This window comes from Pristis pectinata, chromosome 28 (assembly GCF_009764475.1).
Source record: "Pristis pectinata isolate sPriPec2 chromosome 28, sPriPec2.1.pri, whole genome shotgun sequence".
In the NCBI taxonomy this organism is placed as follows: domain Eukaryota; kingdom Metazoa; phylum Chordata; class Chondrichthyes; order Rhinopristiformes; family Pristidae; genus Pristis; species Pristis pectinata.
The window spans coordinates 214,092-285,690 of NC_067432.1; the positions used below are offsets into that span (position 1 = coordinate 214,092).

At 46.4% G+C, this 71,599-nt stretch overlaps 2 protein-coding genes across 4 annotated transcripts; one reads left to right on the top strand and one right to left on the bottom strand.

The window, feature by feature from the left end:
• Nucleotides 1-1,668: 1,668 nt before the first annotated feature.
• Nucleotides 1,669-48,695, top strand: c28h15orf40 (chromosome 28 C15orf40 homolog). 3 transcript variants are annotated; one of them, XM_052040188.1, is made up of 4 exons: nt 1,669-1,796; nt 8,804-8,927; nt 9,467-9,594; nt 47,905-48,695. In XM_052040188.1, exons 1-4 carry the CDS (start codon nt 1,686-1,688, stop codon nt 47,953-47,955), a joined length of 414 nt encoding a protein of 137 aa, XP_051896148.1. In that variant the 5' UTR covers nt 1,669-1,685; the 3' UTR covers nt 47,956-48,695. The 3 variants fall into 3 exon arrangements, with proteins under 3 accessions (XP_051896148.1, XP_051896146.1, XP_051896145.1); XM_052040186.1 differs by lacking the exon at nt 47,905-48,695 and adding an exon at nt 15,906-16,888; XM_052040185.1 differs by lacking the exon at nt 47,905-48,695 and adding an exon at nt 14,839-15,869.
• Nucleotides 48,696-50,928: 2,233 nt separating this feature from the next.
• On the bottom strand, nt 50,929-58,314 carry LOC127583823 (RNA guanine-N7 methyltransferase activating subunit-like). Its single transcript, XM_052040189.1, has 3 exons — nt 58,212-58,314; nt 56,026-56,181; nt 50,929-53,298 (listed from the first exon to the last, which is right to left on the bottom strand). The coding sequence occupies exons 1-3, from the start codon at nt 58,253-58,255 to the stop codon at nt 53,136-53,138; spliced, it is 363 nt and encodes a 120-aa protein (XP_051896149.1). The 5' UTR covers nt 58,256-58,314; the 3' UTR covers nt 50,929-53,135.
• Between the last annotated feature and the right edge of the window lie 13,285 nt (nt 58,315-71,599).

A 71,599-nucleotide genomic window follows, 5' to 3' on the forward strand; every position in this document is an offset into this window, starting at 1 on the left:
TCCAGAAAATGGCAGATGGAATTTAATGCAGACAAGTGTGAGGTGTTGCATTTTGGAAGGACAAATCAAGGGAGGACATACACAGTAAATGGTAGGGCACTGAGGAGTGCGGAGGAACAAAGGGATCTGGGAGTTCAGATACATACATAATTCCCTGAAAGTAGTCACAGGTAGACAGGTTTGTAAAAAAGGCTTTTGGCATCCTGGCACTTATAAATCAAGGTATTGAGTATAGGAGTTGGAATGTTTTGGTGAGGTTGTATAAGTCATTGGTGAGACCAAATTTAGAATATTGTGTGCAGTTCTGGTCACCGAACTACAGGAAGGATGTCAGTAAGATTGAAAGAGTGCAGAGGAGATTAGCAAGAATGTTGCCGGGTCTTCAGGAGTTGAGTTACAGGGAAAGATTGAGCATGTTAGGACTTTATTCCTTGGAGCTGAGAAGAATGAGGGGAGATATGATAGAGGTTTACAAAATGATGAGGGGCATAGACAGAGTTAACGCAAGTAGGCTCTTTCCACCTAGATTAAGAGAGATAAGTACGAGAGGACATGGCTTTAGGGTGAAAGGGGAAAGGTTTAGGGGGAACATTAGAGGGAACTTCTTCACTCAAAGAGTGGTGGGAGTGTGGAATGGGCTGCCATCTGATGTGGTAAATGCGGGCTCACTCTTAACTTTTAAGAGTAAATTGGATAGATACATGGACGAGAGAGGTCTGGAGGGGTATGGGCTGGGGGCAGGTAAATGGGACTAGCAGAATAATGTTTTGGCACAGACTAGAAGGGCCAAATGGCCTGTTTTCTGTGCTGTAGTTTTCTATGGTTCTATGGCATCTGCATGCAAGGGAGATCCTGTGCAGATGCAGGAGACTGCTGGTGCTCTGAACACCCCACCCGATCCAGATATTGGGGGAGAGAGGGGAACTAGCAGAATTGATAGGGGTGTATCAGTTGCTGTGATGTATTTGAACTTTCTGAAAGCCTTTGATAAGGTGCCATGCACAAGATTATTCAACAACATTAAAGCACATGGTACTGAGGATAATATGCTGATGTGAATTGAGGGTTGGTTAATGTACAGGAAACAGTAAGAATTTTCAGGTTGGGAGGTTGTAACCAGTGCATAAAGATCAGTGCTGGTTGTTGACAATCAATTTCATTGATTTAGATAAGGGGATCAAGTGTTATATATGTAAACATTGATGGTACAAAGCTGGTACAGCAGTGCCGGCTGTAAGGAGGATGCAGGAAGACTTCAGGGGGATTAAGAATTAGCTAAGTGAATGGGCAGATGCAACAATGTGAGGTCATGCATTTTTGGTGGAAAAAATAGAAAGGTAAAGTGCTGTTTTAAATGGTGACAGTTTGAATGGTGTTAGTGTTCAGAGCAACTTGGGTGTTCTTCAATAAGCTTCACTGTATATTTAAAAGGCAGGTGTAGCATTGCAGTTAGGAAGGCAAACAGTATGTTGGCCTTTATTGCAAGACTGAGTACAAGAATAAAGACATCACAATAATGGAATCACAAAAGACTGTAGATGCTGGAATCTGGAGCAAAAATACTGGAGAAACATGGATTGACCATTTCCCCGCACGGATGCTGCTCGACCCACTAAGTTCCTCCATCAGGTGGGTGCTCCGGGTTCCACCTCGTCCGCCAGAGGGATCTGCGGGTAGCAGTGCGCATGCGCGACGGCCTGCTGCAGGGCAAGGTCTTGGCGGCGCGTTCGGTGGTGGTGCCGCCCGTGCCCCGCGGCTTCGAGAGGGTGATGCCGCGGGCAAGAGACAGGCGAATGGTGGGTTGGCGTAGGGGAGAGATGTGTTGGGTGGTCTGGTCCAATGATGATCCCTGCTGTCCACAGGGAGACTCCGGGCGAGAGTCTGGTGCCTTCCCTGCCTGGGCCTTGTGGGACTCCAGGTCGGCGGTGAGGGAGTTGGCTTCTCTGCTCGGTTGTGCGGCAGACTGCTGTGCTCATGTATGTCCCTGAGCCTCCAGGGTAGAGGCACAGAGTTATACAGCACGGAGTGAGGTAGCTGACACTAATAACGAGCGCCTTATGCCCATGGCCTGAGAAAAATTAAACAACACGTGAGGGTGTCGCGCTGCAATTACAACCCTGCATCAGAAGTAGTGATACGTATTTATAAGGGCATTTACTGTGAACGGAGACGTTTATCATGGGCAATAGAGGGTGGAATCCATCTTGCGCAAGAAATAGCAGTGGGAGGCCATTGGGCCCTACTGCTCCATTTACTAAGCTCATGGCTTATGTTTTACCTCAGGCAGTCACAGTAGTGAAGGCAGGAAGAGGCGAGACCATGGCAGGATTTGAAACCCAATATCAAATTTTTAAATCACTGGTTTGCTTAGCTGGGGACCAATGTTGGTCATTGAGCATGGAATGTGGGGTGAATGTGATAGTGTTAACTAGAATGAGGACAGCCATAGACAAAGTGCATGTGTTGGGTGGTCTGGTCCCTGCTGCCTACAGACAGATCTAGTCTACAGATAACAAAGGCCTTGCTGGGTTTTCAGCAGAACACGAGCTGAGACATGGATTGATATGGTGGTTAGCACTGCTGCCTCACAGCTCCAGAGACTTGGGTTCAGACCTGACATTTGGTGCTGCTAAAGACATGATGGGTGATGGGTTAAATGGCTGCTGTAAATTGTCCTCAGTGTAAGTGTCAGCAGAATTGGGGAAGGGGTGCTAGGTAGGGGGTTGTTGATGATTGTGATGGGACTTCTGTCGTTGGCTGCTTGATGGTTAGTGCTGATGCAGTAGGCTGAAGGGTCTTTTCCAGTGCTGTTTGATTCTATGTAAAATTGAGATACTTCAGTGATGGTATGTTGTAGTTAGAAACATAGAAAATATATTGCAAAAAATCTATAAAAGAACTATGATGTAGGATTATCTGAAATAAAATGCTGCAAACTATAATACTCTAGCAATCTCACACAGCTTTTAACTATGAATGATAACTGTAACTTCATTTCCATACTATTAGATCTGACTTTGATTCTGGCCACAAATTGCCTGGGTGATCAAACAAACTAAATGGTTCCAGCCTGTACAGGTTGATTGGATCTGTACCATTTCCTTACAAGTTGCCCACGATTGCCCCTGAAGCCCCCATTATAAAACAATAGATAAATCACTGAAATGAATCCATTTCTTTGTGTTTGTTCCTTCCATGGGTAGTTTATACCGTACAAGGTTTTGCATCTTAGCCAGTTAGTCAAGTGTCATCAATTTTCATTTTGACGGGGAAGAACTGAGTTTATCAGCTCTTAAAACGTTCCTGATCTACTGAAATTCTGCAAACTGTAGTGTCTTTGTGAAAGAAACATGACATAAATTGTGTTGTTGCATTAATCTTGTTAGTCGAAGAAAGTAACAGCCCTCATGGCTCCTTCGCCTCATTTTTTCTTAAAGTTGTGTTGAAAATATACTGTTGTGTGTCACAGCGTGCTGGGTAGGATTTTAGTCAATGTCATCATGAAGGCCCACAATAGATGCGTAGTCCAAAACTCATCCCAGGCAAGTGGTTCTGGTTCACTTTTCACAGTTGCTATGAAGAGGACAAAAAGGATGTGGAAGCTTTAGAGAGGGTGCAGAGGAGATTTACCAGGATGCTGCCTGGATTAGAGAACATGTCTTGTGAAGAAAGGTTGGGTGAGCTAGGGCTTTTCTCTTTGGAGTGACACAGGGGGTGACTTGATAGAGGTGTATAAGATTATGAGAGGCATAGATAGAGTAGACAGCCAGCACCTTTTCCCAGAGCGGCAATAGCCAATACCAGAGGACATCAATTTAAGGTCAGAGGAGGAATATCAGGGGAGATATCACAGGTAGGTTCTTTATACTGAGAGTGGTGGGTGCCTGGAACGCACTGCTGGTAGTGGTTTAGAGGCTGATACGTAGAACATAGAACAGTACAGCACAGAACAGGCCCTTTGGCCCACAATGTTGTGCCAACATATTTTATGAATAAGAAGAAAATATGAATGTGCCTATCCAAGCCCCTCTTAAAAGCCCCCAATGAATTTGCCTCCATCACCCTATCAGGCAACACATTCCAGGCATCCACCACTCTCAGTAAAAAAAAACGTACCCCTCACGTTGTTTTTGAACCTACCCTCTCTCACCTTCAATGCATGCCCTCTGGCATTGGATCGCTCAGTAATGGGAAAAAAATATTGCTTACCCACCCTATCTATGCCCCTCAAAATTTTATACACTGCCAACAGATCACCCTTTAGCCTCCGCTGCTCCAAAGAAAAGAGCCCAAGTTTGTCCAGCCTCTCCTGATAGCACATGCCCTCCAATCCAGGCAGCATCCTAGTAAACCTCCTCTGCATCTCTCTAAAGCCTTGACATCCTTCCTATGGTGAGGTGACCAGAATTGCATGCAATTAAATACAATAAGGATATTTAAAAGGCTCTTAGATAAGCACGTGGAAGTAAGAAAATGGAGGGTTATGGGCTGTACAGGAGAGAAAGGTTAGATCGATGGTGGAGTAGGTGTTCATATAATTCAGCAGAACATCGTGGGCCGAAGGACCCGTATGGTGCTGTACTGTCCTGATTTTAGCCAATTAGAATATAGAACATCAGGAATAGAAGGCAGAAGTAGGCCATTCAGCCCTTTGTGCCTGCTCCACCATTCAATAAGATTATGGCGGGACCTTTACCACAGCACCACTCTCCTGCACTAACCCTGTCCCTTGATTTCCTAAAGGAATGTCATTTTTAGTGGGACAGAAGCTTTGGATTTCCAATAATTTGTTGGATGTTGTCAACCTCTGAAAATGTAGACACAGTGATGGGGCAGACCTTGTATCGTACATGTGACCATAATTCTATTAGTTTTAAGATAGTGATGGAAAAGGATAGGACTGGTCCACAGGTTAGGGTACTAAACTGGAGCAGGGCTAATTTTGGGGGAATTAGGCAGGATGTAGCAGAAGTTGATTGGGTGGGCCTGTTTGAAGGGAAAGGAACAAATAGCAAGTGGGAGGCTTTTAAGAGTGTGATATCAAGAGTCCAGGAGCAGCATGTTGCTGTTGAGATGAAGGGTAAACCTGGAGTGTTTAGGGAACATTGGCTGACAAGGGATATTGAGGCTTTGGTCAAGAAAAAGAAAGAAGCATACATTGGGTTTAGGAGGTCGGGGACGAGTGAATCCCTTGATGACTATAAAAGGATTAAGAATACTCTTAAGAGGGAAATCAGGAGGGCAAAGAGATGGTATGAGACGGATCTGGCAAGTAAGGTTAAGGAAAATCCTAAGAGGTTCTATAGCTATATAAAGAGTAAAGGGGAGGCTAGGGAGAGAGTAGGTCTCTTTAGAGATCAGCAGAGCTGCCTGTGTCTTGAACCGCAGGAGATGGGTGGGATTTTTAACAACTTTTTCTCCTCGGTGTTTACTGGTTGCTCAAGAGATAAGGGAGACAAGTGGAGATGTTTTAAAGAGTGTTTGTATTACCAGGGAGGAGATATTTGCAGACTTACAGCGCATTAAGGTGGATAAATACCCAGGCCCTGACCGTACATCCTCGGAATTTGTGGGAGGCTAGAAGAAAAATTGCGGAGGCCTTTGTGGAAATATTTGCTTTGTCGTTAGCCACTGCTGATGTTCCCGAAGACTAGAAGGTAGTTAATGTTGTTTAAGAAGAGCAGCAGGGACAAACCAGGGAACACAGGCCGGTCAGCGTGACATCAGTAGTGGGGAAGTTGTTGGAAAGAATTCTGAGGGACAGGATCTTCCAGCGTTTGGATAGACCGAGTCTGATTAGGAGGAGTCAGCGTGGCTTTGTGCGTGGAAAGTCATGCTTGACAAACTTTTTAGAGTTTTTTTTTTGAAGAGGTAACCAAAAAGATAGATGAGGGGAGGGCAGTGGATGTTGTCTATTTGGACTTTAGCAAGGCCTTCGACAAGGTCTCACATGGTAGGCTGGTCCGGAGGGTTAGACCTCATGAAATCCAGGGAGAGCTAGTTTAGGTGGATTCAAAATTGGCGTTCAGGTTGGAAGCAAGGGTGGTGGTTGAAGGTTGTTTCTCGTAATGGAGGCTGGTGACTAGTGCTGTGCCCCAGTGTTTGCTGTTGGAACCCTTGTTATTCATTATTTATATAAATAATTTCGATGTGAATGCGCAAGGCTCAATCAGTAAGTTTGCAGATGACATGAAATTAGGAGGTGTTGTTGATAATGAAGAAGGTTCAGGGGTCTCTTAATCAGTTAAGGAAGTGGGCTGAAGAGTGGCAAATGGATTTCAATAAAGATAAGTGTGGGGTAATGCATTTTAGAAAGTCAAACCAGCATAGGACTTGTACTATGAGTGGGAGGGGACTAGGGGGTGTAATGTAATGGAACAGGGAAGCAATTAACACAGTTACAGGGAGAGTGTGCAAACTCTGCACAGGTAACACCCAAGGTCAATATTGAACACAGGTCCCTGCTGTTGTGCGCCAGCTTCCTTTGTGGAATGAGTTTCCTCATAACACCAAAAAAAAATTCCACGTAAATAAAGTAGATCAGTAGATAACGGAATTGTGTCCCTAATTATTAGCATCTTCATGTTGTGCCTTGGACTTTTTAAAAATAATATTCAAATTATTTGAAGGTATTGTTTAGAAAAATGCAATCATAGCAGCATTGCACCTGGAGTTATTGCTGTAGCATTCAAGCTGGACTTAGCAGTGGGTGGGATCAGGAAATCTGTGGTGTGAGGAGGGAGGGAGAGTTGCCATGCAGGTTGATAGGGTTGTTAAGAAGCCGTATGGTATGTTGGACTTCATTAGTCGGGATTGAGTTCAAGAGCCACGAGGTAATATTGCAGCTCTATAAAATTCTGGTTAGACCACACTTGGAGTATTGTGTTCAGTTCTGGTTGCCTCATTATGGGAAGGATGTGGAAGCTTTAGAGAGGGTGCACGGGAGATTTACCAGGATGCTGCCTGGATTGGAGAGCATGCCTTCTGAGGATAGGTTGAGCGAGCTAGGGCTTTTCTCTTTGCAGGGAAGGAGAATTAGAGCTGTACAAGATGATAAGAGGCATAGATCAAGTGGACAATCAGAGACTGTTTCCCTGGGCGAAAATGGCTAACACGAGGGGGCATAATTTTAAGGTGAGTGGAGGATAGTATAGGGCGGATGTCAGAGGTAAGTTTTTTTACACAGAGAGAGGTGGGTGCGTGGAATGTACTGCCGGCAGAGGTTGTGGGGGCAGATACATTGGGGACATTTAAGGGACTCTTAGATAGGCACATGAATGATAGAAAAATTATGTGGGAGGGAAGGGTTAGATAGATCTTAGAGCGGGATAAAATGTCGGCACAACATCGTGGGTTGAATGGCCTGTACTGTGCTATAATGTTCTAATACAGCACGGAAACAGGCCCTTCGACCCAACTGGTCCATGCTGACCACAGCATCCTCCCTGCTAGTCCCAGTTGCCCGCGTTCGGCCCATAACCCTCCAAGCCCCTCCCCTCCATACACAAAGCCCTCTTAATTGTACCCACCTCGACCACTTCCTCTGGCAGCTCATTCCAGGTACTCACTAAAGAAGGTACCTCTCAGGTCTCTTTTAAGTCTCTCCCCTCTTGTATCTGTGCCCTCTAGTTATGGATTCCCCAACCCTGGGGAAAAATCTCTGACCATCCACCTTATCCTAGCCCTCATGATTTTATAAATTTCTATGAGGTTACCCCTTATTCTCCCACTCTGCAAGGAATAGAGATCCAGCGTGACCAATCTCTCCCTATAACTCAGGCCCTCTAGTCCAGGCAGCATCCTCAAATCTCTCCTGCACCCTCTCCGGATTGACAATGTCTTTCCTATAACAGGGTGACCAAGTGCGGCCTCATCAACGACATATATAACTGCAGCATAATGTCCCTCCCTACTCCTAACTCGATGCCCTGACCGGTGAAGGCCAGCATGCTAAACACCTTCTTCACCACACCTTGCATGGCTGCTTTCAGCAAGCTGTGCACTTGTACTCCCAGGTCCCTCTGTTCCATAATACCCGGCAGTGCCCTGTCATTCACTGTACAAGTCCCATCCTGGTTTGACTGTCCAAAATGCATCATCTCACACTTATCTAAGTTGAAATCTATTTGCCATTCCTCAACCCATCTCCCTAACTAATCAAGATCTCTTTGCAATTCGTTGTAACCTGCTTCACTGTCAACAGGCCCCCTAATTTAGTATCATCAGCAAACTTGCTTATTGTGTCATGTGCATTCATATTCAAATCATTTACATAAGTAACGAGTAACAAGAGGTCCCAACACTGACCCCTGGGCACCTCAGTAGTCACAGGCCTCCCGTAAGAGAATCGACCTTTAACCAGCACCCTTACTATCATTGAGCCAAATCCATCTCACCAGCTCCCCCTGAATTCCATGCGACCTAACCTTCCAGATCAGTCTGCCATGCAGGACCGTGAAAAGGCCTTACTAAAGTCCATATGGACAACATCCACTGCCCTACCTTCATCTATCCCCTTAGTTACTTCTTCAAAAAACTCCAAAAGATTCGTTAGATATGATCTCCCATGCACAAAACCATGCTGACTATTCTTGATCAGGCCTTGACTATCCAAGTGATCATAGATCTTGTCCCTCAGAATTCCGTCCAGTAACTTCCCTACAACTGAAGTCAGGCTCACCGGCCTAAAGTTCCCTGGCCTGTCCTTGCTACCCTTCTTGAATAATGGAACTAGCTCACAGGATTGTGTTGGAATTATTCCATCTGTTGAAAGGTGGAATAATAATAATTGTATATTCTTTAGAATGAAGAGAAAGCCAAAGACTCCAGATCATCAGCACCTCAAGGTCCAGTGAAAGTTGATAAGAGTGGTTCTGTTCTGGTAGCCATTCATGCTAAACCTGGAGCCAAAGTAAATGCTATAACAGGTAAGCAATGTTAAATAAATGACTTCTGATATTCACATTACACCTTCCCCCACAGCTGCTTAAAGGGTCAGAGATTAGGTGAGGAGGGGAACCTGGGTGTCATACACGTGGAAGTGAGAAAAAGGAAGATGCCAAGGACATATCCCTGGGAACATGAGGCCTGAATCTATTTCTGTCTTAAAATCTACCCTGATCAAGCTTTTGCTCACCTTGTGCATCTCTGGCAGGATTTACCAGGGGATGCTCTCCTGTGGCTTCATTTCAATTTCTCTGTCAGCTAGTTTTACAACATTCTGATCATTTACAGGCACAGAAGTAACCTGTTCATTTTAAATTGTACTGAGTAGGTGCTAACCTCTACACTTCATATTTGAGCTCTGACGTAATCTTGAAGTTCTATGATGTTTGGATGTTGTTCACATTAATGTGGTTTGTAGACCTTCTCATCTTAAAATGGTGCACTGTTTCCCAATTTGTACCCTGCTGACACACAGGCAATGGTTACCAGTGATGATTAGAATGTGCCTTGTATCCTGCAGATGTGTCAGAAGAAGCAGTTGGTGTAGCTATTGCAGCCCCACCGTCCGATGGAGAAGCCAACACAGAGCTGACTGGCTACCTTGCCAAGGTGTTGCAGTTAAGGAAAAGTGAGGTTGTTCTATACAAGGTCAGTTATTGTTTCAGAGACATTCTGCTGGCAGGCTGTGTGAGAGTTCTCTGTAAGTGCACTGGTTTGATTGTGTTTATCCCCTTCCACATGAGGAGAAGCACAAGCTCGATTTACCTCCACTGTCACAATGTGTTCTCTGTGCTAAATGACGGACAGGAGATCCTATCATACATAGTGTATCCCATAGTTCTCCTTTGCATTGTAAATCAATCTGATATGTTGCGGGAGATCAATTATTCTTTCTTTTAAAGTATATCTGTTGTTTCTCCAATCATTCACACTTGACTTCCTCGTCTGGTGATCTCCCTATATCATTAACTCATTTGGAATGGGTGGCTGGGTCCCAGACCTGGTTCCCTGATCTTCATTGACAGTAAAAGGACAAATTGCTGGACATGTACAACAGACTTTTTACCATCTTGAGAGAGCAGATTGCCAGATGTCAGCTACTGGAGATTCTTTATTCCTCTTCACCTCACAATTTTTGAGCTCCACAGGCTGGCGTTAGCCACAGAATTAAAGAATCACATAGCACAGGAGGAGGCAATTCATCCCACAGTGACAGGTCTTTGATAGACTCATACAGCACAAAAACAGACCCTTTGTCCCACCCATGGCCATGTGGACCTTTTAGCCCATCTACACCAATCCCATTTGTCTGCACTAGGTCCGTATCCTGTGTGTTGTCTATTCAAATGCCTGACTAAATGTCTCTTAAACACAGTGATTGTATCTGATTCCACTGCCTCTTCTGGCAACGAATTCCAGTTATCAACCACTGAAGCAACACAAAATATGATGGGGGTGGGTGGGTAGGGGAACCGATGGGAGCAGTGTGTGGGTGATAGGGAGAGGGTGGAGGACGGGAAAGACATAGGGTGATACAGCCCTTTAATTAAGAAAGGAAATAGGGATAAGCCAGGGAACTATAGGTCGGTGAGCATTATATCAGTGATGGAAAAGTTATTGGAAGGGATTCTGAGAGACAAGGTTTATTTGCATTTGGAAAGGCAAGGTCTGATTAGGGATAGTCAGCATGGTTTTGTGTGTGGGATATGATGCCTCACAAATTTGACTGGGTGTTTTTGAAGAGGTGACGAGGAGGATTTACGAGTGCAGCATGGTAAATGTTGTAGACATGGACTTTAGCAAAGCCTTTGACAAGGAACTGCATGGTAGACTTAGTGAATTGGATACAAATCGGCTTGGTGGAAGGAGTCAGAGGATGGTAGTGGAGGTTTTTTTCAGATTGGAGGCCTGTGACCAGTGGTGTTGCCGCAGGGATCGGTGCTGGGTCCCCTGTTGTTTATCACATATATTAATAAGTTGGATGAGAATGGAGGTGGCATGATTAGTGAGTTAGCGGTTGACCCCAAAATTGGTAGTATTCCAGACAGTGAACAAGATTGTCCAAGGTTACAAAAGGATGTAGATTAACTGGGAAAATGGGCAAGCGAATGGCAGATGGCATTTAACTCAGACAAATGCAAAGTGATGTATTTTGGCAAGTCAAACCAGACCAAGACATACACAGTGAATGGCAGGGCCTAGAGTGTTGTAGAACAGAGACACCTTAGGGTACAAGTACATAGTTCCCAGAAAGTGGCAATGCAGGTAGATAGGGTGGTGAAGAAAGTATACGGTGTATGAAATGTCAAATACTAGAGGGCAGAGCATTAAGGTGAGAGTGGGAACATTTGAAGGAGATCTACACAACAGTTTTCTACACGGAGAATGGTAGATACCTGGAGTGCATTGCCAGAGGAGGTGGTGGAAGCAGTTACAATAGCAACATTTGAGACACATTTAGACAGCCCATGAAGAGGCAGGAGATGAAGGGATATGGACCATGAAGGAAGCTGTGCAGTTTAGTTTGGCATCATGGTCAGCAAACATATTGTGGGTTGAAGGGCCTGTCCTTGTGTTGTACTATGTCTGTGTTCAATAGCAGCAACATTTCTTTGAGCTGTGCCGATGTCATCACTAAGATTTAAGCAAATGGATATTTAGATATATTACTAATTTGGGTGTTGAGGGGTTTACCTTCATTTGGTCCAGCTAAGGTAACCAATCACTGCCAGCTGCTTATTCATGTGTTTCTTGCAAACTCAGAACTTTGAATTGCTTCTGGCCTGTGTCACTGTTAACAAGGACAATGCATGGCCTTACTATATTATAGAGTCATAGAGCTATACAGCAGGAAAACAGGCCCTCTGAGCCAACTCGTCCATGTCGACCAAGTTGCCGAACTGAGCTAGTCCAATGGCCAGCGTTTGGCCCATATCCCTTTAAATCTTTTCTACCCATCCAAATGTCTTTTAAATGTTATGATTGTACCTGCCTCTACCACTTCCTCTGACGGCTTGTTCCATATATGCACCCCCCTCCGTGTGGAAAAAGTTGCCCCACGGGTTCCTTTTAAACCTTTCCCTTCTCATTTTAAACCTACACCCACAAGTTCTGGACTCTCCTACCCTGGGGAAAAGACAGTGGCTATTCACTTTATCTATGCCCCTTATGATTTTATAAATCTCTATATGGTCACCCCCTCAGCCTCCTACACTCTAGGGAGTAAAAAAAAGTCCTAGCCTGTCCAGCTTCCCCTTATAACTCAAACGCTGCAGTCCCGGCAACATCCTTGTAAATCTTTTCTGCACCCTCTCCAGTTCAGTGAATTTCCTCCTATAGCAGTACAACCAGAACTGTACACAGTACTCAAAATGTGGCCTTACCAGCATCTTCTATAGCTGTAACATGATGTTCCAACTCCTGTACTCAATATCCTGCATGATGAAAGCAAGCATGATAAATGCATCCTTCACCACCCTATCTACCTGCAGTGCCACTTCCAATATGCTTACATCCCTAGATCTCTCTGTCCTACAAGGTCCTAACATTTACTTTGTAAGTCCTGCCCTGGTTTGTCTTACAAAAATGCAACATCAATCATTTATCTGAATTAAACTCCCTCTGCCATTCCTTGGCCCACTGGTCTAGTTGATCAAGATCCCGTTGTAATCTTAGATAACCTTCACTGTCCACTATACCACCAATTTTAGTGTTATCCACAAACTTCTTAACCATGGCACTTACATTCTCATCCAGACCCGGCACCAACCCCTGCAGCACACCACTGCTCACAGGCCCCCAGTATAAAAGCAACCCTCTACCACCGCCCTCTGTCTCCTACCCTGAAGCCATTTTGCATCCAGTTGCCTAGCTCACCCTGGATCTCATGATCTAATTTTCTAGACCAGCCTACCATGCAGCACCTTGTCAAAGGCCTTGCTGAATGTCTACCACGCTGCTTTCATCTGCCTTCCTGTTCATCCCCTCAAAAATTTTAATCAAATTCATGAGACATGATTTCACACACAAAGCCATACTAACTGTCCCTAATCAGTCTTTGACTTTCCAAATGCATGTGGATCCTGTCTCTCAGAATCCCCTCTAATAACTTGCCCACCACTGAGGTTAGGCTCACTGCTCTGTAGTTCCCAGGCTTTTCCTTGCAGCCTTTCTTAAGTAAAGGTACAACATTAGCCACCTTCTAGTCTTCTAGCACCTCACCCGTGGCTAACAGTAATACAAGTATCCATGCTAGGGGTCCCGCAGTGTCCTGGGATACACTTGATCAGGTCCCAGTAATTTATCTACCTTTATTCATTTTAAGACCTCCAGCACCTTTTTTGTAATGTGGACTCTCTTCAAGACATCACTATTAATTTTCCCGAATTCCCTACCAACCATGTTTTCCTCCACAGTAAATACATATGAGAAATATTCATTTACAATGATAATATATGCTATTGTGCTCTCTCTCTCTCTCACTGTCACTCTCACACACACACACACACACACACACACACACACACACACACACACACACACACACACACACACACACACACACACACAGTATTGGTGATCTCTTAACACCTCATTCGGGCTCCAAAAAGATGAGGTGGGCAGCAGCCATGGGCTTCTCAGTAGGAAAGCAGGAAAATGCTGAGGCTGTGTGGATTCAGAATTGGCTCACCCATAGAAGACAAGAGGGTGGTTGTAGGTGGAGCGTATTCTGCCTCAAGGATCTGTTCTGGGAACCCTGCTTTTGTCATTTTTATAAATGATTTGGATGAGGATGTGGAAGGGTGTGTTAGTAAGTTTGCTGATGACACGAAAGTTGATGCTGTTGTGGGTAGTGTAGAAGGTTGCTGTAGGTTACAACAGGACATTGATAGGATGCAGAGTTGGGCTGAGAAGTGGCAGATGGAGTTCAACCCAGAAAAGTGTGAAGTAATACACTTTGGAAGATCGAATTTGAAGGCAGAATACAAGGTTAATGGCAGGACTCTTATTAGCAGTGTGGAGGAACAGAGGAATCTTTGGGTCCACGTCCATAGATCCCTCAAGGTTGCCGTGCAAGTTGATAGGGTTGTTAAGAAGGTGTATGGTGTGTTGACCTTCATTAGTTAGGGGATTGAGTTCAAGAGCCACGAGGTAATATTGCAACTCTATAAAATTCTGGTTAGACCACACTTGGAGTATTGTGTTCAGTTCTGGTTGCCTCATTATGGGAAGGATGTGGAAGCTTTAGAGAGGGTGCAGAGGAGATTTACCAGGATGCTGCCTGGATTGGAGAGCATGCCTTCTGAGGATAGGTTGAGCGAGCTAGGGCTTTTCTCTTTGCAGCGACACAGGATGAGAAGTGACTTGGTACAGGTGTACAAGATGATAAGAGGCATAGATCAAGTGGACAGTCAGAGACTTTTTTCCCAGGGCGAAAATAGCTAACATGAGGGGGCATAATTTTAAGGTGATTGGAAGAAGGTATGGGGGGGTATGTCAGAGGTAAGTTTTTTTACACAGAGTGGTGGGTGCATGGGATGCACTGCCAGCAGAGGTGGTGGAGGCAGATATATCAGGGACATTTAAGAGACTGTTAGCCACATGAATGATAGAAAAATATAGGGCTATGTGGGAGGGAAGGGTTAGATAGATCTTAGAGCGGGATAAAATGTCGGCACAACATTGTGGGCCAAAGGTCCTGTACTGTGCTGTAATATTCCATGTTCAGAGTCATCCCAGCAAACATGCATTTCATGGTTTTTGTCCCAAACTCTGGTTTAGGTTTCAGTTTAGGGTTAGGGTGTCTATCTGTCTTTCTGGCTAAGACTGATGGGACAAGTTCCGAAAGGAAGATCTTAACAAAAGCAGTGCCTCTTGTACACTTTGTTTCAGGAAGGGCCATGCTGCTGGGACATTCAGGCAGCTCAGCTCATTATTCCATCTGGCTGTTATATAAGTTACCAGCACATCTCCTGTAGCATTACTTGCAATCAGATGAAATAAATGAGGTGTGTGAGCATAGATACCTCTCCCTGCTGCTACACGCCCCTGTAACGGTGAGTACTGCCTTTGCCTCAGGATCATGGGATTTGTGAAATGCTGATTATGTACAATGTGCAGTAGAGAGGCCGGCCATTCAGCTCCTCTACTCTGTGCCAGTGCTCCACTCGCCTCCTCCCATCTTCCACTATCCCCCTCATCAGCAGATCCTGTTCCTCTCCCCCTCAGGTTTTCATCCAGCCCTTAGACCTCTTAATTAACACACACAGGCACGTGTTTAAAAAAGTAGCAAACTAATACATTCATTGCCAGCGTTAACAAAAATAAACATTGAAAAGTACTGAATATCATTTCAAATGCTGTCTGTTGGTCACCTTTGTCCTGGCACACAGTCATTGCTGTTGATCCCAACCTCCCCCTGAGCATGAATCACCTGAGCTGCTCTGTCCAGTGATCACATGTGCCAGCACTTGGCATATACGTGCTGACAGTGAGAGCCTCAGAGAGAGAGAAATGAAAGGGAAGCTATGATGTTGGAGCAGGGCCAGTAAAGGCTGACTTTGAGTGCTTCACTGGCCACTAATTACCCAACCTCTCCTCTGGAAGAACTGGGCTTTAGCTTGAAAAATAATTCCCCATCACTGATAAAAATAGCAATGAGGATTGTGATCCTAAAACATGAGCAGGATGATGAACAAGCGAAGCTTGATTTAGTTTAGGAGAGGCATACACCAATGCAAATTATAACTGTGTGAGTAAGTGAGCTACCTACTTTATCCACTTGATTGGATCATTGGGTGTGAATGTATGATTGGATCTTACAACTCAATTAATTAATTTTTCTCTTGTTGTGCCTTTTTAGTTTCATTATACTATTTGTGTGAGCAACTGGTATTTAATGTTTGATTGGTTTCTTGGTTTTCCTCCCCCTGCTGTTGCTAATCTCATGACCTCTGAAGGGTTCCACATCACGTAAGAAGGTGGTGAAGGTTCTAACCTTGCTGAGCCCAGAGGAGGTGCACAAAAGACTCAGAACTGCAGCTGCCACAAACTAGTGCAACAAGTGCGGTGAGTGGGTCACACTGAGGACCTGGGCATCACAGCCTTGAATGAAAACTTCAGTGTACAGGAGATCACCCAATAATGTGCCTCAACAGTTCATTCATCCAAATGACTTTGGATAACAGTCATACTGACCATCAAGTCAAGCATACACTGTTCAACTCCAGCCAGATTTTTCTGTTTATGCTTTTAGAATCTCAGGGATTGGAAATTACTGCTGAGTAGACTAATTGTTAGTCCTACATTGCTGACGATATGAAAATTAATCCACCCCAACAACAATTCCATCTGGATGGCATAATTTTGAAAACGGTTTATGGTAAGGTCAGCAGTGGGTGAGATGTTAACCTGAATCCGAACTGCCTGACCCTGTGGTGCCTGTGGAGGTTAAAGGTTCCTCTGTGGTTTAAGAACATCAAGGAAATCTCTTGTAAATATTTAATCCTCAAATAACAAAGCACGAATTAATGAGTTGATGAACTCATTGCTATTTGTGGAACATGGCTGACATAGAATGAATGTGGTTACTGCTTCCAGGGCAAGTCATTACACCACATTATTTGTTATGGCATTTAAATCTGGACAGGCATGGTAGTGTAGCAGTTAGCATAACGCTTAACAACGCCAGCGACCCAGATTCAATTCCAGCCACAGTCTGTAAGGAGTTTGTACGTTCTCCGTGTCTGCATAGGTTTCGTCCGGGTGCTCCGGTTTCCTCCCACATTCCAAAGACTTATGGGTTAGGAAGTTGTGGGCATGCTATGTTGGTGCCAGAAGCGTGGCGACACTCACGGGCTGCCCCCCAGAACACTGCGCAAAAGATGTATTTCACTGTGTGTTTCCATGTACATGTGACTAATAAAGATACCTTGTGCAAGTATTTCTCTGTAGCACTGATGTGTTGGGGAGTTGGGAATACATTTAATGATTATACAGGATAAACTTACAGGAATCATCACCTGAGACCAGTCAGCCCAAAGCAGCAAACCAAGTGCATTGAATTGACACAGGTAGGAGAAGGGATGCTGCTCTGCAACATATGCAAAACTGATAGAGGTCTTTAAAATTATGAGAGGCATAGATAGAGTAGACAGTCAGAATCTTTTCCCAAGGGTAGAAATGTCAAACACCAGAGGACAGGTTTTTAAGGTCAGAGGGGGGAAGTTTAAAGGTGAAGTGAGGGGCAAGTTTTTTATGCAGAGAGTGATGGGTGCCTGGAATAGGTAACCAGGGGTAGTAGTGAAATCGGACAGTTTCATGGCGTTTAAGAGGCTTTTAGATCAACATTTGAATGTGAAGTGAATGGAGAGATATGGATGATACACAGAAGGAGGATATTTAGTATAAATTAGCATCAAGATCAGCACAACATCGTGGACTGAATGGCCTGTCCAGTGCTGTACAGTTCTGAGTTTGAGGAACTAGTAGCTGTTTAAAGAGCAGTGTCTCAAAACACTGTAAAGAGGAAGTGTTGGAGCTATTAATGCATATTAAGTTGAACAACTCCCTAGGGTCTGATGAAATCTATCCCAGGGTATAATAGGAAGCAAGGGAGGAGATTGCTGGGGCTCCGACAGATTTTTGCATCATTTTTCACATTTTTTACCATGGATGAGGTACAGGAAGACTGGAGGGTAGTTAATGTTGTTCCCATATTCAAGAACGGCAGTAGGGATAAGCCAGGAAACTACTGGAAAAAATTCTTAGTGATAGGACTTATGATCACTTGGAAAGGCAGGAACTAATTAGGGGGAGTCAGCATGCATTTTGCATGGGAAATCCTGCCTCTCAAATCTGATTGAATTTTATGAGAAGGTAACTAAGGAGACTGATGAAGGCAGGACTGCAGACATTGTCTACAGGAATCAGGCTCAAAATAGATGTTCAGATGGGGAGGTACGGTCAGCAAGAAGAGAAAAGGCTTGCAAGTCCTGAAGGCAGATCAGGCACATGAGGGGAATACAAAGCTAAATTGCATCTCTTTTAATGTAATATATGAGCTCAAAGCTTTAATTAGTACATAGGACTACGACATTGTTGTGGTCACTGAGACATGGTTGAAAGATGGGCAGAACTGGCAACTCGGTATCCCAAGGTATAGAATTTTCAGGTGAGACGGGAATGTGAAAGAGGAGATGGCATTGCACTGTTAGTCAAGGAATGCCACACTTCATTATTGAGGGAGGATATGCTAAAAGGCTTGTCAAGTATGGCCATGTGAGCAAAGATATGGTCTTACTTGCTGAGGGTGTATTGCAGACCTCCTAACAGTCAACAGTAGATAGAGAGACAGATATACATAGCCAAATAGCAGAGAGGTGTGATAAAAGTAGTCTTACAGGACTAGACTCTGAATTTAACTGGAATTGTATTAGCATAAAAGGCTCAAAGAGGGCAGAATTTTTGAGATGTGTCCATGAGAGATGGACTCAAATGGAGGGATGGTCAGTGGGGAAATAATGTTTTGGAGATGATGACCATAATTCCATATATTTCATTGATTACTGAAAAAAGATAAGGATAGACCAGGAATAAAGGTCTTAAATTGGGGGAAGGCCAATTTCATTAAAATAATTCAGAACCTGGCAAAGATAGACTGGGAGCATCGACTTGCAAGTAAGTCTACTTCTGTGGGAAGTCTACTGTGGGAAGCATTCAAAGGAGAATTAACAAGGTTTAAAGGTGGATAAATCCCAGGGCTGAATGAGATTTATCCCAGGCTACTAGGGAAGGCAAGGAAAAAGATTGCTGCAGCTCTGACTGAGATTTTTAAATCTTCACTGGCCACACGTGAGGTACCAGATGAATAGAGAATGGCAAATGTGCTTCCCCCTTTTCAAGAAGAGCAGTAGGGAAAAGCCTGGTAATTACAGACCTGTGAGCCTAACATTAGTACGTAGAATATGGAACAGTACAGCATAGGAACAAGCCCTTCAACCCACCATATCTGTGCTGACCTTGCCAATCTAACCAATCCCATCTACCTGCACGAGGTCCCTATACCTCTATTGTCTGTCAGTTCATGTGCCTGTCCAAATGCCCTTTAAACATTACTATTGTAGAAGGAAAGTTATTGGAAATAATAAGGGTAAAAGCTAGGGTAACAAGTAAGGGAGCCCTAGATTTTGAGAGATATCAAGGGTTGGATAGAGAGAAAAAAGGAAGCATATGGCAGGTATGGAGAACTAAAATGGGAGGTGGGGAGGTGTCAAGAGTATAAAAAGTGTAGGGAGCTGCTTAAAGAGAAAATTAAAACAAAGAGATTGAGTGAGCTTGGGCTTTTCTCTTTGGAGAGAAGGAGGATGAGAGGTGACTTGATAGAGGTGTACAAGATGATAAGAGGCATAGATCGAGTGGACAGTCAGAGACTTGTTCCCAGGGCAAAAATGGCTATCACGAGGGAGCATCATTTTAAGGTGATTGGAGGAAGGTATAAGGGGGATGTCAGAGGTAAGTTTTTTTACACAGCGAGTGGTGGGTGCGTGGAATGCACTGCCAGCAGAGGTTGTGGGGGCAGATACCTTAGGGACATTTAAGAGACTCTTAGATAGCCACATGAATGATAGAAAAATGGAGGGCTCTGTGGGAGAGAAAGGTTAGATAGATATTAGAGCAGGATAAAATGTTGGCACAATATTGTGGGCTGAATGGCCTCTACTGTGTTATGTTCCATGTTAAAGAGGTCACAAAATATCACTGGTGAACAGGATTAAGGTAAATTCGAAGGTGTTTTATAAATATATTAAAGGCAAAAGAATAACCAGGGAGAGTATAGGGCCCATTAGGGACAATGGGCAATTGGTTCATGGAGCCAGAAGGTATATCTGAGGTCCTAAATGAATACTTTCATTAGTATTCACAAAGAAAATGGACTATGTAGGTGGAGAACTCAGCAAAGGGAAAGGTGAAATTCCAGTGCAAGTTTCCATAAATAAGGAGGTACTCAATGCCTTACAGGATTTAAAAGTGGATAAATCCCCAGAGCTGGATGAGATTTATCTTAGGCTGCTAGGAGAGGCAAGGGAAGAGATTACTGGGGATCTGACTGAGATTTTTAAATCTTCACTGGCCACAAGTGAGGTACCAGATGAGTGCAGGATCAAAAATGTGGTCATCCTTTTCAAGAAGAGCAACAGGGCAAAGTCTGCTAATCACAGACTTCCTGATTACTAACATAGGTAGTAGGGAAGTTGATCACTTGGAAAGACAGGGACTTATCAGAGGTAGCCAGTATGGCTTTTCAAAGGCAGATCTTCCTGACCAATCTGATCAAATTTTTTGAAGAGTTAACACAGTGTATCAACAAGGGCAGGGCAGTAAATGTGACTCACATGTACTTTAGCAAAGCCTTTGACAAGGTCTAATGGGAGATTGGTTCAAAAGGTTAGGGCCCATAGATTCCAGGGTAAGTTGTAAATTGAATCCAAAATTGACTTGGCAGTAGGTGACAGGGTGATGGTGGAGGGTTATTTTAGTGATTGGATGCCTGTGACTAGTGATGTTCCACAGGGATCGGTGCTGGAACCCTTGCTGCTTGTAATGTCTGTGAATGAGTTGGATGTGGACGTAGGAGGCATGATCAGTAAGTTTGCAGATGACATGGTGGAGTTATTGACAGTATGGAGGGTGGTCTTAGGTTACAGAGGGATACTGATGTGTTGGTGAAATGAGCTGAGAATTGGCAGATGGAGTTTAAGGTGATGCATTTTGGGAGTACTAATGAAGTGATGACTATACCATAAATGGTAGGGTCCTGGGGAGTATTGAGGAACAGAAGGACCTAGGTGTACAAGTCCGAAGATCATTGAAGGTGGCATCACAGGTAGATAACATGGTTAAGAAGGCATATGGGATACCAGCTTTTTATTAGCTGGAGCATTGAATACAAGAATGGTTAGGTTATGCTCCAACTTTATAAAATATTGTTCAGACCTCAGCTGTAGGAAAGATGTGATAGTGCGGGAGAGGGTGCAGAGTGGATTCATCTTGATGTTGCCTGGGATTGGGCATTTCAGTTATGAGGATAGTGGAAGGCCTAGGTTAGTTTTCTCTGCAGCAGAGGCAGTTAAGTGGGGACATGACTGAGGATATAAAATTATGAGGGGTATAGATAGGATAGACTGCAGGAAATGTTGCCCCATAAGAGGTAGTTAAAACTAGAGGGATAAGAAATTTAGAGGGGATCTGAGGGGAACCTTCTTCACCCAGTGAGTACCTGAAATGCACTGCTGGAGAGAGTGGTGGAAGTAGAGTCACTAATACCACTTTAGTGTCTAGATAAACTCTTGAATCACCATAGCACAGAAGGCTATGGGCCAAGTGTTGGAAGATGGGATGCCCACTGGTCGGTGTGGATGTGGTGCACTGAATGGCCAGTTTCCATGGTATGACTCTATGACAAGACTCTTAAGCCAGTGGAAATTCACAATCTTATTATCCAGCAAATATTAACTGTGCATTCAGAACAAGGAAGCTTTATAAAGTACTTTGTAAAGTTGAAATAAAAACAGAAAATGTCAGGGACACTCAGCAGACCAGGTAACATTTGTGGAGGCAGAAACAGTTAAAATTCAGGTCAATGACCTTTCATCAGAAGTTCCAGATTGCTCTACAAAGCTGCATTAGCCTCTTCTATGAGTCTCAGTCATTACTTGGGCATTCAGAATATCTAGGCAATGTGCCTCCTCTGTAGTGTAAGCAGTCACTGAAGTTTCAGAGAGATTGGGCTGTTATTGATTTTGACCTTAACTCAATAAAAATAAATGGTGGCTGTTTTCTTCCCTTGCAGAATAGTCTGAAACAGTGAAAAGGTTTGTGGTCTGGTGAATGTCCTGGTGGTGTGATGTTGGTTTTGATTTGTAGCTGGGCACTGTTTTTACAAACACTGTGCAGTATTGAGGCTATTTATAGTCTGATGGATGGTCTGACAATCTGCATCATGAGCCCCCTACTCAAGCCTGGGCTGATGGGATGCTTGGTCTTGTGGTTTAGTGGCTTTATTTGCTGCAGTGGCTGTAGAGGAGGCCAGATCTGACAGCATGTTATACAAAGCAATGCAGAGACAAATACAGTAGTCCCTGAGTTACATAAGGATTCTGTTCCTGAGAATTGTCCATAATCTGATTTCTCCATAAATTGGAAACACATGTTTACTATAGCGACCCATATGGTATTGCTCAACCATATGTTATAGTGCTCTAATTCTATAAGTATATTAAGAGCAAAAGGGTAACTGGGTAGAGAATAGGTTCCCTTAAGGATCAGTGTAGTCGTCTATTTGTGGAGCCCTGGGAGGTGGATGAAGTCTGAAATGAATATTTCTTGTCTATATTTACTGTGGAGGAGCGAGGGAATTCAGGGAAGAGAACAGTGATGTCCTGAAACATCGATATTATGAAAGAGGAGTTTCTGGCGGTCTTGAGGTGCATAAAGTTGGATAAATCCCCAGGGCCTGATTGAGTGTATCTGAAGTTGTTGTGGGAAGCCAGGGAAGAAATTACTGGTGCCCTGGCAGAGATTTTCATACCTCCCTTAGCCATGGGTGAGGTACCAGAAGACTGGAGGGTGGTTAATGTTGTGCTGTAGCGGCTAGCTACACACTATGAAATGAAGACACAGAGTCGCTAGTTTCAAAATCAGAGGTCGAATGCAGACCCGGGGCGCAGTGCGTCTATAATAGCTGAAAACTTCCCGCACTACAGTTCCCGTGCTGACGTCACACGCGGGTCACCTGACCTTCCCGCGCACGGGCTTTCCCAGCCCAACGCCGGGGAAGAAGGAGGGCCCCGCGCCATCTTGGATCGGGGCCTCCGACGACGTCACGATGTCGGGAGCCGGTTCGAATGCCAGTGAGGTGAGTCGCTACATAACCCCCCCCCAGAACCGGCAATACCGTCGCGAAAACCAGAATGAAATAAACTATGACTTGGGTGGCCTGCCCCGGCGCCGCACTCGCTGTACCACCGTGGGTTGGTCCGAGTCTAAATGAGTCGGCTTCAGCCGGTCAACCATAAACACCTCCTCGCACCCCCTAATGTCCAGCACGAACGTAGATCCATTGTTCCTGACGACCCGGAATGGCCCTTCGTACGGCCGTTGCAGCGGTGATCGGTGCGCGTCCCTCCTGACAAAGACAAACACAGTCTTGGAGGGAAGTCGGCATACGGGCCGGGACCTTTCCGTGTCGCGAGGTGGGAATCGGGGCCAGGCTTCCAAGCCGCTCACGCGGCACGTCGAGCGCCACGGTAGATCCTTCCTCTGGCCCCCGAGGGGCTGGTAGGAACTCGCCTGGGACAACTAAGGGCGCTCCGTAGACCATCTCCCCGGACGAGGCATGCAGGTCCTCTTTTGGCGTGGTGCGTATCCCCAGCAGGACCCAGGGGAGTTCGTCTACCCAGTTGAGCCCCTTAAGGCAGGCCATGAGCGCCAACTTCAGGTGGCGATGGAACCTCTCCACCAGCCCATTGGATTGCAGGTGATAGGCGGTGGTGAGGTGGATCCGGGAACCCCAGAAGTCGGCGACGGCAGACCACAGGCCGGAGGTGAATTGAGCTCCCCTGTCTGAAGTGATATCTGCCGGGACACCAAAACGGGCCACCCAAGTTGACAAAAGGGCCCGTGCGTAGGACTGGGCGGAGGTGTCTGCGAGGGGAATGGCTTCAGGCCAGCGGGTAAAACGGTCAACAGTCGTGAGGAGGTACCGCGCTCCTCAGGAGACTGGGAGGGGGCTGACCAGGTTGACATGGATATGGTCAAACCTCCGGCGGGTAGGCTGAAAATCCTGCAAGGGGCCTTGACGTGCTGCTGTACTTTCGAGGTCTGGCAGTGAGTGCAGGACCAGGCCCATTCGGAAACCTGTTTACGCAGGCCATGCCTGACGAACTTGTCGGACACCATCTGGACAGTAGTCCGGATGGATGGGTGTGCAAGGCCATGGATGGCATCAAACACCCGTCTGCGCTAGGCAAGTGGGATGATGGGGCGGGGTCTACCCATGGAGATACCACAGAGCAGGGTGCGCTCACCAGGGCCTACCAGAAGGTCTTGCAGCTGCAGGCCCGAGACTGCGGTGCGATAGCTGGGCATCTCCATGTCCATTCGCTCTGCCTCCGCTAAGGCGCCGAAATCCACCCCCTGGGACAAAACCTGGATGGTGGGCCATGACAGCGCATCTGCGACCACGTTCTCTTTCCCCGATAGATGGCGGACGTCAGTGGTGAACTCTGAGATGTACGACAAGTGCCGCTGTTGCCGTGCAGACCAGGGATCTGAAACCTTGTGGAAGGCGAAGGTCAACGGCTTGTGGTCGGTGAAAGCAGTAAACGGCCTGCCCTCCAAGAAGTAACGGAAGTGTCTGGTGGCCAGGTACAACGCCAACAGCTTGTGGTCGAAGGCGCTATATTTGAGCTCTGGTGGTCGAAGGTGCCTGCTGAAGAACGCCAGTGGTTGCCAATGCCCTTTGATAAGCTGTTCTAGCACGCCTCCAACCACTGTGCTGGAGGCGTCAACCATGAGGGCAGTCGGGACGTCCGTGCGCGGATGCACCAACATGACCGCGTCCGCCAAGGCCTGCTTGGTTTCAACGAACGCGGTGTGAGCCTCTTCCGACCAAACAATGTCCTTGCTTCCGCCTGACAGGAGAGCAAACAACAGGCGCATGATGCGGGCCGCAGATGGTATGAACCGGTGATAAAAGTTTACCCTACCGAGGAATTCCTGCAGGCCCTTGATGGAGGTGGGTTGGGCGAGATGGCGGATGGCGTCGACCTTTGCAGGCAGGGGCGTGGCGCCGCGTTTGTCGATCCGATGACCCAGGAAATCGATTGTCTCCAGCCCGAATTGGCATTTGGCTGGGTTGACGGTCAGGCCGAACTCCCTCAGGCGAGAAAAAAGTTGGTGGAGGTGCGTGAAATGTTCCTGGCGGCTGTTGCTGGTGATCAAGATGTTGTCGAGGTATATGAAGGTGAAGTCAAGGTCGCGCCTGACCGCGTCCATGAGTCGTTGGAAGGACTGAGCAGCGTTCTTGAGACCAAAGGGCATCCGGACGAATTCAAAGAGGCTGAAAGGTGTGATCAGCGCTGTCTTCGGAATGTCATCCGGATGCACCGGGATCTGGTGATACCTGCGGACAAGGTCGACCTTGGAAAAAATGGACCGCCCATGTAGGTTGGCAGCAAAGTCCTGAATGTGCAGCATGGGGTACCAGTCTGGGGTAGTAATGTTGTTGAGGCGTCGGTAATCGCCGCAGGGCCGCCAGCCTCCAGCTGCCTTGGGGACCATGTGTAGCGGAGAGGCCCATGGGCTGTCTGACCTGCGGATGATCCCCAGCTCCTCCATTTTTTTGAATTCCTCCTTCGCGAGGCGGAGCTTGTCTGGGGGTAGCCACCAGGCGCGGGCGTGGAGGGGAGGGCCCTGGGTGGGGATGTGATGCTGGATGCCATGCTTGGGCAAGGTGGTGGAGAACTGGGGCGTTAGTACGGACGGGAACTCTGTCAGGACCCTGGCAAACTCGTTGGTCGACATGGTGACTGAGTCGAGGTGTGGGGCCGGCAGCTTGGCCACACCCAACAAGAACGTTTGGAAGGTCCTGGCATGTACCAAACGCTTACCCCGCAGGTCAACCAGCAGACTGTTGGCACGAAGGAAGTCTGCCCCAAGGAGTGGTTGCGTGACGGCGGCCAGGATGAACCTCCAAGTAAAGTTGCAGGTGCCGAACTGGAGGTGTACCAACCGGGTGCCAAAGGTCCAAATGGCGCTGCCGTTGGCAGCTCTGAGGGCGGGTCCTGGTGTGCAGTTGTGAGTCTTGCGGCCAGTGGGAGGCACGACGCTGACTTCAGCTCCAGTGTCCACTAGGAACCAACGTCCGGAACGCCTGTCCCACACATGCAAGAGGCTATCCGGGTGGCTAGCCAGCATAGCCATCAGCGGCGGCTGGCTCTGGGGTTTCCCGGAAACCTGCATGGTGGCCGGCCTGCTGGGCCACTGGGTACGTGGCATGGCAACGCGCTTGACGGATGCCCCACTCTCCTTTCTTGCCCGCCAAAGGATATCTGCCCGGGCGGCCACCTTCTGGGGTTTGCTGAAATCGGCATCCGCCAGGAGCAGGTGGGTCATTAGGTAACTGCTCCAGGAAGATCTGCTCAAACAGCAGGCAGGGTTTATGCCTATCTGCCAGGGCCAACATCTCATTCATGAGCGCGGAGGGGGGTCTGTCACCCAACCCATTGCAGTGAAGTAGGCGGGAGGCCCGTTCGTGTCGGGAAAGGCCGAAAGTCTCGAGAAGGAGGGTCTTGAACTTATCGTACTTCTCCTCCTCTGGGGGCGCCTGGATGAAATCCTCGACCTGGGCGGCGGTGTCTTGGTCGAGGGCGCCCACCATGTAATAGTACTTGGTGTTGTCCCTGGTGATCCAGCAAACCTGGAACTGGGCCTCGGCCTGGTTGAACCAGACACGGGGCCGGAGGGTCCGGAAGGTGGGCAGTTGAAGGGTTACTGCCTGTACCTCTTGCTGTGCAGACATCGTGGGTCCAAAAACGTTTGGGCCCGTTGGGGTCACCATTGTAGCGGCTAGCTACACACTATGAAATGAAGACACAGAGTTGCTGGTTTCAAAATCAGAGGTCGAATGCAGACCTGGGGCGCAGTGCGTCTTTAATAGCTGAAAACTTCCCATGCTACAGTTCCCGCGCTGACGTCACGCATGGGTCACCTGACCTTCACGTGCGCGGGCTTTCCCAGCCCAATGCTGGGGAAGAAGGAGGGCCCCGCGCCATCTTGGATCGGGGCCTCCGACGACGTCGCGATGTTGGGAGCCGGTTCAAATGCCGGTGCGGTGAGTCGCTACAGTGCCTTTAATTGAGAAGGGCTGCAAGGACAAGCTAGGGTACAACAGGCCAGTCAGCCTAACATCAGTGGTGGGAAAGATACTGGAGTGGATTCTGAGAGACAGGATCTACATTTATTTGGAAAGGTAATAACTGATTACGGATACACAAGAGACTGCAGATGCTGGAACCTAAAGCAACACACAAAGCGCTGGAGGAGCTCAGCGAGTCAGGCAACATCTGTGGAGGGAAATGAACAGTTGACATTTCAGATCAAGACCCTTCATCTGGACTGAAGAAAGAGGGGAGGGAAGAGGTGGAGCAAGAGCTGGTAGGTGATAGGTGGATCTAGGTGAGGGGGGTAATAGGAGGATGAGGGAGGGAGGAAGAGTGTGATTAATGGAAGTGTCAAAGGGCTGAAGATGATGGAATCTGATAGGAGAGGAAGGTGGAGCCCGGAATAAAGAGAGGGAGGTGGGGAGGGCAACCAGTGGGAGGAGTGTGTGGGTGGGCAGGTGGAGATGGTAGAGATGATGGGGGGACAGGTGGATCAGGAGAAGAGAGAGGAAAGGAAAAAAGGGTAGAGGGGGAGCAGTTACCGGAAGTTTGAGAATTCGATGTTCGTGCTGCCAGGTTGGAGACCACCCAGGTGGAATGCGAGGTTTCTCTAATTTGTGTTTAGCCTCAACCTGGCAGTGGACGAGACCGTGGACAGACATGTCAGTGTGGGAATGAGAAGTGAAATTAAAATGGCCAGCAACCAGGAGATCCTGGCTGGCACAGTGGACAAAGCAAAGGTGCTCGATGAAGCAGTTACCCAATCTGCATCCAGTCCACCAATGTATAGGAGGTTGCTCTGAGAGCACAGGATGCAATAAATGACAGCGATGGATTCACATGTGAAGTGCTGCTTCACCTTATGAAGGGAGGGGGATTGGTGGGGGTGGATGAGGAAGTCAGAGAGAGAATGATCCCTACAGAAAGCAGGAGGAGAGGGGCAGATATGGTTGGTGGTGGGTTTCCATTGTAGATGGTGGAAGTTGTGAAGAATGATATGTTGGATGCGTAAGCTGGTGGGGTGGTAAATGAGGACTAGGGGAGCTCTATCCCTGTTACGCCTGGGGGGGGGGGAATGAAGTGAGGGCAGAAGTACAGGAAATAGAGCAGATGCGGGTGAGGACTCCATCAATAGTAGTGAAGGGAAACCCCGTTCTCTGAAGAATGAGGACATCTTGGATGTCTTGGAGTGGAAGACCTCATGCGGCGGAGATGGAGGAACTGAGAAAGGGGATTAGCATCCGTGCAAGTGACAGGGTGGGAGGAGATGTAGTCAAGGTAGCTGTGGGAGTCAGTGGGTTCGTAGTAGATCTCACCTGAGATGGAGAGATCACAAAAGGGGAGAGTGGTGTTGGAGATGGGCGAAGTGAATTTGAGGATGGGGTAGAAGTAAATGACGAAGTTGATAAAATTGACGAGCTCCACGTGGGTGCAGGAAGCAGCACTAACTGATTAGGGATAATAAGCATGGCCTTGTGCATGGGAGATCAAGTCTCTTGAATTTGATTGAGTTTTTTGAAGAGATGACCAAGATGATTGATGAGGGCAGGGGGGTATGCATTGTCTACATGGACTTTAGCAAGGCTTTTGACAAGGTCTCACATAATAGACTGGTCTAGAAGGTGAGATCCAATGGGATCCAATTGGATACAAAATTTGGTGGGAGGACGGTAGTGGAGGGTTGTTTTTCAGATTGGAGGGCTGTGACCAACGGTGTGCCACAAGGATTGATGCTAGGTCTCCTGTTGTTTATCATATATATTGATGATTTGGATGAGAATGTAGGTGGCATGATTAGTAAGTTTGTGGATGACACTAAAATTGGTGGTGTATTGACAGTGAAGAAGGTTGTTTGAAGTTACAACAGGACCTCGATCAACTGGGAAAGTGGGCCACAGAACAGCAAATGGAATTTAACTCAGTCAGATGTGAAGTGATGCATTTTGGGAAGTTAAACCAGGGCAGGAACTTACACAGTAAATGACAGAGCCCTGAGGAGTGTTGTAAAACAGAGAGACCTAAGGGTACAAGAACGTAGAACAGTAAGCACAGGAACAGGCCCTTCAGCCCACAATGTCTGTGCCAGCCATAATGCCAAATTAAACTAGACCTATTTTCAAATTGGATGTTGTCTACTTGGTCTCTCACGGTAGGCTGATCCAGAAGATTAAGATATGTGGGATCCATGGTGACTTCGTAGATTGGATTCAGAATTGACTTTGCCATAGAAGACAAAGGGTAGTGATGGGGGGATGTTATTCTTAGTAGAGGTCTGTGACCAGTGTTGCCCCACAGAGATCAATGGCTGGACCTCAGTTGTTTGTGATATATATAAGGGCTGATTAGTAAGTTTGCAGACGACACAAAAAGTGGTGGATTTGTGGATAGTGAAGAAGGTTGTCAAAGGATACAGCAGGATATAGATCAGTTACTGTTATGGGCACAGAAATGGCAGATGGAGATTAATTCAGGCTAGTCTGAGATGTTGCAATTTGGAAGGTCAAATGTAAAGGGAACTTGCAAGGTAAATGGCAGGACCCTTAAGAGCATTGATGTAAGAGGGCTGAAAGTGGCAACACAAGTAGATAGGGTGGGAAGAAGGCCTATGGTATGCTTGCCTTCATCAGTCAGGACATTGAGTATGAGTGAGGAAGTCATGTTGCAGCTGAATAAAACTTCGGTTGCACTTGGAGTATTGGGTGTATTTCTGGTGACCCCATGACGGGAAGGATGTCGAGGCTTTGGAGGGGGTGCAGCGGAGGTTCACCAGGGTGCTGCCTGGGTTAGAGTATTAGCTATAAGAAGACGGACAGACTTATGTTGTTTTTTCTGGAGTGTCAGAGACTGAGGGGAGGCCTGCTAGAAGTTTATAAAATTATGAGAGGGATAGATAGGGTCGATCGTCAGAGTCTCTTTCCCAGGGCTAAAATGTCAAATACTGGAGGATATAGCTTTAAGGTGAGAGGGGGAAAGTTTAAGCGAGATGTGTGTGGCAAGAGAGTGATATGTGCCTGGAACATGCTGCAGGGATGGTGGTGGAAGCACTTCAACAGTACCCAAAATGATATACCTGTTAGAGAGGGAAATGACCAGTGGGACTCCTGCACTGCCTGACTGCCCTTCACCCATCATCCGTCTTTCTGTAGCTGCTGAGTGACGAGCTCACTAAACGTTTTGTCCACTAGATTCTCTGCAACCGATGTTCTACAGTGAGTCCATCCACAGCTCCAGCTGCTCTAGTGGTCTGCCAGGAGCTGCAGCTGACACACTTCCTGCAGGTGTAGTCATCCCACATCGCACTGCCCTAGCTTCCATAATCCTATGACAACTCCCTTCGACTAAGACAGTAAGATAAAAGAAAAGCACTTTACCTTGTCACTAGTCAACAAAGCCCAACGTTCACCAAAGCCTGCACTGTGACCTCAACAGCAACATTTGGACCTCAAGAAAACAGCTGTCAAAAAGGCTGTCAGAGGTTGCTTCCCTTTTACATGCTGCCGATAGGTTGAGGAAACTTCAGTCTCTTTATTTCAACCCCGCCTTTTTAAACAGTCTGGGCTGCTATTTCTGCTCCTCTTTGCTGCTAGGCCTGCCAGTAGGCAAACCTATATAGGCCCAGGCTGCTTAATTTCTCCCATTCCAGGAATCAATCTGGTGAAGCTTTGCCTCCCTCCTTCTATTGCAGGTATATCCTTCCTTAGGTTAGGAGACCAAATCTATGCACTGTATTGCAGGTGCCGTCTGACCATGGCTCTATAACACATCTTAACTCTAATACAAAACCTTCTTGCAATAAAAGCCAACGTACCATTTGACTTCCTAATTGTTTGCTGTACCTGTTTCTGTGGTTCATATATCAGGTTACCCAAACCCTCTGAGCACCAACACTTTTCAATCTCTCACCGCTGCTTGTGTGAAGTTTGCATGTTTTCCCTGTGACTGCGTGGGTTTCCTCTGGGTTTCAATTTTTTAGACATGATAGGGGGGGAGGTATTAAAGGGGGAGGGGTGGCATTACTCATCAGGGAAAATGTCACAGCAGTGCTCAGAGAGGACGTACTAGAGGGTGGAACTGAGGAATAAGAAAGGGATGACCACATTAATGGGACTATATTATAGACCTCCCAATAGTCAGCGGGATTTAGAGGAACAAATTTGTAGAGAGAAAGCAGACAGTTGCAAGAAATATAAGGTTGTGATAGGTGATATTAACTTTCCACATATTGACTGGGACTCCCATACTGTAAAGGGATTGGATGGGATAGAGTTTGTCAAATGTGTTCAGGAAAGTTTCCTTAATCAATATGTGGAAGTCCCAACTAGAGAGAGCATGTCACTGGATCTCCTCTTAGGGAACAAGACAGGGCAGGTGACAGAAGTGTGTGTAACACTTTGGATCTAGTGATCATAATTCCATTAGTTTCAAGATAATCATGGAGAGGGATAGGACTGGTCCTCTGGTTGAAATTCTAAATTGGAGTAGAGACAAATTTGATGGCATCAGAAAGGATCTGGCAGGTATGGATTGGGATGGGCTGTTTTCCGGCAAAGAGATGCTTGGTAAGTGGGCAGCTTTCAAAAGTGAAATATTGAGAGTACAGGATCTGTATGTTCCTGTTAAGATAAAAGGCAAGGCTAACAGGTTTAGGCAACCTTGGTTATCAGGGGATATTGAGGTCCTGGTTAAAAAAAAGGTGGCTCATTTCAGGTATAGGCAGTTAGGAACAAATGAGGTGCTTGAGGAGTATAAGAAATGCAAGAGAACACTTAAGAGAGAAATCAGGAGGGCAAAAATGAGGTTGCTCTGGTGAAAGAGAATCCCAAGTGTTTTTATAGCTACAGTATATTAAGAGCAAAAGGGTAGCAAAGGCCAAAATTGATCCTCTTGAAGATCAGCGTGGTCATCTATGTGTGGAGCCGGAAGAGATGGAGGAGATCTTAAATGAATTTTTTGCATCTGTATTTACTCTGGAGACAGACTCAGAGACTGTAGAACTGAGGCAAAAGAGTAGTGAGGTCATGGACCATATCTGGATCAAGGAAGAGGAGGTGCTGGCTGCCTTGAGGCAAATGAAGGTGGATAAATCCCCAGGGCCAGACAAGGTGTCCCCTCGGTCCTTGTGGGTGGGGTGGGGGGGGGGGGGGGGTAGTGCAGAAATTGCAGGGGCCCTGGCAGAGATATTTACAACGCCCTTAGCCATGGGTGAGGTGCCGGAGGACTGGAGGATCGCTAATGTTGTTCCGTTGTTGAAGGAGGGCTCTCAGAATAAGCTGGGAAATTATAGGCCGGTGAGCCTGACATTAGTCATGGGTAAATTATTGGAAGGTATTCTAAGGTACATACTATAAGTATTTGGATAGACAGGGCCTGATTAGGGAGAGTCAACATGGCCTTGTGCATGGTACGTCACGTCTAAGCAATCTTTTAGAGTTTTTCGAGGAGGTTACCAAGAAGGTTAATGAAGGAAAGGCAGTGGACATTATCTACATAGACTCTAGCAAGGCCTTTGACAAAGTCTCTCATGGGAGGCAGATCCAGAAGGTTAAGTCTCTTGGCATTCAGGATGAAGTAGTCTATTGGATTCAACATTGGCTTGGCAGGAGAAGACAGAGAGTGGTAGTAAATGATTGTCTCTCTGACTGGAGGCCTGTGACTAGTGGTGTGCCGCAGGGATTGGTGCTGGGTCCGTTGTTGTTTGTCATCTATATTAATGATTTAGATGATAATGTGGTAAACTGGATCAGCAAATTTGTGGATGACACCAAGATTGGGGGTGTAGCGGACAGTGAGGAAGGCTATCAAAGCTTGCAGCGTGATCATGACCAGCTAAGGAAATGGGCTGAAAAATGGCAGATGGAATTTAATGCAGACAAGTGTGAGGTGATGCACTTTGGGAGGACAAACCAGGGTAAGACTTGCACAGTGAATGGTGGGGCACTGAGGTGTGCGGTAGAACAAAGGGACCTGGGAATACAGATCCATGGTTCCTTGAAAGTGGGATCACATGTAGATAGGGTCATAAAGAGAGCTTTTGGCACTTTGGCCTTCATAAATCAAGGCATTGGGTACAGGGACTGAGAAGTTATGTTGAAGTTGTACAAGATGTTGGTGAGACCAAATTTAGAGTATTGTTTGCAGTTCTGGTCACCTACCTACAGCAAAGATATCAAGAAGCTTGAAGGAGTGCAGAGAAAATCTGCAAAGATGTTGCTGGGACTTGAGGACCTGAGTTATAGGGAAAGGCTGAATAGGGTAGGATGTATTTCCTGGAGTGCAGGAGAATGAGGGGAGATCTTATGGAGGTGTACAAAATTATGAGGGGTTTAGATCAGGTGAGTGCATACAGGCTTTTACCCCTCCATTTGGGTGAGACTAGAGCTGGAGGTCATAGGTTTAGGGTGAAAGGTGAAATAGTTAAGGGGAATCTGAGGGGAAACTTCTTCACTCAGAGGGTGGTGTGAGTGTGGAACGAGCTTCCAGTGGAAGTGGTAGATGCGGGTTCAGTTGTAATAATTAAGAAAAGTTTGGATTGTTACATGGATGGGAGGGGTTTGGAGGGCTATGGTCCAGGTGCAGGTAGGTGGGACTAGGCAGAAGATCAGGTCAGCATGGACTAGATGGGCTGAAGGGCCTGTTTCTGTGCTGTAGGGCTCTATGACTCTAACTCTGGTTTACTCCCACATCCGAAAAATATGCATGTTGTTAGGTTAATTGGCTGCTATAAATTACCCTTAGTCTGTAGCGGAATGGTGGAATCTGGGAAGGAATTGATGGTAATGTGGAAGAATGAAGTGGGTTCAAATTGACAGGGGAAAGATTACTTCTCAGTCTCCTAGGTGCCAAGCTCTCCCTGGATTCTATGTGATCTAACTTTCTCAAGCTGGAGACCTGTGACTGGGACTTTATTCCTTGTAGGAGACTTGAGAGGTGATCTTATAGAGGTGTATAAAATCATGAGCATAGATAGGGTGAATGTCTTTTTCTCGGGGTCGAGAACTAGAAGGCATAGGTTTAAGGAGAAGGGGAAAGATTTAATAGGGACTTGAGAGGCAACTTTTTTACACAAAGGTTGGTATATAGAATGAGCTGCCAGAGGAAATGGTTGAGGCAGGTACAATAACGGTTTTAAAAGACAGGTACATGGATTGGAAAGGTTTAGAAGGTTGTAGGCCAAATGTTGGCAAATGGGACTAGCTTGGATGGGGCATCTTGGCTGAAGGGCCTGTTTCCATGCTGTATGACTCAATGAGTGTTGTATTACCCTTGTTACGTTCCATTAATTTCCTGATTATCCTGGCCCCTACATTGTCACTACTATTTGGCATGTTTTTACACAGTTCCAATCTTGTTTTCTATCTCTCACTGTTTCTTAGCTCCAATGAAATTGATTCTACTTAATTTTCTGAGCTAACACCGTTTCTCTGTCTTGCCTTTAGCCTGTCCGTTATTATCAGAGGTATCTTTCCTCCTCTCCAGTTTTGTCTAACACTTTTAAAAGTTGAGTATCCTAGAAAATTTAATTCCTACAAGAAACTGCAGCTAAGTTTCAAGTCACTATTGGATCACACTATTCTATTCCTGCCATTTATGCTACGACTGCTACTTCCATTTGGATAAGGAGTCTTCCATTTTTGGCTTCTTACGTTTTTCCCTGCTCTGATTGAAGCTCTGCTCTCCTCCCCCCCTGACAACGCCACCTTTGAGTCTCTCCCAGCTGGCACTGCTCTCCACGTGCCCCCCCCCCACCCACTTCTAGGTCTCTTCCCTGACACCACTGCTCCCTGCCCTCCCCATCTCTGAGTCATTCCTTACCAGGAGTCATTGCTGACTGTCAGTGCAGTAGCAGGTGGCACCTCTGCCTCTAAGAGGTCAACATGCTCCTCCAGTAATTTATCAATACATGGATTATTGCAAAACATATCCTTTTAACAGCAAGTGAATACTCCAACAATTTTGAATGTTAGATGTGGCAGGAAAGATTAATTTAATTTGGCTTCATGCTCAGCACAGACATTGTGAGCCAAAGGGCCTGTTCCTGGGGTATACTGTTCTATTTTCTATGTTCTACTTGTGTTTGCTGGTTGCCCAGACAAGATCAGAAGAACATTCAGGGGCAGCCTCAGTCCCCAAACCCCAGCTGCAGCTCGAGCAGTGGCTGGTTTTACTGCTCCCCAAACGGAGGAAAGATCCATAAAGCACTGGGTTAATCATTTGTGACTCTTTTGATATAAAAACATTGTTGCACAATCTTATTTGAAGGCTGACCTCTATATTATGATCTAACTTCACTGAAGGACAGAAGCCCTGGGTAAACAGCAACTTAATTGGTTAATGCTCTGACTAGTTCCCAAGAGGCTGTACAATGCCACTGCTCAGGAGGCACGAACCAAGCTTATGTTGGTGCTTCAGAGGTTGTTGCCTCTTGCAGTGTCTGATGTTCTGACAATTTGGATAGTGCCTGCTTAGAACATTTGATGTAGAGGAATAGACATAGAGTTACAAAGAACAGAAACAGGCCTTTTGGCCAAACATATCCATGCCAAGGAAATTGCTTACCTGAGCTAGTCCTATTTGAGAGGTGAAACATTTAGTCAAGAGGAAGAAGGAAGCATACTTAAGATTTAGGAAGCAAAAATCAGGCAGGGCTTGTGAGGATTATAAGGTAGCCAGGAAGGAGCTTAAGAAGGGACTTAGGACTGGTAGTAGATGGAGAGTATTCAGCCTGGAGGTCAGTGACCAGTGGTGCTGGGACCCCTGCTCTTTGTGATTTTTATAAATGACTTGGATGAGCAAATGGAGGGATGGGTTAGTAATTTTGCAGATGACACGAAGGTTGGAGGTGTTATGGATAATGTAGAAGGTTGTCGTAGGTTACAATGGGATATAGGCAGGATGCAGAGTTGGGCAGAGAAGTGGCAGATGGAGTTCAATCCAGAAAAGTATGAAGTGATACACTTTGGAAGAACGAACTTGAAGGCGGAGTACGAGGTTAAGGGCAGGATTCTTTTCAGTGTGGAGGAACAGAGGGATCTTGGGGTCAAAGTCCATAGATCCCACTAAGTTGTCACACAAGTTGATAGGGTGGTTAAGAAGGCATATGGTGTGTTGGCCTTCATCAGTTGGGAGATTGAGTTCAAGAGCTGCGCGGTACTCTGTTGCAGCTCTATAAAACTCTGGTTAGACCACATTTGGAGTATTGTGTTCAGTTCTGGTCGCCTCGTTATAGGAAAGATGTGGAAGCTTTAGAGAGCGTGCAGAGGAGATTTATCAGGATGCTGCCTGGATTAGAGAACATGTCTTATAAGGAAAGGTTGAGCGAGCTAGGGATTTTCTCTTTGGAGTGACGCAGGATGAGAGGCGACGATAGAGGTGTATAAGATTATGTGTAGCATAGGTAGAGTGGGCAACCAGCACCTTTTCCCCAGGGCGGCAATGGCCAATACCAGAGGTTATCAGTTTAAGGTCAGAGGGGGAAAGTTCAGGGGAGATGTCAGAGGTTGGTTCTTTACACACAAGAGTGGTGGTTGCATGGAATGCACTGTTGGGCGTATTGGGAGAGGCTGATACAAGAGGGAAAATTTAAAAGTCTCTTAGATAGGCACATGGATGTAAGAAAAATGGAGGGTTATGGGCTGTGTAGGAGGGAAGGGTTAGATTTATCGGAGTAGGTGTTTATATAAGTCGGCACAACATTGTGAGCTGAAGGATCCACTTTCTACTTTACTGTTCTATGTTCTATTTGCCTGTATTTTGCCCATATCCCTCTAAAGCTTTGCTACCCATGTATCTGTCCAAATGTCTTTCAAACGTTGTAATTTTTCCAACATCTTTCACTTCCTATGGCAGCTTGTTCCACATACCCACTACCTGCCCCTCGGGTCCCCTTTAAATCTTTCCCCTCTTACCTTAAACCTGCGCCCTCTAGTTCTAGACTCCCCAACCCTGAGAAAAAGACTGTGACCTTATCTATGCCCCTCATGATTTTATAAACCTCTATAAAGTCCCTCTTTCTCTCCAGTAAAAGAGCTCCAGCCTCTCCAGTCTCATAACTAAAGCCCTCTAGTCCTGGCAACAAGCTTGTAAATCTTTTCTGCAGCCTCTGCAGCTTAATCACATCCTTCCTACATTGTGGCAACCAGAACTGCACACAATACTCTGTTTGTAGTCTCAACATAATTTTGTACAACTGGTACAATATGTTCCAACTCTTGTACTCAATGTCACAGCAAATAAAGGCAGGCTGCCTTCTTCGCCACCTGTCTAAACGTGTTGCCACTTTCAGGGAACTATGTACTTATACTCCTAAATCTCTCTGTTCTACAACACTCCCCAGGGCCTTACCATTCATTGCGTATATCTTGGTCTGGTTAAACTTCCCAAAGTGCATCACTTCACACTTGTTTGAGTTAAATTCCAGCTGCTGTTCCTTGACCCAATTTCCCTGTTCATCACGATCTTGTTATAACTTTAGTCAAACCTTCTGTCCACTATACCACCAATGTTGGTGTCATCTGCAGATTTACGAATCATGCCACTTACATTCTCATTCAAATTGTTAATATACATGACAAACAACCAGGACCCAGCACTGATGTCTGCAGCGCACCGCTCACCACAGCCAATCTGAAAAACAACTCAATGAAGATAAGAGTCACCACCCTCTGCATTGAAGCAGGTCCCCTTTAATTCTTTCCCCTCTCAGCCTAAATCTATGCCTCTACCTTTTGATTCCCTTTCCCCGGAAAGAAGACTGTGTGCATTCACCCTATCTATGTCCCTCATGATTTCATATACTTCTATAAGGTTACTCCTCAGTTTCCTACGCTCCAAGGAATAAAGTCAAGCCTGCCCAACCTCTCCCTATAACTCAGGCCTCCTCAAGACCTGGCAATATTTTCAGATACCTTGTTTGCATTCATTCCAGCGTAATGACATCTTTCCTATAACGATAACCAAAATTTTACACAATACTCCAGATGTGATAGTGCCGGAGAGAATGCAAAGGAGATTTGCCAGGATGTTGCTTGGTATGGGGCAGTTCAGTTATGTGGAGAGGCTGGGTCTGGGTTCTCTGCAGCAGAGGAGATTAAGAGTGGTCATAATTGAGGATCGGGTAGACTCCAGGAAACTTTTCACCATATCAGAGGTGAATAAAACTAGAGGACAGATTTAGGGTCACGGGTAAGTAACTTAGAGGGGATGTGCGAGGGATCTTTTTCACCCAAAGGGTGGTGAGTACCTAGAATGCACTGCTGGAAAGAGTGATGGAAGCAGGGTCACTAACATTTAAAAAGTGTCTAGGCAAGCACTTGAATCACCTAGGCAAAGAAGGATATTGGCCAATGCTGGAAAATGGGATTAATACGGATGAGTGCCCATTGGTTGGTGTGAATGTGGTAAATGTGGTTGGCTGAACAGCCTGTTGTATGCTCTAGCACTCTATGTCTATATTTTGGAACTTTATCCAGTTTTATCTACAGTAATTCAAAAAATATAATCATCAAGTAACTATATTCGCTATGCTGCAGTAATACGCAATGGACTATGGGAGAAAACTCCCAGAGTTTTCTCTGTTTATCACTTTTATTAGGGTTTTTAAGTGTAAGGGTTAGCTTTTGTTAGGGTTTTTAGTGTAAGGGTTAGATTTTTATAAGTTTTTTCTAACTAGTCGAGTGGGGACTGGACTGCGCAGGCGCGGCGTGGGCAGCTTAAAAAGCAAACAGCCTATAGAGCGGGCAGCGTCGGAGCGGGCAGCAGAGTGAGTGGCAGCGGAGTGAGTGGCAGCAGACTCAAGGGGCTTCGGCGTGAAGGGGCAAGGAGGGTAAGTAGCTGGTAAGTAGGTAAAGGCAAGGTTTGCCTGTTGTTCATTATAGATTTGTAGGTGGGACTAACTAGGGAAAAAAGAAAGGTAGTCAGATGGAGGACATGGTGGTGTGCTGCAGCTGTTTGATGTGGGAACTCATGGACCTTGCTGCGGTCCAAGATGGCCACATCTGCAGTAAGTGCTTGAGGATGGATGAACTTCGGCTCAGAGTTGATGAGCTGGAGTCGCAGCTACAAACACTGCGCAGCATAAGGGAGGGAGAGAGTTATGTAGACACGGTGCATCAGGTGACAGTCACCCCCCTTAGAGCAGGTACATCTGAGGTTCAGGAGGCAGATAGAATGGTGACTGTCAGGGGAGGGAAGAGGAAGAAGTCAGGCAGGCAGACAGAGCAGAGAACCCCGGAGGCTGTTCCCCTCAGTAACAAGTTTTCTGCCTTGGAAGCTGTTGAGGGGGATGATCTGCAGGGGCCTAGCTGCAGTTACCAGGTCTCTGGCACTGGGACTGGTACTGCTGCTCAGAAGGGAAGGGTGGGAAAGAGACATGCGGTAGTGATAGGGGACTCGATAGTCAGGGAAACAGACAGGAGGTTCTGTGGCAGTGAACATGAATCCTGGATGGTATGTTGCCTCCCAGGTGCCAGGGTCCGGGATGTCACTGATCGGGTCCACAGGATTCTTGAGCGGGAGGGAGAGCAGCCAGAAGTTGTGGTCCATGTTGGCACCAACGACATAGGTAGGAAGGGGGATGAGGTCCTGAAGAGTGAGTTCAGGGAGCTAGGCAGAAAATTGAGGAACAGGACCTCAAGGGTAGCAATCTCGGGATTGCTGCTAGTGCCACGCGATAGTGAAGGCAGGAATAGGAGGAGGTGGCAGATAAATGCGTGGCTGAGAAGCTGGTGCAGGAGGGAGGGTTTTAGATTTCTGGATCATTGGGATCTCTTCTCGGGAAGGTGGGACCTGTACAGAGAGGACGGGTTACACCCGAACCAGAAGGGGACCAATATCCTTGCGGCGAGATTTGCTAGGGTGGTTCGGGAGGGTTTAAGCTAGTTTGTGAGGGAGAAGGGAACCGGAGGAGTAGGTCAGAGGAAGAAGGGGATGGGGAAAAGTTAGATCAAACAGGTAGAGAGGCTTTGGGGAAGGAGAAGCAGAATACAGGCTGTAAAAGTAGTAAGGTAGATGGACTGAAGTGTGTTTACTTAAATGCAAGAAGTGTCAGGAATAAGGGGGATGAACTGAGGGCTTGGATAAGTATGGGGGACTATGATATCATGGCTATTACTGAGACGTGGCTGACGTCAGGAGAGGAGTGGATATTGAATATTCCTGGTTTTCGGTGTCTTAAGAGGGATAGGGAAGGGGGGAGAAGACGAGGAGGGATGGCGATACTGGTCAGGGACACTGTTACGGCTGTGGAAAAGATGGATGTTGTAGAAGGATCATCTCTAGAGTCCGTATGGGTGGAGTTAAGGAACAAGAAAGGAGCAGTTACTCTACTAGGAGTATTCTATAGGCCCCCCGGTAGCAGTAGAGATGTAGAGGAGCAGATTGGCAGGCAGTGTTTGGAGAGAAGCAAAAATAACAGGGTTGTTATAATGGGAGACTTCAACTTCCCAAATATAGACTGGAACCTGCTTAGTGCCAAAGGTTTAGATGGGACAGAATTTGTTAAATGTGTCCAGGAGGGATTCCTGACGCAGTATGTTGACAGGCCGACTAGAGGGAATGCCATGTTAGATCTAGTTTTAGGAAATGAACCGGGACAGGTGAAGGATCTATTGGTGGGTGAGCATTTGGGGGATAGTGACCATTGCTCCATAACCTTTAAAATTGTCATGGACAGGGATAGGTGCAGAGAGGACAAGGGGATTTTTAACTGGGGAAGGGCGAACTATGAGGCTATAAGGAGAGAACTTGGGAGTGTAAATTGGGATGTACTTTTTGAAGGAAAATGTACCATGGAGATGTGGTCAATGTTCAGGGATCTTATGCAGGATGTTAGGGATAAATATGTCCCGGTGAGGCAGAGAAGGAATGGCAGGGTGAAGGAACCGTGGGTGACGAGAGAGGTGGAACGACTTGTTAGGGAGAAGAAGGTAGCGTACGTGAGGTATAAGCAGCAAGGTTCAGACAGGGCCCGTGAGGAATACAAGGCAGCGAGGAAGGAACTTAAGAAAGGGCTGAGGAGAGCTAGAAGGGGACATGAAAAGGCGTTGGGTAGTAGGGTTAAGAAAAATCCCAAGGCCTTTTTCAAGTACGTGAAGGGTAGGTGTATGGCTAGGGTAAAGGTAGGTCCGATTAGAAAGGATTCTAAGGGATAGGATTTATGAACACCTAGAGAATCATGGACTGATTAGGGACAGCCAACATGGCTTTGTGAAGGGAAGATCTTGCCTCACAAGCCTGATAGAGTTCTTTGAGGAGGTGACCAGGAAGATTGATGAGGGCAGTGCAGTGGATGTGGTCTACATGGATTTTAGTAAGGCGTTTGATAAGGTTCCTCGTGGTAGGCTTCTTCAGAAGGTCAGAGGCCAAGGGATCCAAGGAAGCTTGGCTGTGTGGATTAGGAATTGGCTTGCATGTAGAAAGCAGAGGGTTGTGGTGGAGGGAGTGCCCTCGGATTGGAAGGCAGTGACTAGTGGTGTCCCGCAGGGATCGGTTCTGGGACCTCTACTTTTTGTGATATTTATAGATGATTTAGATGAGGGGGTGGAGGGCTGGGTTAGTAAGTTTGCGGACGACACTAAAATCGGAGGTGTTGTGGATAGTGTGGAGGCTGTCGGAGCTTACAGAGGGATATTGATAGGATGCAGAGCTGGACTGACAAGTGGCAGATGGAGTTCAATCCGGAGAAGTGTGAGGTGGTACACTTTGGAAGGACAAACTCCAGGGCAGAGTACTGGGTGAATGGCAAGGTACTTGGCAGTGTGGAGGAGCAGAGGGATCTGGGGGTTCATATTCACACTTCATTGAAAGTTGCCTCACAGGTGGAAAGAGCAGTTAGGAAGGCCAATGGGATGTTGGCTTTCATAAGTCGCGTGATTGAGTTTAAGAGCCGCGAGGTGATGATGCAGCTTTACAAAACTCTAGTTAGGCCACACTTAGAGTACTGTGTTCAGTTCTGGTCGCCTCATTATAGGAAGGATGTGGAGGCATTGGAGAGGGTGCAGAGGAGATTTATCAGGATGCTGCCTGGATTAGAGCGTATTGAATATGAGGAGAGGCTTAAGGTGCTAGGGCTTTATTCACTGGAAAGGAGGAGGATGGGAGGAGACATGATAGAGGTATATAAAATATTGAGAGGAATAGATAGAGTAGACAGTCAGCGCCTCCTTCCCAGGGCACCAATGCTCAAGACGAGAGGGCATGGCTTTAAGGTTACGGGTGGGAGGTTCAGGGGAGATGTCAGGGGGAGGTTTTTCACCCAGAGAGTGGTTGGTGCATGGAATGCACTGCCTGGGGTGGTGGTGGAGGCAGATACATTGGACAGGTTCAAGAGCTTGTTAGATAGGCATATGGAGGAGTGTGGGATGGGGGGATATGCGGGAGGAAGGGGTTAGGTAGTGTGAGGGTGGTTTGATGGACGGCACAACATGGTGGGCCGAAGGGCCTGTTTTGTGCTGTATGGTTCTATGGTTCTATGGTTCTATGGACCCTGATTGCATACTAACAACTTTTACTATTATTGAACTCCAGAAAATTTAATTCTCTTCTAGAAGGGAAGTTTTATTGGAATAAATCCACAGCATGAGGGATGACTCAAGAAGCAGTGATACTGTCAGATTGTCACAGTGGGAGCAGTCACACTGTGTATGTGACGCTTTTGCTCAATAACTGCTGAGATGCTGCTGAGTCGTAATGTATAATTAGTGGTATGATGAGGCAATGAGAGACTTACGACAGAGCGGCAGAAAGGTCAGCCAGAGTCTTACAGATAAACAACACAAGGTAGCTTTAAATATGTGAAAGGTTTAATTTTTGACTACTAACCTTGATTCAGGTTTTGTGCAGTCCAGTTTTCTGAATTTATGAGAGATCTCTCCCTGCAGCAAAAGGTGTGGGGCAGAAAATACATGCATCGATAGTTTGTCAAGAAATATTAACTTAAGTAATAGTTTCCTTAAACAAAATAAAAATAGCCAATTGCCAATCTCACAGTCACTCACTCAACTAAAAGATAAAATAAAATGAATTATAAAGGTTTCATGTGAAGGAAATTCAATTTCTGAATAGCTTGAAGCCACACTTGCCTGTCTATCCTTGGCATAACGTGAAGACTGGTGAAATCTAAAGGCCCAGCCATGAAAGTAGTGTGATTCTGTGTGTGTGTACAAATAGTCCATCCAAGAAAAGGTGCCAGCAAATGGGCGTGGGCCTTCCACTGGCTCAGAGCTGGCTTTCCTTATTCTCCAAAATTAAAATGAAGGCATATTCAAATACAAGGATCTTGTGTGAGAAGCAGCCAGAAGAATCAGGTGCTGATGGGAACAGCCTCCCTCTATTTTATCTAAACTTTGTTCACCTCTGTCAAATCTCCTTTCAACCTTCTTTGCTCCAAGAAGAACAACCCCCATCTCCTCCAGTCTAACCCTGTGGCTGAAATTCCTCATCCCTGGAACCATTCTAGTATTTATTTCTCTGCACCCTGTTTGGGACTATTAAAAACTTTGTAAGGTTGGGTATTGGGTGTAATATTGTTTGTGGTCTAATCAGTGTTTGATAAAGTTTCAGCGTAATCTTTCTACTTTCCTGCTCTATTTATGAGGCCAGGTCCCAGATGCTGAAACCATTTTCTCAACATGTCCTACCACCTTCAAAGACTATGCACATGTACAGTCAGGTCCTCCTGTTGTGACATACCCTTCATGACTGTGCTGTTGTCTCTCCTTGTTCTTTCTGTCAAAGTCTATCACTTTCCACATGTATTAAATGTTACATGCCACTTGTCTACCCATTCTGTTCACTCATTATCATCCTCACTGCCTGCTATATTGCCAATATGTTCTTCTAACCCATTCTACACTTAAATTAGAGTTCCTTGTAAATTCACTTTGTTCATCAAGTTTTGTGTCATATACAAATTTGGAATTGCAATCCTAATCATATCAAAAAAGTAATGACCCCTATGGAACACCACTGTTCACTATCCTACAATCTGAAAAATAATTGAGTAATATTTCTCTCTGCTGTGTTCACCAATTTCCCATCTACAGTGCTAGAGACCCTTCATTCCATGTGCTTCAATTTTACTGGCCAACTATTCTTCATCAAATGCCTTTTGAAAATTGGAATGCATGACAGATGGCATTTACTGCATTTGTTTCATCAATCTTCTCTGTTACTTCATCAAAAACTTCAGATTGGTCAAAGGTAATTTCTCTTTAGCACATGTGCTGGCTTTCCGTTATCAACAAACTGCTCCAAATGTCAGTGTTTATCATTTTTAAACTTCCTGCTGCTGCTCTGCGTCCTGCCTCTCAGAACCTTGAAGTAAGTTTGCAGATGACACTAAAATGGGTGGTTTAGTTGACAATGAAGATGGTTATCAAAAATTACAGGGGCATCTTGATCAGCTGAGTAAGTGGGCCAAGGAATGGCAAATAGAGTTTAATTTGGATAAGTGCGAGGTGTTGCATTTTGGAAAGTCAAATCCAAGTAGGATTTTCACAGTGAACAGCAGGGCCCTGGGGACTGTTGTAGAACAGAGAGATCTTGGTGTACATGTGCATGGTTCACTGAAAGTGGAGTCACAGGTAGACAGGGTGGTGAAGAAGGCGTTTGGCACGCTGGCCTTCATAAGTCAGGGGATTGAGTATAAAAGTTGGGAGGTCATGGTACAGTTGTACAGGATGCTGGTGAGGCTGCACTTGGAGTATTGTGTTCAGTTTTGGTCACCCTGCTATAGGAAAGATGTTATTAAATTGGAAAGAGTGCAGAAAAGATTTACAAAGGTGCTGCCAGGACTTGAGAGACTGAATTATAAGGAGAGGTTGGTCAGGCCAGGACTTTATTCCTTAGAGCATAAGAGACAGAGAAATGATCTTATAGAGGTGTATAAAATCATGAGGAGCATAGATAGGGTGAATGCACTCAGTCTTTTTCCCAGAATTGGGGAATCAAGAACTGGAAGGGCAACTTTTTAATGCAAAGGCTGATATCTATGTGGAATGAGGTGCCAGAGGAAGTGGTTAAGGCAGGTACAACTTTTAAAAGGCAGTTGAACAGGAATATGGATTGGAAAGGTTTAGAATGTTATGGGCCAAACACTGGCAAATGGGATTACCTTGGATGGGACATTTTGGTTGGCATGGACCAGTTGGGCCGAAGGACCTGTTTCCGTGCTGTATGACTCTTATGACTCTATTTCTAAACATTGCCCCATCACTGATGTCAACTGACTGCCCTGTAATTGTTGGACAGTTTACTACAACCTTTTAGATCAAGGATGTCACATTTGCATCTTTCCAGTCCTTTGGCATGCTGTCTGCCTGTATCGAGGGACAGGTGGAAGATAATTCAAACCCTTCTGCAATTTTCATCCTCAGCAACCTTGTATGTATCCCATGTGACTTGTTTACTTTAGGTATAGCCAGCCTTTCTAATATCTCCTCCCTACCCATTTTCACCCTTCCTCTGCTAGACCACCTTCTTTATCCCTAATTAGTCACTACTTCTTTACATGCCTATAACAGACTTCTCTGCTTTTTATGTTAACTGCCTTTCTATTCTCATATTTTCATTATGTCCATCTTATTTTCCTTTTCACCTGCCTGGTTGTCATCTGTCAGCTGACCAGTATCATAGAGCTACTCCATGCACGCATCTTCTCCATGTACTTTGTCATCCATGTACTTCAAGGATGTTCTAGCTTTGGTTCCCTATTGTCTCTCTTTTTTGAAAGCTCTTAGTCTGTATTTGAAACATTTACTCTTTAAAACCTTTTAAAGAATGGTACAAGTGTACCATTGTTTTGCTACACTTTTACTTGTCAGACTTTTAGAGTCAGAGTGCTATACAGCACAGAAACAGGCCCTTCAGCCAACTCGTCCATGCTGACCAAGTTGCTCTGTTGAGCTAGTCCCATTTGCTTGCTCTTAGCTCATATCCCTCTAAACCTTTCCTATCCATGTACCCAAAAACAGTCTGCTGGAGGAACTCAGTGGATTGAGCAGCATCTGTGGGAGGAAAGGAATTGTTAAGATTTTGGGCCTAAAATTGGAAAAATCTCTGTTCACGTCATTGAGTTGTAGACTACCCAGGTGGAATATGATGTTCCTCTAGTTTGCGTTGGGCCTCACCTGGCAGTGGAGAAGTTTGAGGATGGACAGGTCGGTGTGGGAATGGGAAAGGAATTGAAAGGGCATGTAACTGGTTCAGGCTGGCCATTGTAGATGGTGTGTAGGTGCTCTGTGAAATGGTCACCCAGTCCATGCTTGTTCCCACTGGTGTAGAGGAGTCCACATCAGGAGCACTGAATGCAGTAGACAAGGTTGGAGGAGGTGCACATGAATCTTTGTCTCACCTGGAAGGGCTGTTTAGGCCCCTGGATAGTGGTGAGGGAGGAGGTGATACTCCTCCTACAACTGCAGAGGAAAGTGCCAGGGGTCAAGGAGGGAGGGATAGGTGGGGAGGGATGAGGGAGTCATGGAGGGAGTGGTGTCTGTGGAAGGTGGAAAAAGATGTGGTCGGTGGTGGATCCTCCCATTTTTGTTCCCTTTCCCACCCGCAACCTCCAGCACATCCCCCCCCCCCCCCTCCCACATCTGGTTCTGACTCCATTTGCCATTCACCCCTCCCCTCATGGTTCCATTCTCACCTCCTTTACATATCAGAGTCCGGCACTGGTAGCCCTTTGTATTCCTGGTCATCTCTCTCCAGCAGGTGTCTCTGACATTCACACTCCCCTCACCCCATCTCACTCCCTCTCTCTCATTTTCTTGCTCTTTGTCTGCCTCCATCTATAATTCACCTGCCACTGTCTCCCACCTCCACCCCTGCTCCCCTTCCCCACCTGGCACTGCCTGCCTGTCGTCTCTCACCCCTTCTCAGTTTCTCAGTCCACTAATCACTTTGGGCTCCTGTTTTACTACTCACCTCTCCACACTCAGTCCTGATGCAAGATTTCAACCCAAAACGTTGACAGTTCCTTTCCCCCACAGATGCTGCTCAACCCATTGAGTTCAAGACTTTTGAACGGTTCCCTTATACGATGAGATGGACTATGACTTCACGATCTACCTTGTTGTGACCTTGCACCTTATTGCACTGCACTTTCTCTGTAGCTGTGACACTTTACTCTGTACTGTTATTGTTTTTACCTGTACTACATCAATGCACTCTGTACTAACCCAGTATAACTGCACTGTGTAATGAATTGATCTGTATGAATGGTATGGAAGACAAGTTTTTCACTGTACATCGGTACAAGTGGGAATAATAAACCAATACCAATACTCCAGCAGATTGTTTGCTGCTCTCTTTACATCTGCAATTGCCTCAACCTTCTCATCTGCCTCACTACTGTTTTGAGACTTACCCCCCCCCCCATCACTAATCTACACTTCAATGATTACTAACTCTTGTGTCCCCTCCTAATGACAGATTCAGCCATGCTTCCTTCCTCGTGGGGCCAAAAACGTACATTTAATCACGTGACATTTGGGCATTAATGGTAATGGGTGACCTTGTCAGAATTGTTTTCTTAATTCAAGGTGTAAGAATCAGAATCTGTAAATTCTTTGAGAAGACCTGATAAGGTCAACTATCTTTATTGTATTCAAGATTAGATTATGCTTAAAACTCTATTAGAAGACAGGTCAACAATGACATCTATTTTAGTCTCTGAAAAACATGAAACCAATGAGCACAAAAGCTATTTGAAATCCTTTAGAGCACAACAGGACTCTTTCATGCAGTGTAGCCCGCTGTTTATTCATTGTTCCATGTACAGTAATTAGCAGCTTAGGACCAGAACAACTTCCTGTCAGTTTAAAGGGCAAGTGTTTGGCAGGCAGTTCCGACGATGAGTGGGCATTGTGACATAATATACATTATGTTTAAGAGCTGTATTAATGATTAAATAAAGGGTAACATACAGATATGGACATTTATCGACAGTTAATTGTGTTCCTCTTTCCATGTCTCCACACACACAGTAACATTGACAATCTGTCCATTTCCCTTTCCCCAGCTCAGACCACTGAGACTAGACAACCAAGCAGAGCCTAAGAACATGACATAGGAGTAGGAGTTGGTGATGTCTCAGGCCTGCTCCACCAGGCAGGAAGTGCCACAGTGGATCAATGAGGTGAGTGGACCACTGGATTGAAGGTCTAGCTAATCTGTACAACAACTCAAAGATTAGAAGAAAAGGTTTGGCAATTTTGTTAAAACTTTAACTAATAGACCTTTGTTGAATAGTGGACATAGCTCAGTCCATCATGTACAGCCCTCCCCACCATTGACAGTATTTACAGGAGGCACTGCCTTAAGAAAGTAGTATCTATCATCAAAGGTCCCAGCCATTGCCCTCTTATCTCTGCTGCCATCAGGCAGGAAGTACAGAAGCCTGGAATCCCACACTACTAGATTCAGGAACAGCTGCTTTCCTAAAACCATCAGGTTCTTGAATTGACCCACACAATCCAAACCCTACCTCAGCAACAGAACACTACGGACCACCTCTTGCACTGCCATGGACGTGCCTCTGACTGTCTTGCTTTTGTGGATTCTTTTTCTCCTCTCTCTTTTCACTATCTGGCATAATTTATGTTCTCTACCTACATGCCTGTGATGCTGCTGCAAGCATGTTTTTCATTGTACCTGTATCTTGCCATACTTGTACACTTGACAATAAACTCAACTTGATTTGAGTACAACTCAATGCACTGATCCCTGTGTGGGTTTGTTTACCCTCCATTTAATCATTAATACAGATCTTAAACATAATGTATGCTATGTCACTCAATGCCCATTCAATGTCAAAGCTGCCTGCCAAACACATGCCTTTTAAATTGACAGGAAGTTATTCTGGTCCTTAGCTTACTGTATCATAGAAAATTAAATACTGTTTCCTCTTTAAAGCACTTTTGGATTCACAGTACAATCAAAGGGCTCAGCCAAGTTCAGTTTAGCGAGGCTGAATAAAAATAACTTTGATTAAAGCAAACCTTTAAACAAAACACATTAGGATGTTTTGTTGTCACAGTTCTTCAGTCTTCCTGGCTTCAGTCCACTGAGATACACCAAGAGACACTGCTCCTTCCATCTCCCAAGACCTGGGACCACTGGCTGTGCCTGTTGGGTTGTCTCTATTTTAGCAGGTGTAACCTTAAAAATCCCTTCCTTCCCTTGCAAAATGTTGTTCTTTTTCTGTGATCACAGGTGACCTTATGGCCTTGCTGTGGACAATATTTGGTCTTGGCAGTGGTTATTCCCCTGCCCCACCCCCTGAACTTCCTTGATTAGTACAGGAAGGAGCTGACACACTTTACAGCTCTTGCAGAGCATAGAAGGAGAAAAGTGAAATTATTCACTTTGGTGGGAAGAATGATTTTTTGGACAATACTGTAAATATCTCTGTGGAGCTGGAGACATTCTGCCATTCAGCAGCTTAAGGATGAAAAGCATTGATTCGATTAAGGGAGGCATAGATAGGGTGAGTAGTCAGTCTTTTTCCCAGGGTGGAAATGTCAATTATTGAGGGCACAGTTTTAAGGTGTGTGTGGTGGGAGAGAGCGAGAGCGAGAGAGAGAGAGGGGGGGGGGAGAGGAGATATGTGAGGGAAGTGTTTTTTGCTTACACAGAGTGGCAGGTGCCTGGAACATACTGCCAGGGGAGGTGGTGGAAGCACAACAATGACATTTGAGAGGCATTTACATGAACAGGCAGGGGACAAGGGGATAAGCACCACATGCAGGCAAATGTGTTTAAATTGGCATCATAGTCGGCACATCATGGGCTGAAGGGCCTGTTACTGTGTTGTACTATTCTGTATTCTATGACATTAAGAGAATCAAAGAAGTGCAGCTGAGGAAGATTGGTCATCTTCCACTATCAAGAATTTGCAGAGGTACAGTTGGATTCCTTTCAATATTGTGAATGGATTACCTGTACTAAGGACATTGGCTGCCACAACATGAAAAGGGTCCATTATTGACTAAATATCCGTGTTAAATCAAAGGCATTTCCCTATATGAAACAAACCTGCTCCCATGGGAGGATGAAAAGCAAAGCTTCCCGTTCTGGTCACCTCATTATAGGAAGGATGTGGAAGTGTTGGAAAGGGATTTACTGGGATGCTGCCTGGTTTAGAGAGCATACATTATGAGGAGAGACTAAGGGAGCTAGTTTACTCTTTGGAGAGAAGGAGGATGAGAGGAGACATGATGGAGGTGTACAAAATATTGAGGGGAATAGATAGAGTGGACAGCCAGCGCCTCTTTCCCAGGGCACCGATTCTCAATACAAGAGGGCATGGCTGTAAAGTAATGGATGGGAAGTTCAAGGGAGATATCAGAGGAAGGTTTTTTACCCAGAGAGTGGTTGAGGAATGGAATGCACTGCCTGGAACAGTGGTGGAGGCAGGTACATTGATCAAATTCAAGATATTACTAGATAAGCATATGGAGGAATTTAAAATAGAGGGATATGTGGGAGGAAGGGGTTAGATAGTGTTAGGTGAGGTTTAAAGGTCAGCACAACATTGTGGGCCAAAGGGCCTGTATTCTGCTGTACTGTTCTATGTTCTATATTTTCTGTTAAATTTCACTCACCTGTTAGCAATCTCATCATAAACTAGTTCAAAGTCCAACCATGACAAGATAATGTGATCTACAATTTAACACAATAGCAAAGATGGTGCTGCATTGTCAAAAACTATGTCTTTAGAATAAAATGTTAAAAATTGGTGACACCTTCTTATTTAGGTTGATGTTAAGGATCCCAACATTTCGTCTTTTCGTCCTGCTCTACCTTAACCAAAGGAATCAGAACAAATTATCTGATTGTTTATTGCAAGTAATTTGGCTGCAGTTCTCAGAATTATCACAGTAACCACAAATCAAGAGTTCTTCAATGTCTGTTAAGTGCATTGTACAGAACATCTTCAGTGCCTATTCTCTTTAATTGAGGAATTCCTCACACACTATTCTCCAGCCCCAAGCCTGAATTGCTTTCCTCTGGTCAATATTCACCAATTTACACTCATTATTCTGAAGCTTGTTTTATTATTAACCAGTGATAATTCTAAATTCTGTAGCTAGGTTATGAATATATCAGCTAGTATCAGGCATTAAACATACTTTAAGGAATGCTCCTTTTTATTTGTTCTTTGATCATATTTGAAAGACACAAGTGTACAAAAATAAGATATAAACCATATTCAGTGTAAACTAGTCTTCCAGGGTCCGCGCTAAGTCTATGAGTATCCATGTCCCAGTTGGTATGATACTAACCATTTGCCTCTGGACGGGCTGAGTGTGGGTTGTTGTAAGTTGGTCTCCACTGTGCTTGTCGATGGGGTTAATCAGGAATCAGCAATGGGGAGTTGGGGAGGGAAGGCAGTTGAAGTTATCCAAACCCTATCTTTAATATGGGGCAGTACAAAATAAAGTTCAATGTCGCCTCACAATGGGACAGTCCGGTGATCCCGCCAATACTAAAGCAAGCACGAGGTCAGTTAACTTTTAAAAATAAACTTATTAGCTCAAAGTTCCATTGACAATGCAGCCTTTGAACTTCACTCACAACATTCCTGGTGATCCAAGAGACTGCAGATGCTGGAATCTGGAGCAATGGAGCAAAGAACAAACTGCTGGAGGAACTCAGTGGGTCAAGCAGCATCTGTAGGGGGTGGGAGGAGGAATGGTCAGCGTTTCAGGTCAAGACCCTGCATCAGGACCTCGACCCAAAATGTTTACAATTCTTTCCCCTCCACAGATGATGTTGGACCCACTGAGTTCCTCCAGCAGTTTGTTACTTTATGATGATCTCAGAACTCAATGAACCTGATGATCTCAGAACTCAATTTCTAGGGGTAAAACAGAAAACAGCAAGGAAGTCTCTTAGATCACCAGGAATGTTGTGAGTGAAGTTCAAAGTTCAGAAATGGAAATTTGAGTTAATAACATTAGTTTTAAAGGTTAACCGACCTCATGGTTTCCTTGGTATTGGCTGGATCACTGGATCCCATTGTGAAGTGACATTAAACTCATGGAAGAAAAACATAATCCTAACATACAGACAACTTTGAAAGACACTTAACAAATTGAACACGTTTTTCAATTTACCCTATCTTCTTCAAATACCTGTTGCTGGGAGAGCTTCCAAACATAAGGTGAGACAAAGGCAAAGGAGAATGGTGCTAAGTTAACCTGATCTGGTAGAGACCTGATAGATTATTGCCCTCACTGACAATGACAGATACTCACTCCACGTCAAACTGCCAACATTCAGGTAGGAAGCGAAAAGCTTCCTCTGTCCTTGTTGCGAATACCATTGAGATATCGCGACCATTAGCGGCTGTGTACTTGCACTCAACTGGCGTACTTTTGGTCATCAAAACCACCAGCCAGGTGCACAGCTCAGCATTGCAAAATCTTGCACACAGTCAGTGCTAAAATTAACTGTAATCTAAACAAAAACGACAACCACCTACAACAGGAAGAAACATTGTTAAAAGTAATTAAATATCTCTTTATGCAAGTAAGGAAATTAGTTGTTGGTCAGCCATAATCCTTGGTAATTGAATCACATTACATCAGGAATGCGAGATTGCATAAGGCTCCACTATACCTTCTCTGTGGGACTCACTTCTTGTCATTTAACACTCTGCCTCATTTTCTCTTTCATTGTATAACTGGATCTCTGGCTGTCAGCAGTTCACAGGGAGCTGAGAGTCTTGGTATGGATTGAGCTGAATCGATGTGGAATAACACAGTGATGTGGAGATTACCACTGAATATATTCTAAATCCAGTTCAGCTGCACCATTAAGCAGCCAAGGAGAGGAAGGACCAAGCTCCGTTACCAAACAACCTGCAGCAGTACTTGCCCTCATGCTGGACACGAACAAATATTGGCTGCAGGGGAGGAGGTGGGGGAGGCCTGTTCTATGATCAATGTTCAGTGATGGGGAGAGGGGGTGACCCATCCTGGAATCAGTATCAGCCCAATAAAAGCATTCAATGTTTTACACAATTGAACACCACACTTTGACCACATGCAAGTTTTACTACACAGTGCCAGGAACTGCCCAAAGCTTCCACACACAAACTATTAACTTTCCCCAAACTACCAATCCGCAAATGGCAATAATGCTGAAATGGGCTTTTGTAAAATTTGGCTGTTACAATCTATTTCCCATCTGCTGTTAATTATAATGGCATTTCACACAGTTGATTGATTCAGTCATGTTTCAGAGTCAGTAAGGATGGTGGTTCGACTTCCAGTGTGAATTGGTGCCTTGGCTGTACGATTCATAAGACACAGATCGATTGTAGTTGCAATCTCTGCCTTGCCACGGTTGATTATTTGACCACTTGCGATTGTCACTGCGCCCTCGATAGGGTCTATAGTCTTGTGACCTAAAAATTAAGACAAAGAAATCTCAGACTCTGAATCTGACTTCATTCACCTGGACAGGTAAATTGCAGACTTTCCTTTGCAATTGCATGTGATCCAACTCCTGTCCTTTTACCTCTTCCCTTCCCATCAGCCAGCGACCCACACTGTCCTTCCCGGTGAAGCAGTGATTTACTTGCACTTCTTCCAATCATGTGTACTGCATTCTACGTTCACAATGTGGGCACACAGTTATACAGCACAGAAACAGGCCCTTTGGCCCAACTCATCTATGTCAACTGTGATGCCCATCTACACTAATCCCTTTTGCCTCATCAAGCACATCCCTCTACTACTTTCCTATCCAAGTAACTTTCCAAATGCATTTTAAACATCATAATTGTATCTGCCTCTACCACCTCCTCTGGCAGCTCATTCCATATACCCACCATCCTTTGTGTGAAAAACTTGCCCCTCAGATCTCCTTTAAGTTTCTCCCCTCTCACCTTAAATCTATGCTCTCTGGTGTTAGACTCCCTCACTCTAGGGAAAAGACTCTCACTATGTGCCTTATCTATGCTCCTCACTTACAAACTTCTATAAGGTCACCACGCAGCTTCCTACACTGCAGTGAGAATGAACCCCACCTATCCAATCTCTCCTCATAACTACACCCTTCAATTCTAGCAACATCCTGATGAATCTCTTCTGCACTCTCTCTATTGCTACCCTATATTTCCTGCAGCATGACCAGAACTGTACAAAGTACTCCAAGTGCAAGGTTTTATACAGCTGCAAATATGATATCCCAACTCTTGTACAGTGCCTCACCCTTTGAAGGCAAACATACCAAATGCTTTCTTCACTACCCTATTCACCTGGGTCGCCACTTTCAGGAAGCTATGGACTTGCACCCCAAGGTTTCTCTGTATATCAAAACTCCCAAGGTCTCTGTCATTTACTCTATACGTCCTTTATTTATACAGCACAATAACAGGCCCTTCCAGCACAATAAGTCTGCCCCACCCACTTTAAACCCATGTTAACCTACTCATACATCTTTGGAATGTGAGAGGAAACTGGAGCACCCGGAGTAAACCCATGCAGACACAGGGAGAACATACAAACTCCTTACAGAATTGAACCCCAATCGCTGGCGCTGTAATAGCATCGCAGTAACTGCTACGTTACCGTGCCGCCCTCGCTACCATCCAGTTAGCTTTCAACATTTCAAAATGCATTACCTGACACTGGTCTGGATTAAATTCCATCTGCCATCATTCTACAACTTTCCAACTGATCTACGTCCCCCTATATTCTTTCACAACCTTCTAAACTATCTATTCGCTAATTGTTGTGATGTCAACAACCTCAGTAGTCAGTCCAACTACATTTCTATACATGACAAACAACAACGGTCCCAGCACTTATCCCTGAGGAACATCACTGGTTACAGACTCTGTCAGTCAGAGAAACATTCTTTGACCACTACCCTCTGCCTCCCATCACCAAACCAATTTTGGATCCAGTTTGCCAACACCCCTTGGGGATTCCTGTACTGCCTCTTGGCTGAACCTGTAGTGTGTCCACCTCCCTGAAACTCCTGTCTCTAACACTCCATCTCCTGTATGCTCCTCAGTGAGTCCAACTGCCGCTCCAACCGACCTGCAGCTGAACACACCTCCTGCAGACAGAGTTGTCAAAGACACTCACTTCTCCCACACGTGAAATCTCCCACATTTCACAGGAGGAGCACGCTACTCTGTTAACTGCCAATCCTACCACTCAAGTTGCTACTGGGTTTAAAAGAAAAGACCTTACCTTGACATTGGTACATTGGAGAAACCAAACACAGATTGGGTGACCACTTTGTGGAACACCTGCGTTCAGTACACAGGGGCAAACTTGGCCCACGATGATGTGCTGGACTAATTAAGCTAATGACACCTAATCCTTTCTATCTACACATGGTCCATATCCCTCCATTCTCTGCATATCCATGTACCTATCTAAGAGCCACTTAAGCATCTCTATCGTATCTGTCTCCAACACCACCCCTGGCAGCGCATTCCAGACACGCACCACTCTGTGTAAAAAAACTTGCCCCACACAACTTCGAAATTTACCCCTCTCACCTTAAATGCATGCCCTCTAGTTTTAGACATTTCAACCCTGGGAAAAAGATACCAGCTGTCTACTCTATCTATGCCCCTCACAATTTTATAAACTTCTATCAGGTCTCCCCTCGGCCTCCACCGCTCCTGAGGAAACAACCAGTTATAGCACTTACATAGTATTAGACATTTGTATTCAGTTCCGTTAAATCTGTGTCTTCCTCTGACAGAAACCTTTGTAATTCCCCAACAATTTGCCACTGCCTGAGTACCATAATACAAACCTATCAATGCTACTTGCTGGTATTGGCATTGGTTTATTATTGTCACTTGTACCAAGGTACAGTGAAAAGCTTGTCTTACAAACCAATTGTACGGGTCAATTCATTACACAGTGCAGTTACATTGAGTTAGTACAAAGTGCATTGATGTAGTACAGGTAAAAACAGTAATAGTACAGAGTAGTGTCACAGCTACAGAGAAAGTGCAGTGCAATAAGGTGCAAGGTCACAACAAGGTAGATCGTGAGGTCATAGTCCATCTCATTGTATAAGGGAACCGTTCAATAGTCTTATCACAGTGGGGTAGAAGTGGGGTTTGAAAAGTTTGACAAGAGTCAGCACACCATGTCGGTACCTGCGATTCCCACTGGGCCGGCTCATCCAGTCCTCTACAATGGGTGGAGGATCAGCCACACTCTTCACCATTTCTTGATACTCTGCATCAGCTATCGTGAACCGGTGAGCAAACATTTCCTCATAATCTGGAGCAGGTTCTGTTTCACTGGACATTCTGGGGGCAGAAAGTAACAGAAACTTTACAAAGGAGACACAAGAGACTGAGGATGCTGGAAATCTGGAGCCACAAACAAAATGCTGGAGGAACTCAGCAGGTCAAGCAGCATCTACAATCCAAGAAACTTTACAAAAAAAATTGAACTCCTTCAGAATTTGAAGCAAACGCTCCCTTTTGTCCTGTCTCAAGCTGGGATGTTGCAGTTCTTCCAGAAGTAGGCGGGGGTAAATGGCAGGAATCACCACACATGCTAACACACTGCTGGCTTCACCCATGAATTGAGGGGCTCAACAGCTGGAATGTGAAATGAGGCCAGACTAACACAGCAGAGAGAGAGAGAAACCTGGATGTTCTCAACCTGAAACGTTGACAGTTTGTTTCACCACAGAAACAGCTTAACCTGCTGACCATTTCCACAATTTTATTTCATTTCAAACTGACAGAAGCTTCTGATGGAGTGGATTGTAGCCACAACATTAGCACTTTGAGGGCCCTGATCCCACAGTAAAACCCCTAAATGAGGCTCTGAGTGAGTCCGATGTGGGTCTAGGGCGGCACCAGGGAGCAGCCAGTGACAAACCTCATGGGTTCCATCGGGTAGGTTCTCCCTGAGATCCCCTCACTCTGTCATCCTAACCCCTCCAACCCATCGCTCCCTCCTCTCACTCTTCACCCGGAGACCCAAACTCCTCATTCAGCCGGAGGGACCCTAACCCGGGCAACCCCCCCCCGGGAGTCCACCTTCCTCTCCACCGAAGGTCCCCTCACCCTGGCACCCTAACCCCACCAGCTTATCCACCACTCTCTCCCCTCGCCCTAACCCCCCACCCCATCCATCACCCGTCCCTCCTCACCCCACCAAACCACCCCCAAATCCCCCTCCCCATCCACCACCCCCCACTCTCCCTCCCCCCTCCTCTCCCCCTCTCCCCCCCTCCCTCTCCCCCACCCCTCCCTCCCCCTCCTCCCCCCCCTCCCTCCCCTCCCTCCTCCCCCCCCCCTCCCCTCCCTCCCCCCCCTCCCTCCCCTCCCTCCCCCCTCCCTCCCCCCCACCCCATCCATCACCCGTCCCTCCTCACCCCACCAAACCACCCCCAAATCCCCCGCCCCATCCACCACCCCCCACTCTCCCTCCCCCCTCCTCTCCCCCCCTCTCCCCCCTCCCTCCCCCCCTCTCCCCTCTCCCTCCCCCCCTCTCCCCCCTCCTCCCCTCCCTCCCTCCCCCCCTCTCACCCCTCCTCCCCTCCCTCCCTCCCCCCCTCTCCCCCCTCCTCCCCTCCCTCCCTCCTCCCCCCCTCCTCTCCCCCCTCCCCCCCCTCTCCTCTCCCCCCTCCCTCTCCCCCCCTCTCCTCTCCCCCTCCCCCCCTCTCCTCTCCCCCCTCCCCCCTCCCTCTCCCCCCCTCTCCTCTCCCCCCTCCCCCCCCTCTCCCCCCTCCCCCCCCTCTCCCCCCTCCCCCCTCCCCTCCCTCTCCCCTCCCCCCCCTCTCCCCCTCCCCTCCCTCTCCCCTCCCTCTCCCCTCCCCCCCCTCTCTCCCCCCTCCCCCCTCCCCTCCCTCTCCTCCCCCCTCCCTCTCCCCCCTCCCCCCTCCCCCCCTCCCCCCTCCCTCCCTCTCCCCCCTCCCCCCCTCTCCCCCCTCCCCCCCTCCCCTCTCCCTCCCTCCCCTCTCCCCCCTCTCCCTCCCTCCCCCCTCTCCCTCCCTCCCCTCTCCCCCCTCTCCCTCCCTCCCCCCCCCTCCCCCCCTCCCCTCTCCCTCCCCCCCCTCTCCCCTCTCCCTCCCCCCCCTCTCCTCCCCTCTCCCTCCCCCCCCTCCCTCCCCTCCCTCCCCTCCCTCCCCCCCCTCCCTCCCCTCCCTCCCTCCCCTCCCTCCCTCCCCTCCCCTCCCCTCTCCCCTCTCCCCTCTCCCTCCCCCCCCCTCCCCCCTCTCCCTCCCCCCCCTCCCCCCTCTCCCCCCCCCCCCTCCCCCCTCTCCCCTCTCCCCCTCTCCCCTCTCCCCCTCCCCCGTCCCCCCGGACAACCGACACCTCACCTCCCGCCGCAACCACGATCCATTTCCGCTTCCGCGTGCGGCATCTAACTCTGTCCCCAGACATCAGCACTTCCGGTCCCCATGGATCGCCAGAAAATTTTCCCCGCCTGCGCTCCCTCGGTACCGCCCCCCCCCCCCACAGCGCGGCGCTCCCTCGGTGCCGCCCCCCCCCACAGCGCGGCGCTCCCTCGGTACCGCCCCCCCCACAGCGCGGCGCTCCCTGGTACCGCCCCCCCACAGCGCGGCGCTCCCTCGGTGCCGCCCCCCCCACAGCGCGGCGCTCCCTCGGTACCGCCCCCCCCCCCGCGCGGCGCTCCCTCGGTGCCGCCCCCCCCCCACAGTGTGACCCTCCCCCCCCCCCGGCCCTGTTTCTGGATGTCAGCTGGTGCAAGGGCTGATCCTTTTCTCCAGCCTCAGTTCCTGTGCTTTTGCTCTGTGTTGCTCCCTCATCGTTGCTCCGTGAGCCTCAGACCTGTTGAAGCCTTGCTGCCTGCTCATCATAAATTCAGGGTCTCCAGCACAGAAACAGCCCCTTCGGCCCAACTCGCCCATGCTGACCAAGGTGCCTACATGAGTTAGTTCCACTTGCCTGCGTTTGGCCCATATCACTCTAAACCAAGTAACAGTTCATATGTATTTTAAAAGTTGTAAATGTACCCATCTCTACCACTTTCCCTGGCAGCTCATTCTGTATACCCACTACTCTGTGTGAAAAAGATTCCCCTCACATCACCTTTAAATTTTTCACCTCTCACCTTAAATCTATGTCCTCTAGTTTTAGACTCCCCTACCCTGGGAAAATGACTATGTTCCTTATGCTTTCATGAAGCTCTATAAGGTCACCCCTCAAGCCTCCTACATTTCAGGGAAAAAAGCCCCAGCCTATCCAGTTTCTCCTAATAACCCAAGTCCCCCAATCCCAGTAACATCCTTGTGAATCTTTTCTGCACCCTTTCCAGCCTGATGACATCCTTCCTATAGCAGAATTGCACACAGTACTCCAAATGTGGCCTTTCTATAGCAGGACAACCAGAACTGTACACAGTACCTTACCATCATATTCTACAGCTGTAACATGATGTTCCAACTCCTATATTCAATATCCTGACTGATGAAGGCAAGCATGACAAATGCATTCTTCACCACCCTATCTACCTGCGATGCCACTTCCAATGTACTTACACCCCTAGGTCTCTCTGTTGTACAACACTCCCAGAGCCCTACCATTTACTGTGCAAGTTCTGCCCTGGTTTGTCTTACAAAAATGCAACAGATCACATTTATCTGAATTAAATTTCATCTGCCATTCCTCGGCCCACTTTCTCAGTTGTTTTAGATCCTGTTGTTAATCTTAACCTTCTTCACTACATCATTAATTTTGGTGTAATCCACAAATTTACTGACCATGTCAACTACATTCCCATCCAAATTGTTAATCCAGATGATGAACAACAGGAGACCCAGCACCAATCCCTACAGCACATCACTGTTCACAGTGGTGTGCTATCTGAAAACAACTGTCCATGACTGTACTCTGAAGTACAAGCCAACTTTATATCTAATTGGCTTTCTTGCCCTGGATCCCATGTGCCTTGATAACTTCCACCGGGTGGCACCATCATGAAATGCTTTGAGAGGCTGATCATGGGACACTTAACTCCAGCATTCCAGGGAACTTTGACCCACTGCAATTTGCTTACTACCAAAACAGGCTGACGGCGATATCCCTGGTTCTATACCCATCTCTGAAGCTCGTGGATAATGTCAGACACCAACATCAGACTACTGTTTATTGACTACATCTCCCCCTTCAGTACCATAATTCCAAGCAAATTTATCTCCAAACTCCTCAACCTGGGACTCAACACCTCTCTTCGCAACTTGATCTTTGACTTCCTGACCAACAGACCACAATCAGTAAGGATAGGTAGCAACACCTCTGCCACAATTATCCTCAACACTGGTGCCCCACAAGGCTGCATCCTCAGCCCCCTACTCTACTCCCTATACACTCATGACTGTGTGGCCAGGTTCTGCTTTAACTCCATCTACAAGTTTGCAGATGACACCATCATAGTGAGCTGAATCTCAAATAATGACAAGTCTGAGTACAGGAAGGAGATAGCCTAGTGGCATGGTGTCATGACAACAACCTTTCCCTCAAGAGCTGGTCGTTGACTTCAGGAAGTGGGGTGGTGCACATGCTCCTATTAATATCAGTGGTGCTGAGATGGTTGAGAGCTTCAAGTTCCTAGGTGTAAACTAGCTTGTCCTGGTCCAACAACATAGACACCATGGTTAAGAAAGCGCACCAGCATCTCCACTTCCTCAGGAGGCTAAGGAAATTCAGCATGTCCCTGGTGATCCTCACCAATTTTTATAGATGTACCATAGAAAACATCCTATCCACTTGCATCACGGCTTGGTGTGGCAACTGCCCTGCCCAAGTCTGAAAGAAACTGCAGAGGGTTGTGGACACAGCTCAGCACATCATGAAAACCAGCCTCCCTTCTATGAACTCTGTCTCCACTTCTCACTGCTTCAGTAAAGCAGCCAACATAGTCAAAGACCCCGCCCACCCCAGACATTCTCTCTTCTCTCCCCTCCCATCAGGCAGAAGATACAAGAGCCTGAAAGCATGTACCACCAGGTTCAAGTTCAGCTTCTATTCTGCTGTTATAAGACTATTGAACGAACCCCTAGTAAGATAAGATGGACTCTTGACCTCACAATCTACCTCGTCACGGCCTTGTGCCTTATTGTCTACCTGTACTGCACTTTCTCTGTAACTGTAACACTGTATTCTGCGTTCTGTTATTGCTTTTTCCTTGTACTACCTCAATGCACTGATGTGAAATGATTTGTATGGATGACATGCAAAACAAAATCTTCTACTGTATCTCAGTACATGTGACATTAATAAACCAATTACCAACCTAACTCTCCAGACCTACCATGCAGGACCTTACCAAAGGCCTTGCTGAACTCCATGTTGACAACATCTACTGCCCTGTCCTCTCAATCCTCTTGGTTACCTCTTCAAAAAAATCAGTCAAATGTGTGTGTTCTCGCTCCTTTTTCTTGACCAGATCTTCAATCTCCCTACTCCTGCCAGTCTTTCCCTTCACTGACAGGAACATGCTGGCTCTGAATTCTCCCTGTCTCAATTTTAATAGTCTCCCACATGCCAGACATCCCTTTACCTGAAAACGGCCTCTCCCAGTCAACCTTTGAAAGTTCCTGTCTAATACCATCAAAATTGGCCTTGCCACAATTTAGGGCTTTTAACTTGTGGATCAGTCCTATCCTTTTCTATAACTATTTTAAAACTAATAGGATTATGATCACTGGTCCCAAAGTGCTCCCCCACTGAGACTTCAATCACTCACCCTGTCTTATTTCCCAAGAGAAGGTTAAGTTTTGCCCCTCCTGTAGTGGAGCCATCTACATATTGATTGAAACATTTTTCCTGAATACACTACACAGGTGTTTAAGCCAAACAAATGTGAGGTGTTACACTTTGGGGCATCTAATGTTGGGGGAAAGTAAACAGTGAATGGCAGGACCCTGAACAGCAATGATATACAGAGGGATATTGGGGTCCAAGTCTATAGCTCACTGAAAGTGCTCACGCAAGTAGATAGGGTGGTATAGAAGGCGTATGGCACGCTTGCCTTCATTGGTCAGGGTGCTAAGAGTCAGGAAGTCATGTTGTAGTTACACTAAACTTTGGTTAGACCACATTTGGAGAATTTTATGCAATTCTGGTCACTCCATTACAGGAAGAATGTGGAGGCTTTGGAAAGGATACAGAAGAGTTTTACCAGGATGCTGCCTGGGTTAGAGCATAAGGAGAATTTGGACAAATGTGGGTTATTTTCTCTGGAATGCCGGAGGCTGAGGGAAGACCTGATAGAAGTTTATAAGATCAAGAGAGGCATAGATAGGGTAGAACATAGAACAATTACAGCACAATTCAGGACCTTCGGCCCACAAAGCTGTGCCGAGCATGTCCCTGCCCTAGAAATTACTAGGCTTACCCATAGCCCTCTATTTTACTCAGCTCCATGTACCTATCTAACAGTCTCTTGAAAGACCCTATCGTATCCGCCTCCACCAGCGTTTCCGGCAGCCCATTCCACGCACTCACCACTCTGAGTAAAAAACTTACCCCTGACATCTCCTCTATATCTACTCCCCAGCACCTTAAACCTATGTCCTCTTGTGGCCACCAATTCAGCCCTGGGGAAAAGCCTCTGACTATCTACCCTATCAATACCTCTCATCATCTTATACACCTCAATCAGGTCCCCCCTCATCCTCTGTCTCTCCAAGCAGAAAAGGCCGAGTTCCCTCAACCTGCTTTCATAAGGCATGCTCTGCATTCCAGGCAGCATCCTTGTAAATCTCCTCTGCACCCTCTCTATGGCTTCCACATCTTTCCTGTAGTGAGGTGACCAGAATTGAGCACAATAAGTGGGGTCTGACCAGGGACCTATATAGCTGCAACAATACCTCACAGCTCCTAAATTCAGTTCCCCGATTGATGAAGGACAATACACCATATGCCTTCTTAACCACAGAGTCAACCTGCGCAGCCGCTTTGAGCATCCTATGGACTCAGACCCCAAGATCCCTCTGATCCTCCACACTGCCAAGAGTCCTACCATTAATACTATATTCTGCCAACATATTTGACCTACCAAAATGAACCACTTCACACTTATCTGGGTTGAACTGCATCTACCACTTCTCAGCCCAACTCTGCATCCTATCTATGTCCCTCTGTAACCTCTGACAGTCCCCAAAACTATCCACAACACCCCCAACCTTTGTGTCATCCACAAACTTACTAACCCACCCCTCCACTTCCTCATCCAGGTCGTTTATAAAAATCACAAAGAGTAAGGGTCCCAGTACAGATCCCTGAGGTGCACCACTGGTCACCAACCTCCACTCAGAATACAACCCCTCACAACCACTCTTTGCCTTCTGTGGGCCAGCCAGTTCTGGATCCACACTGCAATATCCCCTTGGATCCCATGTCTCCTCACCTTCTCCATAAGCCTCGCATGGGGTACCTTATCAAATGCCTTGCTGAAATCCATATACACTACATCTACTGCTCTCCCTTCATCGATGTGCTTGGTAACATCCTCAAAAAATTCAATCAGGCTCGTAAGGCCCTTAACAAAGCCATGCTGACTATTCTTAATCATATTATACCTCTCCAAATGTTCATAAATCCTGCCTCTCAGGATCTTCTCCATCAGCTTACCAACCACTGAGGTAAGACTCACCAGTCTATAATTTCCTGGGCTATCCCTACTCCCCTTCTTGAATAAGGGAACAACATCTGCAACCCTCCAATCTTCTGGAACCTCTCCCATCTCCATGGACGACACAAAGATCATCGTCAGACTCCGCAATCTCCTCCCTCGCCTCCCACAGCAACCTGGGGTACATCTCATCCGGTCCCAGCGACTTATCTAACTTGATGCTTTCCAAAAGTTTCAGCACCACCTCTTTTCTAATATCTACATGCTCAAGCTTTTCAGCCGGCTGCAAGTCCCCACTACAATCCCCCAGATCTTTTGCCTTGGTGAATACTGACGTAAAGTATTCATTAAGTACCTCCGCTGTTTCTTCCGGATCCATACACACTTTCCCACTGCTGCACTTGATAGGCCCTATCCTTTCGCATCTCATCCTCTTGCTCTTCACATACTTGTAGAACGCCTTGGGGTTTTCCTTAATCCTGCCCGCCAAGGCCTTCTCATGTCCCCTTCTGGCTCTCCTAATCTCTTTCTTAAGTTCCTTCCTTTTAGCCTTATACTCCTCCAGATCTCTAACATTACTTAGCTCTCTGTACCTTTTGTATGCTTTTCTTTTCCTTTTGACTAGATTTATTATAGCCTTTGTACACCACGGTTCCTGTATCCTATCATGACTCCCCTGCCTCATCGGAACATGTCTGTTCAGAGCTGCACACAAATACCCCCTGAATATTTGCCACATATCTTCTGTACTTTTCCCAGAGAACATCTGTTCCCAATTTAATCTTCCAGTTTCCTGCCTGAGAGCCTCATAATTCCCTTTACTCCAAGTAAACACCTTTCTAGCCTGTCTGTTCCTATCTCTCTCCAGTGCTAATGTAAAGGAGATAGAATTATGATCACTATCACCAAAATGTTCACCCACTGAGAGATCTGACACCTGACCAGGTTCATTACCCAATACCAAATCCAGCACGGCCTCTCCTCTTGTAGGTCTATCTACATACTGTGTCAAGAACCCTTCCTGAACACACCTAACAAACTCCACCCCATCTAAACCCCTCACTGTCTGGAGATGCCAATCAATGTTTGGGAAATTAAAATCCCCCATCACAATAACTCTGTTATTCTCACACCTTTCTAGGATCTGCTTCCCTATCTGCTCTTCAATAACCCTGTCACTATTGGGCAGCCTATAAAAAACACCCAGCACCGTTATCGACCCCTTCCTGTTCCTAACCTCCACCCACAGAGACTCCGTAGACAGTCCCTCCACAATGTCCACCTTTTCCGCAGCCGTGACACTATCTCTGATCAACAGTGCCACTCCCCCACCTCTCTTGCCTCCCCCTCTGTCCTTCCTGAAACATCTAAAACCCGGCACTTGAATCAACCATTCCAGCCCCGGAGCCATCCAAATCTCCGTAATGGCCACCACGTCATAGCTCCAAGTATCAATCCAAGCTCTAAGCTCATCCGCCTTGTTCACAATACTCCTTGCGTTAAAATAGACACATCTCAAGCCTGTCTGAACACGTCCCTTCTCTATCACCTGCCTATGGTACTTACTCCTAGCTTCCTCTATTTGAGAGCCAAACACCTCTTCCCCAGTCTCTCCAGTACGGATCCCACCCCCCAACAATTCTAGTTTAAACTCTCCACAGTAGCCTTAGCAAACCTCCCCGCCAGTATTGTTGATTCAAATGCAACCTGTCCTCTTTGAACAGGTCATACCTGCCCCAAAAGAGGCCCCAATGATCCAGAAAACTGAATCCCTGCTCCTTACTCCAATCCCTCAACCATGCATTTAACCTCCTCCTCATTCTGTTCATATACCCACTGTCGCTTAGCACAGGCAGTAATCTGGAAATTACTACCTTTGAGGTCCTGCTTCTCAACTTCCTTCCTAATTCTCTATAGTTTCTTTTCAGGACCTCATTCCTTTCCCTACCTATGTCGTTGGTACCAATATGTACCATGGCCTCTGGCTGTTCTCCCTCCCACTTCAGGATATCTTGGACGCGATCAGAAACATCCTGGACCTTGGCACCTGGGAGGCAAACTACCTTCTGAGTTTCTTTCCTGCATCCACAGAATCGCTTGTCTGCCCACCTGACTATAGAGTCCCCCATCACTAGTGCCCTCCTCAATCCTTCCCAACCCATCTGAGCCACAGGGACGGGCTCTGTGCCAGAGACACTGCCACTGTTGCTTCCCCCAGGTAGGCTGTCTCCCCCAACAGTACTCAAGCAGGAGTACTTATTGTCAAGGGGTACAGCCACAGGGGTTCTCTCTAGTACCTGACTCTTCCCCTTCCCCCTCCTGACTGTGACCCAATTGCCTGATTCCGATGTTCCTGGCGTGACCACCTGCCTATAACTCCTCTCTATCACCTCCTCACTCTCCCTGACCAGATGTAGGTCATCGAGCTACATCTCCAGTTCCCTAACACGGTCCCTCAGGAGCTGCAGCTCGACACACTGGGTGCAGATGTAGGCAGGGAGACTCCGGGAACTCCCACATCCGACACTGAGTACAGGAAACCGCACTCATACTCCTTCCTTAACTCAAGTCACCTACCTCTCCTCGCCCCTTTACGCCTAAGCCCCTTAAGCCAAAGCCCAGGCAGAATCTTTTTCCCAGGATAGAAATGTCAAGTACTAGAGGACATGCATTTAAGCTGAGAGGGAGAAAGTTTAAAGGAGATGTGTGGGGCAAGTTTTTTTAGACAAAGAGTGATAGGTGCCTGGAATGGGCTGCTGGGGGGAATGGTGGAAGCAGAAATAATAGAGGTGTTTAAGGGGCTGTTAGATGGACACATGATTATGCAGGGAATATATGGATCATGTACAGCAGAAGAGAATTAGTTTAATTCGGCATTGTGTTTGGTGCAGACATTGTGGGCTGAAGGGCCTGTTCCTGTACTGTACTGTTCTGTGTTCTATGTTAACAAATTCCTCCCCATCCAAGCCATTAACTCCATGGCAGCTATTACAACCCTATTATTCTTACAGTTATCTGTAATCTCCCTACATATTTGCTTCTCTGGTTCCCGCTGACTATCCGGAGGGCCTATAGTACAATTCCATCAGTGATCACCCTTCTTGGTTCTGACTTGTTTGCACAAGATGGTGCTGGAAAGAGGCAACACTTTGCTGGCAGCTAACAGGAAGATAGTTATATACTCAAGATGTGACCTTTTAAACTGAAAACTGCAGTGGAAATAACTGCAGTAAATAATGTGCTTTTAAGCCATTTAAATGAATTAGCGATCCTTCAAACGTGAGACAAACCACCCTGAAGGCAAGCACAACAGCTGGAAACTCGGGAGGTCTCCATTGTGCCAGAAAGCGGGGTCATCAGGGAGGACTTCAGGTAAGACTGAAGTGTAGAAGCTTAAGAACCCCCTCCATAGCATCCTTGTGGCCACGTACAATCACTGGAGAGCAAGATAGAACACTTCAGAGCAAGACTGCTATGTCAGAGAGACATGAGGGACTGCTGTGTACTGTGTCTCACAGAGATGTGGCTCACCCCCAACTTTCTGGACACGAGGGTTTTTCAATCCACCGCACGGCCTTGACAGCAGCGTCGGGGAAGAGTAAAGGCGGTGGCATCTGCTTTATGATAAACTCGTCGTGGTGCACGGATGTGGTGGTCTTGTCCCATTCCTGCTCCCCTGACCTGGAACACCTGGCAGAGAAGTGCCGACTGTTCTACCTACCGCGGGAGTTCTCTGCTGTCATCCTGACTGCAGTCTACACCTCACCTCAGGCAGACGTCAAGCTGGCACTTGAGGAACTGAGTGCTGTAATCAGTAAGAACGAAGCAGTGTACCCCAACGCCTGTCACATCGTGGCGGGAGACTTTAATCAGGCCAGCTTGAAGAAGTCTGACTGCTGTCATCACATCACCTGCAACACTAGAGCACCCAACACACTTGACCACTGCAACTTAGGGCTGTGTGATTAGCCTCTTGCTCTACTCCCTTAAGACTGTGTGGCTAAGCACAGCTCCAATGCCATTCACAAATTTGCCGACAATACCACTGTTGTTGGATGAATCATAGCTGGAGATGAGTCACATACAGGAACAAGATGGGACACCTGGTTGAGTGGAGCCGCAACAACCTCTCCTTCAATGTCAATAAAACTAAAGAGCTGATTCTCGACTTTCAGGAAGGGAAAGGAGGACGAACATGCACCAGTCTACATTGGGAGATTGGTGGTGCAGAGGGTCAGCAGCTTTAAATTCTTGGGCGTTAACATATCAGATGACCTGTCCTGGGCTCAGCACATCGATGCAATCACAAGGAAGGAGCCCCAGTGTCTTTACTTTCTTAGGAGGTTAAGGAGGTTCAGCATGTCACTGGACACTAACAATCTTCTACAGATTTACTGTTGAAAGTATCCTGACTGGTTGCATAATGGTCTGGTACAGCAATTCAAATGTGCAGGAATGTAATAAGAGCCCAATACATCACAGGCACATCCCTCCCCACCATGTGTAGTATCTACATGAGGCACTGCCTCAAGAAGGCAACATCTATCATCAAAGATCATAGAACACTACAGCACTGTACAGGCCCTTCGGCCCACAATGTTGTGCCAACATTTTATCCTGCGTTACTATCTATCTAAACCTTCCCTCCCAAATGTTAACCTTTCCCTCCCATTTCTCTATCATTCATATGGCTATCTAAGATTCTATGTCCCTAATGTATCTGCCCCCACAACCTCTGCAGGCAGTGCGATCCACACACCCACCACTCTCTGTGTAAAAAACTTACCCTTATATCTTCCTCCTATCACCTTAAAATTATGCCCTCTCGTGTTAGTCATTTTTGCCCTGGGAAAATGTCTCTGATTGTCCACTCGATCTGTGCCTCTTATCATCTTGTACACCTCTATCAAGTTACCTCTCATCCTCCTTCTCTCCAACCATCTGGGCCATGCCATCTTCTCACAGCTACCATCGGGCAGGAGGTACAGATGCCTGTAGTCCCAAACCACCAGCTTCAAGAACAGCTATTTTCTTTCAACCATTTGGTTCTTGAACCAACCCATACAACCCTGATCATTACCTCAGTATAGCAACACTATGACCACTTTAACTACTTTGCACTGCAATGGACTTTTTTTTGGTTCTAATTGTGTTCTGGAACATAGAACAGTACAGCACAGTATGGGCCCTTCGGCCAATAATGTTGTGCTGACCTAGATAATCTTACTCTATGATCAATTTAACTCTTCCCTCGTACATAGACCATAACCCTCCATTTTTCTTACAACCATGTGCCTATCATAGAGTCTTTTAAATGTCCCTATGGTATCAGCCTCTACCACCACCCCTGGCAGTGCATTCCACGCATCCACCACTCTCTGTGTAAAAAACATACCTCTGACATCTCCCCTGAACTTTCCTCCTCTGACCTTAAACTGATAACATCTGGTATTGGCCATTGCCACCCTGGGGAAAAGGTGCTGGCTATCCGCTCTATCTGTGTCCCTCATAATCTTATACACCTCTATCAAGTCACCTCTCATCCTCCATCACTCCAAAGATAAAAGCCCTAGCTCAATTAACCTTTCATCATAGGACATGTTCTCTAATCCAGGAGGCATCCTGGTAAATCTCCTCTGCACCTTCTCTAAAGCTTCCATATCCTTCCTATAATGAGGTGACCAGAACTGAACACCATACTCTTTAAGTGTGGTCTAACCAGAGTTTTATAGAGCTGCAACATCAACTTGTGGCTCTTGAGCTCAATCCCCTGACTAATGAAGGCCAGCACACCGTACACCTTCTTAACAACCCTATCAACTTGCACACCAACATTGAGGGATATATGGGATCTATGGACTTGTACCCCAAGATTCCTCTATTCCTCCACACTGCTAAGAATCCTGCCATTAATCTTGTACTCCCTTTGTTCAATCTTCCAAAGTGTATTACTTTACACTTTTCCAGATTGAACTCCATCTGCCAGTTCTTTGCCAACTCTGCATCCTGTCTATATCCTGTTGTAACCTATGACAACCTTCTGCACTATCCACAATACATCCAACCTTTATGTCATCTGCAAACTTACTAACCCATCCCTCCACTTCCTCAGCTAAGTCATTTATAAAAATCACAAAGAGCAGGGGTCCCAGAACAGATCCCCGTGGAACACCACTGGTCACTGACCTCCAGGCAGAATACGCTCCATCTACTACCACCCTCTGCCTTCTGTGGGCAAGCCAATTCCGAATTCATGCAGCCAAGTCTCCATGGATCCCATGCCTCATGACTTTTTGGATGAGCCTACCATGGGGAACCTTGTCAAATGCCTTTCTAAAGTCCATTTGCACCACATCCACCACTCTATCTTGATCAATTTGTTTTGTCACCTCCTCGAAAAACTTAATTAAGCTCGTGAGGCACAACCTGCCCCTCACAAAATCATGTTGATTATCCCTAATAAGTCTATGCTTCTCCAAATGCTCATAAAGCCTGACCCTATCTTCCCCAATAGTTTTCCCACCGCTGACATAAGACTCATTGGTCTATACTTCCCAGGATTATCCCTATTACCTTTCATGAACAAGGGAACAACATTTGCTACCCTCCAATCCTCTGATACTACTCCTGTGGCCAAGGAGGACATAAATATCATCATCAATGCTGCAGCAATCTCTGCCCTCACTTCCCGTAGTAACCTGGGGTGTATCCCGTCCAGCCCCTGGGACTTACCTATCCTAATGTTTTTCAGGAGCTTCAACACTACCTCTTTCTTAACCTCAACATGCTCCAGTACATTAGCCTGTTCTACATTGACCTCACATCCGTCAAAGTCTCTCTCCCTAGTCAACCTCCCCTACTTCCTCTGCCTCCAGGCACATGTTTCCCCCTTTATCCCTGAGCAGTCCTACCCTCACCCTAGTTATCCTCCTGTTCTTCACGTACGTGTAGAACGCCTTGTGGTTTTTCTTAATCCTACTTGCCAAGGCCTTCTCATGTCCCCTTCGAGCTCTCCTAAGTCCCTTCTTAAATTCCTTCCTGGCTACCTTATAATTCTCAAGAGTCCTGTCTGGTTTTTGTTTCCTAAACCTCAAGTATGCTTCCTTCTTCCTCTTGACTAAATGTTTCACCTCTCTTGTGAACCATGATTCCTTTACTCTACCATCCTTTCCCTCTCAGTGGGACAAACCTATCCAGAACCCCACGCAAGTGATCCCTAAACAGCCTCCACATTTCTGTTGTACATTTCCCTGAGAGCATCTGTTCCCAATTTACAATCCCAAGTTTCTGCCTAATACCATCATAATTGGCCCTCCCCTAATTAAAAACTTTCCCATATCATTTGCTCATATCTTTGTCCATGGCTGTGCTAAAGGTCAGGGAATTTTGGTCACAATCTCCTAAATGCTCGCCCTCTGAGAGGTCTGTTATCTGACCAGGTTCATTGCCTAGTACTAGATCCAGTATAGCCTCTCCTCTTGTTGTCCTGTCCACATACTGTGTCAGGAATCCTTCCTGGACACACCTAACAAATTCTGCCCCTTCTAAAGTTTTTGCACTAAGGATGTGCCAATCAATATTAGGGAAGTTGAAGTCACCCATGACAACAACCTTGTTTCTTTTGCGCCTTTCCAAAATCTGCCTTCTTGTCTGCTCCTCAGTGTCCCAAGGAGATCATGGCAGTACTTCGAGGATATTCCTGGGGGAGCGTCCTGTGCGGTTATAAGCGTTGAAGTCAAAGTCAAAGTTGAGTTTGTCGTTATATGCGCAAGTACATGTGTGCACAGGAGGAGTGAAAAAATTACTTGCAGCAGCATCACAGGCACATAGCATCAGACACAACAAGCACAAGAAAAATATAAATTATACAAAATTCTACAAGAAAGAACACTAAGTTGGCAAGGGGATGGGACCCAGAGTGTTAGGTCAGATGATGGAACAGTTGCTGTAAAGGTAGATGTGATGTGCAGAGAGACAGTGAAGAAGGATAGGCAGTAGGTAGGACATAAATGCATCAGTTGGATTTGTTGAAATGTATTTACTTTAATGCGAGAAGTAATAAGAATAAAGGTGATGAACAGAGCACGGATCAGCATGTGGAATGACGAT

Bases quoted from the DNA above. Each gene is read 5' to 3' on its own strand.
- c28h15orf40 (XM_052040185.1), top strand. From the start codon at position 1,686: ATGCGCGACGGCCTGCTGCAGGGCAAGGTCTTGGCGGCGCGTTCGGTG. The intron at 1,797-8,803 runs GTGGGTTGGCGT...TATATTCTTTAG, and splicing joins GGGCAAGAGACAGGCGAATG to AATGAAGAGAAAGCCAAAGA. The intron at 9,595-14,838 runs GTCAGTTATTGT...ACTTTGTTTCAG, and splicing joins GTGAGGTTGTTCTATACAAG to GAAGGGCCATGCTGCTGGGA.
- LOC127583823 (XM_052040189.1), bottom strand. From the start codon at position 58,255: ATGCCGCACGCGGAAGCGGAAATGGATCGTGGTTGCGGCGGGAG. The intron at 56,182-58,211 runs GTGAGGTGTCGG...TTCTGCCCCCAG, and splicing joins GATCGTGGTTGCGGCGGGAG to AATGTCCAGTGAAACAGAAC. The intron at 53,299-56,025 runs GTACCGACATGG...CTTAATTTTTAG, and splicing joins CGGCCCAGTGGGAATCGCAG to GTCACAAGACTATAGACCCT.